Genomic DNA, 72,089 nt, shown 5'->3' with positions numbered 1-72,089 from the left:
TTCCCTTTCATGATTTCATGAAAATGTAATTTTAAAATAATCTTTACAATTTACTTTCATTATCAAATGGATATAAAGTGTTTTTTTTGTATGCCCACTTTTTCAGCCCCAAGCCCACACTGAGTCTATGATTCACTAATGACTGTTACATGATACAAGGGGCAGGGAAATGGAGGGACATTTTTAAATTTATCAGAAAAAAATTCTGTGGCTCATTTGACATTCAGTTTAGGTATTATTGCTCCAAAAATATGAACAACAATTTGAAAATCTGAGGATATCACAGAAATATTGATGAACCTCCACTTCAAGAACTAAAGATCTCACAAACCACTGTTTGATAAGATAAAGAAATGTGTAAAAAATAGTATTAACAACTGTTGTAAGAGCTGAAGATGGCTCAAAAATATGAACAACAGTTTAAAGAAATTAAATCTGAATTAATGTTTCAAGAGTTGAACACTTGAAGAAAATACCTCCTCTCCGTAGGTTTGCAATTGGAAATTTATTATGTAGCTAAAGAAGCTTCAAAAATAGAAACAGACATTTGAAGAACTGAACATGCTGTGAAAATATTAGCAGCCATTTGAAAACCTGCACATACAGCTAAAGATATCCTACAACTGGAAAACACTTTTGAAGAGCTAAAGATGTCTAAAAATAGTAGCAACAATCAATTAACTCTTGTGAGTAACAATGGTGAATACAGATCCTATTCTCTAAACTCTTTTCTGTGGTAAGGTTCATCACTAAAGCAAGGTCCCTCAAATCATTTTAGACAGTCAAATTATAGCTTGAGAGCTGTTTATCTCACTATGCAGGGTGTGAAGGAGATGACTACATTATAATATATTGTTTAAGGATAAAGATGAATTACCAGAGCTAGAATACTTCAATCTCAGTCAATAGTTATAACAAAACCCCTAAATCAGATAAGTAGCAAATATTTCAATATATATATTTTCTTATCGTGCTGCTTAGAATTGATACAGTGTACCTGTGGCACTGTTAGAGCTTTACAATAGACAAGAGAAAATCAATATAGAATAGCGCACAGACAGGGTATTAATACATTAATGAATATCTTGCTCAATAAGATGTAATATTGCTAGTCCCATTAGAGAACATACACTGTGGTTAGTGAATAGGTTTCTTCTTACCGGAGATTACCTCAATCCTATGAGGTAATGTTTGTGCTTAAAGATCAATCAGAGCTGTTTTCCCAGTCTCCTGTTTTCCTCTGTGGCTGTTCTTTTCAGGCCTCGTACTGATGTAGGTGAGGGATTCCCTGGTAGAAACTGTCCGCTCTTTGTATCATCCAGGAGTAGGGTTGTATGGTAGAAATTCTCTATGTAATATCATGGAAAGAAAAAAGAGACTTGCATAGTTTAATTCTGTTAAGAAAATAATTTATTATTTAAAAGTAAGACAATTTGCACTCACATTAAGTGCCCTCAATCCTTAATGAGGTAAGTGTTCAGGCATATAAAACATTTGTTTTCATACACAAACTTTTCTCTATTTTGCTGAGCTCAGGATATAGAAGAATCCCCACTGAGATCCTTATAATTGAGAGTCTTTGTAGATCCTACTGTGTAGAAAGTTGTATTTTGGCTCCTTTTTTCTTTTTACATATCAAACAGGAAAAATGGTTCTGTGCAGTACCCTCAAATATTTCGATGAAATGGTCTCCTTGGAGTTTATATATATATATTGATGCTATATAGTCCCAGAGGTATAGTACTTCACAGTTCCATATAATATCAGTAATAAAATACCTTGCTGATGGTGACAATTGATGACAATTTATAAGCCGCTCTTACTAGTTCTTTAAGAATTAGGAAAATGTAATTGTCATTATAGGATACAAGGACAACGTTGATACAGCACAATTGATGAATAAATACTTAAAAAACACTTGATGATTGGATAAAAAAATTGATTGATAAATACAAGTTGATGAATACAATAAAATAAAATAAAATAAAAACACCACTACAGGTTGCCAGTCACGTATTGCACGTCCTGTACCCCCACTTCAGTAGACTTCTTCGTCAGAGGAAAATATAACATAATATATTGCTAAAACAAAACTAAAGATTTTTCATGATTTCTCTCCATGACTGTGAGTTTTTGATTACTGGGCCCAAGAGAAAATTTTGTCTTGTGGTGCTTAATGCACTTGTAGTAGAGGTAGGAATGGAAGAGATGACACTGGATGCGTTGACAGTTGGGGCAGAAGTGGCACAGTGGTGCTGCATGCACCTTTAGTTGATGTAGGAGTGGCACAAGTGGTGCTAGATGCAATAATAAATGGGGCGGTACCAACTGGAGGGACTCTGGCACTACTGGTTTTGTTTCTTTTTCTTTTTGCTGGCATGTCTGTGCCACTGCAGACTGTTACATTGGTCCATGCAATTTATTTTAAGACAGCATCACCCTAGCTCATATATACACTATCTAATAAAATTATACGTATAAATATTAATAAAAAAAGTTATAAAGGTTCATATATATATATATATATATATATATATATACAGTGTATATATATATATATTTATATATATATATATAATTTTATATAGCACATAAAGACACCGAGCACTCACCAGCTAGCTCACAGCTAAGATTTAAAATCACAACTGGAAAGGTTAGTTACCGCATCTGGCCAAATGGGAAAATCTCAGGCACCTCGTCAAGGTCCTTTCCACTGCCTGAGTCCCTAACACAGCCACACAATGCGCGCTCACAAAGCCAAACAAACTGAGAACAAAGAAGGGGTGCACAGGTATATGTAATCACCCAGAGAAATACAAAACACAGAAGGAGACTGCACTCCAAGACCGGACTGGGTACATATCCAATGACTCAGCAACATCCCAGCCCTGGGTGCTTAAATAGCACTCCAAAAAGCTGTGCTGTCACCAGAGTCACAGGCAGTTAACCCCAGTCCAGAATGGGTGCAAGAAACATAGGGGGATTACAAACAAATAATAATACAACACATAAAGACACCTAGCACTCATCAGCTAGCTCACAGCTAAGATTTAAAATCACAACTGGAAAGGTTAGTTACTGCATCTGGCCAAATGGGAAAAGCTCAGGCACCTCGTCAAGGTCCTTTCCACTGCCTGAGTCCCTAACACAGCCACACAATGCGCGCTCACAATTAAGCCAAACAAACTGAGAACAATTTGGCCAGATGCGGTAACTAACCTTTCCAGTTGTGATTTTAAATCTTAGCTGTGAGCTAGCTGGTGAGTGCTGGGTGTCTTTATGTGTTGTATTATTATTTGTTTGTAATCCCCCTATGTTTCTTGCACCCATTCCGGACTGGGGTTAACTGCCTGTGACTCTGGTGACAGCACAGCTTTTTGGGCGTGCTATTTAAGCACCTAGGGCTGGGATGTTGCTGAGTCAATGGATATGTACCCGGTCCGGTCTTGGAGTGCAGTCTCCTTCTGTGTTTTGTATTTCTCTAGGTGATTAATTATACCTGTGCACCCCTTCTTTTTTCTCAGTCTGCTTGGCTTTGTGAGCGCGCATTGTGTGGCTGTATTAGTGACTCAGGCAGTGGAAAGGACCTTGACGAGGTGCCTGAGCTTTTCCCATTTGGCCAGATGCGGTAACTAACCTTTCCAGTTGTGATTTTAAATCTTAGCTGTGAGCTACCAGGTGAGTGCTGGGTGTCTTTATGTGTTGTATTATTATTTGTTTGTAATCCCCCTATGTTTCTTGCACCCATTCCGGACTGGGGTTAACTGCCTGTGACTCTGGTGACAGCACAGCTTTTTGGGATTGCTATTTAAGCACCCAGGGCTGGGATGTTGCTGAGTCATTGGATATGTACCCGGTCCGGTCTTGGAGTGCAGTCCCTTTCTGTGTTTTATAATTTTATATATATACAGTGGGGCAAAAAAGTATTTAGTCAGCCACCAATTGTGCAAGTTCTCCCACTTAAGAAGATGAGAGAGGCCTGTAATTTTCATCATAGGTATACCTCAGCTATAATTTTATATAGCACATAAAGACACCGAGCACTCACCAGCTAGCTCACAGCTAAGATTTAAAATCACAACTGGAAAGGTTAGTTACCGCATCTGGCCAAATGGAAAATCTCAGGCACCTCGTCAAGGTCCTTTCCACTGCCTGAGTCCCTAACACAGCCACACAATGCACGCTCACAAAGCCAAACAAACTGAAATCTTAGCTGTGAGCTAGCTGGTGAGTGCTGGGTGTCTTTATGTGTTGTATTATTATTTGTTTGTAATCCCCCTATGTTTCTTGCACCCATTCCGGGCTGGGGTTAACTGCCTGTGACTCTGGTGACAGCACAGCTTTTTGGGAGTGCTATTTAAGCATCCAGGGCTGGGATGTTGCTGAGTCATTGGATATGTACCCGGTCCGGTCTTGTAGTGCAGTCTCCTTCTGTGTTTTGTATTTCTCTAGGTGATTAATTATACCTGTGCACCCCTTCTTTTTTCTCAGTCTGCTTGGCTTTGTGAGCGCGCATTGTGTGGCTGTATTAGTGACTCAGGCAGTGGAAAGGACCTTGACGAGGTGCCTGAGCTTTTCCCATTTGGCCAGATGCGGTAACTAACCTTTCCAGTTGTGATTTTAAATCTTAGCTGTGAGCTACCAGGTGAGTGCTGGGTGTCTTTATGTGTTGTATTATTATTTGTTTGTAATCCCCCTATGTTTCTTGCACCCATTCCGGACTGGGGTTAACTGCCTGTGACTCTGGTGACAGCACAGCTTTTTGGGATTGCTATTTAAGCACCCAGGGCTGGGATGTTGCTGAGTCATTGGATATGTACCCGGTCCGGTCTTGGAGTGCAGTCCCTTTCTGTGTTTTATAATTTTATATATATACAGTGGGGCAAAAAAGTATTTAGTCAGCCACCAATTGTGCAAGTTCTCCCACTTAAGAAGATGAGAGAGGCCTGCAATTTTCATCATAGGTATACCTCAGCTATGAGAGACAAAATGTGGAAAGAAATCCAGACAATCTCATTGTCTGATTTGGAAAGAATTTATTTGCATATTATGGTGGAAAATAAGTATTTGGTCACCTACAAACAAGCAAGATTTCTGGCTCTCACAGACTTGTATCTTCTTCTTTAAGAGGCTCCTCTGTCCTCCACTCATTACCTGTATTAATGGCACCTTTTTGAACTTGTTATCAGTATAAAAGACACCTGTCCAAAACCTCAAACAGTAACACTCCAAACTCCACTATGGTGAAGACCAAAGAGCTGTCGAAGGACACAAGAAACAAAATTGTAGACCTGCACCAGTCTGGGAAGACTGAATCTGCAATAGGCAAAGCAGTTTGATGTGAAGAAATCAACTGTGGGAGCAATAATTAGAAAATGGAAGACATACAAGACCACTGATAATCTCCCTTGATCTGGGGCTCCACGCAAGATCTCACCCCGTGGGGTCAAAATGATTACAAGAACGGTGAGCAAACATATTTTAAGAACAATTGCTAGAGATGTACATCCAGCTCTCCACAAGGGCAGAGAACTAAAAGAAATATTCTCAGATGCACCGGTCCTCTCATTCAGGCAACCCCCTAAAATATGACAACTTCCATTCAAAACACACCAAACACTCATTTAATTATTTACAGCCAAGCCATGAGATACAACCAAATCTGCTAAAACAAAAACTCACATCTAAAACAACTTAAAATGTGTTCAGGAACCAAGAATAATAGGAAAACAAGATCACAGAACCACCAAAATACCTAGGGAGAAACTCTTGCAATACAAGCCAGCACTGGAGAACACCAGGGTACCTCTTATTGTAACCTACAATCCATAACTACATATTTTAAGAAAAATTGCAATTGACTTACATCTAGCTCTCCACAAGGACAGATAACTAAAATAAATATTCTCAGTCTTCTCATACAAGAAATCCCCAAACCTTAAGAAAATGTTAATCAAAAGTTAACGGTCACATCCCCAAAAAATGGCACATTTCCCAGCAACCAAAAGTGAAGGGAAATCTGTCTTTACATCCTAACAACAGAGACAATTCCACTAACCAGCGAAGAACAGGAATAAAAAAAACAGGGCTGTTTTACTTGCTCCTCATCAAATGTGGTGTAACAAATGCAAAAATGGGCAACACTATACTGGAGAAACAGGTCAAAAACTCAGAAAAAGAATGAATCTTCACCACAATTACCAAACAATTACTGAGCCACCAGTAGGCGACCATTTCAACAGACTATGGGGCCTTCAGGCTCGCCGGAATTAGGAATTAAGAAGCAGCGGTCTTAAGACTGCTGCTCCTTAACTCGTCTGCCTGCTCTGAGGCTGTACGATCGGGTTGATTGAAACCCCTGCTAACGGCCGATTGGCCACGAATCTGCAGGGGGCAGCATTCCACAAGCAGTTCACCAAAACTGCTTGTGCAATGTTAAATGCCGACAGCGTAACAAGCCCTCCAGACATTGATAAATCAGCCCCCAAATCACAACTCCTAGGATTTGAAAGTAACAGTACTGAAAGGGAACTTTAGATTCCAAATGGAAAGTAGGATTTGGGAATACAAATTCATAAGCCTGTTTGAGTCTTTCAATTAAGGGTGGAACCTGACCTATGGCTTTATGAACTCATATAATTCCTAAGGACAAGGCAATCTATTAAAACATTTACTGGTACAATAAACAATGTTTGAACAGGAGTCTGCAGTCTGCTTGTTTGTTTACTTTGTTATGCATATCCAAGTAATCATGTCCAAGAATCACAAACATTTTCACACATCCTTGTGAAACATTTTCCCAAAGGTCTGACAGTACAACAAATGCCCATGCCTTACAGATTTTTAATGCATATACCTTATCCTGTACAATGTATATAAATATGACTAAGTTTCATTTGTACATCAGAATGCCTAATGATGGGACCTCAGTGTCCTGAAAGTTTGCAACTATATCCACTATTAGTGCTAGCTTACGAGTGGCGCGCTATCATTTGCACAAGGGCAATATTGGGTTTTTGCGGCCGTTTGTGGGCAAGTTAAGTTTCACTCGTATTACAAGTTAAAAGTAAATGTGAACGCATGAGCGCAATCGTGATTTACTCTTGAAAGATTTCCACCACTTCAGAGCTCTGGTTAACTGTTATGCTTAAATAAAAAGTGTCACAAAACACATAAAAATACAGTTAAAAGTTCAGTTACACTTATAATAATACTATTTAATTAAAATTATTAGATAAAAAAAATTGCTGAGGAAAAATTTGTTAACATATGCAATTTGTAAATCCAAAATATAATCTGCTCTTGTGTTTTTTTTACTAGTTTCAGTATAAAGCTTTTATTGATTGAGTCATTAGTTTTGTTGCAGAACTCTGGCAGAATGCTAATTTACTCTTGTGACATGTGTGCTAATTAAGATCTGTTATTAATTCTAGTACTAAATAAAATACGGCTAGATTACGAGTTTTGCGTTATGAGCGGCGTGGTGCTAACTTGCAAGTTATTGTCACCGCTCAATTACCTACAGCGCTGGTATTACAGGTTTTCATAAACCCGGCGTTAGAAGGCAAAAAGTGAGCGTAGAGCAAAATTGAGCTCCATACCGCACTCCAATACCAGTGTTGCGGTGATCTGGTTTTACGTGCTTGTGCACGATTTCCCCATAGACATCAATGGGGAGAGCTGGCTGAAAAAAAGTCTAACATCTGCAATAAAGTAGCGTAAAGCTCCGTAACACAGCCCCATTGATTCCTATGGGGAAACAAAATTTATGTTTACATCTAACACCCTAACATAAACCCTGAGTCTAAACACCCCTAATCTGCTGCCCCCGACACTGCCGCCACCTACATTACACTTATTAACCCCTAATCTTCTGCCCCTAATGTCGACGCCACCTACATTACACTTATTAACCCCTAATCTGCCGCCCCCAATGTCACTGCCAACTACTTTACAGTTATTAACCCCTAATCTGCCGCCCCTGACATCGCCGCCACCTACATTATACTTATTAACCCCTAATCTGCCGCCCCCAATGTCGCCGCCACTATACTAAAGCTATTAACCCCTAACCCTAACACCCCCTAACTTTAATGTAATTAAAATAAATCTAAATAAAACCCACTATTAATACCTAAATAATTCCTATTTAACCAAATCAAAAAATTTACCTATAAAATAAACCCTAAACTAGCTACAATATAACTAATAGTTACATTGTATCTATCTTAGGTTTTATTTTTATTTCACAGGCAAGTTTGTATCTATTTTAACTATGTAGACTAGTTAGTAAATAGTTATTAACTATTTACTACCTAGCTAAAATAAATACAAATTTACCTGTAAAATAAACCTAACCTGTTTTACACTAACACCTAACATTACACTACAATTAAATAAATTAAATTAATTAAATACAATTAACTAAATTACAAAAAACAAACAAACACTAAATTACACAAAATAAAAAATAAATTATCAGATATTTAAACTAATTACACTTTATCTAATAGCCCTATCAAAATAAAAAAGCACCCCCAAAATAAAAAAAACCCTAGCCTAAACTAAACTACCTCTTTTACGTGTAAAAAATAATACAAACAACCCCCCAAAAGTAAAACCCACCACCCATACAACCAACCCCCCAAATAAAAACCTAACTAAAAAAATCTAAGCTCCCCATTGCCCTGAAAAGGGCATTTGGATGGGCATTGCCCTTAAAAGGGCATTTAGCTCTTTTTCCGCCTAAACCCTTAGCTAAAAATTAAACCCACCCAATAAACCCTTAAAAAAACCTAACACTAACCCCCGAAGATCCACTTACAGTTTTTGAAGACCCGACATCCATCCTCAATGAAGCCGGGAGAAATCTTCATCCAAGCAGCAAGAAGTCCTCAACGAAGCCGGGAGAAGTCCTCAACGAAGCAGCTGAAGTCTTCATCCAAGCCAGCAGAAGTCTTCATCCAGACGGCATCTTCTATCTTCATCCATCCGGCGCAGAGCGGCTCCATCCAATCAGCCAATAGGATTGAGCTCACAATATATTGGCTGATTGGAACAGCCAATAGAATGCAAGCTAATCCTATTGGCTGATTTCACCTTTAATTCTGATTGGCTGATAGAATTCTATCAGCCAATCAGAATTCAAGGGACGCCATCTTGGATGATGGCATTTAAAGGAACCTTCATTCTGCAAGAAGATGTCGATTGAAGAGGATGCTCCGCGCCAGATGTCTTGAAGATGGAGCTGCTCCACACCGGATGGATGAAGATAGAAGATGCTGTCAGGATGAAGACTTCTGCCGGCTTGGATGAAGACTTTGGCCGCTTCGTTGAAGACTTCTCCCGGCTTCGTTGAGGATGGATGAGGGGTCTTCAAAAACTGTAAGTGGATCTTCGGGGTTAGTGTTTTTTTAAGGGTTTATTGGGTGGGTTTTATTTTTAGATTAGGGTTTGGGCTGATAAAGAGCTAAATGCCCTTTTAAGGGCAATGCCCATCCAAATGCCCTTTTCAGGGCAATGGGGAGCTTATTTTTTTTTGTTAGGTTTTTATTTGGGCGGTTGGTTGTGTGGGTGGTGGGTTTTACTGTTGGGGGGTTGTTTGTATTTTTTTTTACAGGTAAAAGACCTGATTTATTTGTGGCAATGCCCAGCAAAAGGCTATTGGTAGTTTAGTTTAGGTTATTTTTTTTTGGGGGGGGCGCTTTTTTATTTTGATAGGGCTATTAGATTAGGTGTAATTAGTTTAAATATCTGATAATTTATTTTTTATTTTGTGTAATTTAGTGTTTTTTTTTTTGTAATTTAGTTCATTGTATTTAAATAATTTAATTTAATTTATTTAATTGTAGTGTAATGTTAGGTGTTAGTGTAAGACAGGTTAGGTTTTATTTTACAGGTAAGTTTGTATTTATTTCAGCTAGGTAGTTAGTAAATAGTTAATAACTATTTACTAACTATTCTACATAGTTAAAATAAATACAAACTTACCTGTGAAATAAAAATAAAACCTAAGATAGCTACAATATAACTATTAGTTATATTGTAGCTAGCTTAGGGTTTATTTTATAGGTAAGTATTTAGTTTTAAATAGGAATTATTTAGTTAATAATAGGAATTTTTAATTAGATTTATTTTAATTATATTAAAGTTAGGGGTGTTAGGGTTAGACTTAGGGTTAGGTTTAGGGGTTAATAACTTTAGTATAGTGGCGGCGACGTTTGGGGCAGCAGATTAGGGGTTAATAACTGTAATGTAGGTGGCGGCGACATTGGGGTGGCAGATTAGAGGTTAATAAGTGTAGGTAGGTGGTGGGGCCATTGGGGGCGGCAGATTAGGGGTTAATAACAGTAATGTAGGTTGGGGACAGCAGATTAGGGGTTAATTATATTTAACTAGTGTTTGCGATGCGGGAGTGCGGTGGTTTAGGGGTTAATATGTTTATTATAGTGGCGGCAATGTCCGGAGCGGCAGATTAGGGGTTAATAATTTTATTTTAGTGTTTGCGATGTGGGACGGCCTTGGTTAAGGGGTCAATAGGTAATTTATGGGTGTTAGTGTACTTTTTAGCACTTTAGTTATGAGTTTTATGCTACAGCTTTGTAGCATAAAACCCATAACTACTGACTTTCAGTTTACGGTATGGATCTTGACGGTATAGGCTGTACCACTCACTTTTTGGCCGGACAGGCAAACTCGTAAGACAGGTTAGGTTTTATTTTACAGGTAAGTTTGTATTTATTTCAGCTAGGTAGTTAGTAAATAGTTAATAACTATTTACTAACTATTCTACCTAGTTAAAATAAATACAAACTTACCTGTGAAATAAAAATAAAACCTAAGATAGCTACAATATAACTATTAGTTATATTGTAGCTAGCTTAGGGTTTATTTTATAGGTAAGTATTTAGTTTTAAATAGGAATTATTTAGTTAATAATAGGAATTTTTAATTAGATTTATTTTAATTATATTAAAGTTAGGGGTGTTAGGGTTAGACTTAGGGTTAGGTTTAGGGGTTAATAACTTTAGTATAGTGGCGGCGACGTTTGGGGCAGCAGATTAGGGGTTAATAACTGTAATGTAGGTGGCGGCGACATTGGGGTGGCAGATTAGAGGTTAATAAGTGTAGGTAGGTGGTGGGGCCATTGGGGGTTAGGGGTTAATAACAGTAATGTAGGTTGGGGACAGCAGATTAGGGGTTAATTATATTTAACTAGTGTTTGCGATGCGGGAGTGCGGTGGTTTAGGGGTTAATATGTTTATTATAGTGGCGGCAATGTCCGGAGCGGCAGATTAGGGGTTAATAATTTTATTTTAGTGTTTGCGATGTGGGACGGCCTTGGTTAAGGGGTCAATAGGTAATTTATGGGTGTTAGTGTACTTTTTAGCACTTTAGTTATGAGTTTTATGCTACAGCTTTGTAGCATAAAACCCATAACTACTGACTTTCAGTTTACGGTATGGATCTTGACGGTATAGGCTGTACCACTCACTTTTTGGCCGGACAGGCAAACTCATAATACCGGAAGTCCCATTGAAAAAGGACTTTTGGAAAGCTGCGGTACTTCCGCTGCGTTACGGCAAAAAAAGTGTGCGGTGCAGCTAAACCTGCAAAACTCGTAATACCAGCAGTAGTGAAAAAGAGCCTTAACGCTGCTTTTTCACTCATACCGCAAAACTCGTAATCTAGCCGTTACATTGCTATCAACTTAAAATATTAGGTTCATAAAAATAATGTAAATATTCTACATTCTTAATTATGGGAAGGTTTATGTTTATTTATTTAAGTTTTGTATTTTATACTCTTGTATTATGTCCTATCATAAATCATTGAAGGTAAATAAATTGAAAGAAAAGGTCTGAGTACAAACATAACCTCTTTGGGTTATTTGTATGCTGATGAGACTATGGGCTAGATTCTCTAAAGCTCTCAGGTATGGTGAGATTATGTAATCACTGTAGGGTCTCTCAACTAATTTTAGAAAATCAAATCTTTACTTGAGAGCTGTTTATCTCATTAATTATTATGCATGGCTCAAGATGTGATAGAGAGACACATACATCACATTTTAATGCTAAAAATAATCCCTAAGATTTTGTGCAATTTCTTTTAATGCCAACAAATTTATTATAATCGGGCTGCAAAGATACAGAATGTCAATGATGTTGGTATCAGTCCAGGATTAGACCCAAATGCCTGGGTAAATTTAGGCACACACTAGAACACTGAGAAAAACCTAGAATCTGGACTGGATCAACTGGAGGGACTGATAAGATGAGACTCCAGAAGATATCCAAAAGAGAGGTCAAACAGGCAGAGGTCAGTTTATCAAATGCAGGTAGTATAGGGCAGTTCACAAGAATTTTCTGTCTGGCAGAGGTCAGATAACTAAGAGCAGGCAGTAAAGGGCTGGGAGGGGTCAGATAACTTGGTTATCCACAAGAATTGTCAGGCAGGCAGAGGTCAGGTAGCTTAGTGCAAGCAGTAAATGGTTATCCACAAGAACTGTCAGGCTGGCAAAGGTCAGGTAACTTAGTGCAGGCAGTATAGGTACTCACGACAGGCAGCAGTATACCCAGGAAGCAGAGCAGAGTCCAACAAACAGGCGCCGAGGATCCGAAGAGAATAAATAGCCCACCTGACATCATCAGATCGGGGTGCCCAGGAATGCGCGTGGCTAAAGGCTGCAGCAGGGATGATCCGGAAGCCGTATTGGCACGGTGATGATCGATGCCGTGACACAGAATTCACTGACCATGCACCTAGTCATCTTGACAGACATATAGATGTTATAAAGTGTTCATTATAAAGCCAATCAAACAGTATACACCTAGTAATGACATTTTTTTTCTGCAGTAGTCAAATAGATTCATTTAGTTGAATGCTATTAGAACAGATTAACACCTTGATTGCTTAAATTGTTTTTCAACTAACAAACTCTACTCACTGCTTTACATATTTTCAGAAACCAATCCAGACTTCAGTCTAGAGATCAGAGAATTTGTCAATGTCAACTCATTAACACAATCTATAATTACTAGACTCTAAGGAAATGATAAGATAGCAAACAGCAAATTAGAAAGAGATATCTGTAAGGGTATGGTAATATTGGTAATATTGATTGGTGCAAAACCCCCCATCCTTTTAGACCTTGAAAACATGCAAAAACATAAAAGAAAAAATAGAAATTAAATTTAAATTTCTAAAATTGATATACAGTATCTTGTCTCATTTCCCCCTAAATAATACTCACAGAGGATTTAGGGGTTAATCACAATATTGTGCTTGTTTTCTTCAGATAAAGATTTCTGAACCTTGACCAGCATTGTCAATGTGTTTATCTAGTGAGCGCAATCATAAAATGTTCCTGTCAGTAATACCCCTCAAGCACAAAATCATTACCTCGTGAAAACAACAGAAAATGATTATCTGCATTGCTAATCATGTGATATTGTAATTAAAAAGTAAAAAAAAGTGCATGGTTAAAGACAATGAAAATGGAAATTCTGAGTATTTATCAATAACCTCACAGGAAGGGCCTGTATGTTGATTAATCCCTTTTGAAAGTGTGCAGTGATGCTAATGGGTACTTGTGTGCAATTAACCTGTTATGTTCCAAAAACAAAGAGATATGTGTATATGTCTTGTTAAGGGATTTGAACAGGGGCATTATCGGTATACAGAGCATGTATGTTTGTTGAGTTATTGGTTAATGCAATTAGAGTAATACTGCTTATTATTATTATTATTTTTTTTAAACTTAACTTAACTGAGTCGGACAGATAGGTCAGCAGAGCCGGACAGATAGCTCAGCAGAGCCGGACAGATAGCTCAGCATGCTAAGGCCCTGTGGCTGAGTTCTGTAGAAACCCAAGGGTGGCAGGTTCGATCCCTGGCAATGTCCACTCAGCCTTTCATCTGTCCGAGGTTAATAAAATGAGCAGTGAATTGAGACCCTTACGGGTGATTAGCCACGCTTTACAAGTACCCAATACATACACATTCGGTAGTATTTCCTAAATCATGCAGACTCCAGCCTTCAAATTCTTTAAAAGACCTTTATTGTTTCATTTTTTGGGTCCAAACAGCAAATACAAAGTTTCAAGCCTGCAATAGGCCCTAAGTAATGTATATCAAATAAATGAAATAAATACATGAAACAATAAAGGTTGTTTAAAGGATTTGGAGGCTGGAGTCTGCAAGATTCAATAATACTGGTGAAGACTTGGCAAGTTTGTGACTCCATGCCCCGGCTTAAGGTGTGCTTATTAGCTGTGGAATTTGCTAAGTGAAAAATGCCGCTGTAAAAGTATATTTAAAGGGATACTGAACCCAAATTGTTTTCTTTCATAATTCAGTTAGAGCATGCAATTTTATGCAACTTTCTAATTTACTCCTATTATTAAACCTCCTTTGTTTTCTTGTTATCTTTATTTGAAATAAAAAGGAATGTAAGCTTACGAGCCAGTCCATTTTTGGTTCAGCACAATAGGTAGCGCTTGCTGATTGAAGCAGCAGTCTAAAGACCGCTGCTTTATAACTTGTCCGCCTGTTCTGAGGCCACGGACAGAAATCAACCCGATCGAATACGATTGGGTTGATTGACACTAGCGGCTGATTGGCCACAAATCTGCAGGGGGCAGCATTGCACCAGCAGTTCACAAGAACTGCTGGTGCAATGATAAATGCCGAGCGTATGTTGTCGGCATTTATCGATGTGCGACGAACATAATACGCTACTTTGTTACAGTTACAAGTGGAATTTATTGGCTATTTACATGTTTGTTTTTTTGAATCAATATTTAAGTTCTTCCATACAGCTCTCACGTTAAAAAAATATTTTTTGTATTAATAATAAATAAAAAAAAAGATTTTTTTTTTTAGTTACAATAATTATTAAACTTGTTTACACATTAAATATAATTATTTTTGATTGTAATTAAGTGTTTGGAGGTTTAATAATATGAAGTAAATCAAAATGATATGAAATTATTAATTTCACACATAATTAATTAATATTAATTAAAATATACTAGGCTGACATCATCAGTACTGAACTAATTATCTGTCATGTCTTTGTTTTGGATGCATATATTTTGGATCGTTCAGGTAGATCTGAAAATGTTTTTGAGAACCTACTCAAAAATAATACAGTTCTATTGTTTCTTGTTCACGGTTTGTGTGTGTATGTGGAAGAAAAAAAAATCTAATCCCAGAGATAACTTGGTTCATTCTGCAAATTGTTTTGGCATTCATTGATAAATTGTTAGGGTTCCCATAATTCTCTTCCACAAAACCAAGACAAAGTTATATGTAACTGAATCGGGGGGGGGGGGGGGGGGGGGAGTGGGGGTGTATCAACAAAGAATAAAATTATACCACTATAGTAGCAGTAAGCAATGTTTATTGTTTTTTCTATATCATTTTGTTTATTAAGGATGCCAATTATGTATTGACATATACAAAAAGACACCCATGTGTAAATATCCAAAATTAGTTTTGTGAGTCATTTAGGTTTGTGAACAAATACTGCATGTTACAGCTATATGAATAACTGAACCATAATCTGAAAATAAAAGATAGATTGGCACTCAACAAGAGCATATACAATATTAAGCACACAGTAAGCATTTAAATTAACCAATTATGCAGATACTAGTCCTAAAGCTCGTTCACACGGGCCATTTTTTGCAGTACAGCGGTCCCACCCCTTGCTCTCTCTCCACCTCTCTTTTACTCTCTCGCTCCACCTCTATTTTGCTCTCTCTCCCCCTCTCTTTTGTGCTTTCTCCCCCTCTCTTTTGCGCTCTCTCTCGCTCCACCTCTCTTTTTCTCTCTCTCTCTCCCCTCTCTTTTGCTCCCTCCCCCCCTCTCTTTTACTTTTTATCCCCCTCTTTTGCTCTCTCTCCCCCTCTCTTTTGCGCTCTCTCGCTCCCTCAATTTTACGCTCTCTCTCTCCCCCCTCTCTTTTGCGTCCTCTCTCTCTTTTGTGCTCTCTCTCCCCCCCTCTTGTGCGCGCTCTCTCTTCCCCTCTCTTTTGCACTCTCTCTCTCCCCCTCTATTTTGCACTCTTTCTCTCTCCCCCTCTTTTGCGCGCTTTCTCTCCCCCTCTCTTTTGCGTGCTCTCTCTCCCCCCTCTCTTTTGTGCTCTCTCTCCCCCTCTCTTTTGCGCTCTCTCTCCCCCTCTCTTTTGCGCTCTCTCTCTCCCTCTCTTTTGAGCTCTTTCCCTCCCCCTCTCTTTTGCGCTCTCTCTCCCCCTCTCTTTTGCGCTCTCTCTCCCCCTCTCTTTTGCGTTCTCTCTCTCTTTGGCACTATCTCTCTCTCCCCCCTCTTTTGCATGCTCTCTCTCCCCCTCTCTTTTGCGCTCTCTTTCCCCCTCTCTTTTGTGCTCTCTCTCTCCCCCTCTGTTTTGCACTCTCTCCCCCTCTTTTGCGCGCTTTCTCTCCCCCTCTCTTTTGCGTGTTCTCTCTCCCCCTCTCTTTTGTGCTCTTTCTCCCCCTCTCTTTTGCGCTCTCTTTCCCCCTCTCTTTTGCACTCTCTCTCTCTCCCTCTCTTTTGAGCTCTTTCCCTCCCCCTCTCTTTTGCGCTCTCTCTCCCCCCTCTCTTTTGCGCTCTCTCTCCCCCTCTCTTTTGCGTTCTCTCTCCCCCTCTCTTTTGTGTTCTCTCTCTCTTTTGCACTATCTCTCTCTCCCCCCTCTTTTGCATGCTCTCTCTCCCCCTCTCTTTTGCGCTCTCTCTCCCCCTCTCTTTTGTGCTCTCTCTCTCCCCCTCTGTTTTGCACTCTCTTCCCCTCTTTTGCGTGCTCTCTCTCCACCTCTCTTTTGCGCGCTCTCTCTCCCCCTCTTTTGCGCTCTCTCTCTCCCCCTTTCTTTTTGCGCTCTTTCTCTCCCCCTCTTTTGTGCTCTCTCCCCCCTCTCTTTTGTGCTCTCTCTCCCCCTCTCTTTTGCACTCTCTCTCCCCCCTATCTTTTGCGCTCTCTCTCTCCCCCCTCTCTTTTGCTCTGTCTCTCTCTCCATTTTTTTGCTCTCTATCTTCATCCCTCTCTTTTGCTCTTTCTCTCCATCCCTCTCTTTTGCTCTCTCTCTCCCCCTTCTCTTTTGCTCTCTCTCTCCCCCCTCTCTCCCCCCTCTCTTTTGCTCTCTCTCTCCCCCTCTTTCCACCTCTCTTTTGCTCTGTCTCTCTCTCCTCTCTTTTGCTCTCTATCCCCCCTCTCTTCTGCACTTTCCCCTTTCTTCTGCTCTTCCCCCTCTCTTTAGGTCTTTCCTATCTCTCTCCCCCTTTCTTTCTATTTCTCTCCCCTCTCTGTCGCGCCGATCGTGCCCGGCCACACCCTCTGCCACGCCCGACCACTCCCTGACTATGCCCGGCCCGCCCGACCACGGTCCCGCCCAGCCACGCCCGTGGTCCCGCCCGGCCATGTCCACGCCAACTTTCGCCATAAAGTCATAAACAGCATGGATTGTCAGGTAAGGCCAGGTGTGTTTGTCCTTGTGCTGTCTCTACTGCGCATGACAGCTTCGGACAAACACACTTGGCCTTTTATATAATAGGATAGGGCTATATTACAATTGGAGCTCAAAAATATTAGTGCTGTTGACCGCCAACAGTGCTCAAGTTAAATCAATAGTGCTCCTATTCTTGCACTCAAATTACAAGTTGAAAGTAAAATGTTAGTGCTCCAGTGTGTCAGGATGCCAGGAATCAGACTGAGACGAGAAGTGCAAAAATAATCACACCTTTATTAATAGCAAAAAATAATAAAAAGTCCACAAGTCAAATAACAAGCCAAGAATTAAAACCAGAGCTGGTAGTCAGACGAGCCGAGTCAGGAGCCAAAGCAAATAATCAGACGAGCCGAGTCAGGAGCCAAAGCGAGTAGTCAGATGAGCCGGAATCAGGAACAAGGAGAACAACAGAGTCAGGAGCAAGCCAGGGATCAGGAACCAGGAGGGACGTCAGACAGCCAGGTAATACGCAGGAGCTCTCACAAACAGGTCTGAGACAACATAAGGGCAAAGCATACTGAACAGAGGCCCTTTAAATAATAAGTAATGACACCACAATGCTGAGACTGCATCCTGTCTCACAAGGATGATGTACACCAGTCTGGCCATAAAAGGAAGTGCAGGAAATGAGCAGCATCACACAGTATGCACCAGAGTCAGCAAGAGAGGTGAGTAGAATGGCTGCCAGCAGCACATGGCAAACAAAACAGGGAAAAAACACTGACAGTACCCTCCCGTCAAAGACCCCTCCCCCGCGGGAGGACAAAAGGCTTATTGGGGAAACGGGCATTGAAGGAATGGACGGGGATGAGGCAACAAGGTGGTAAACCGATTACAAACCAATGGTTTAAAGAGGGAGACATGAAAAACATTGGAGATGTGCATTGCAGGAGGAAGGTCAAGAGCATAGGCCACAGGATTGACCCGTCAGAGTATTCGAAAAATACCAACATAACGGGGAGCCAGTTTATTGGAAGGCACACGAAGGTTCAAGTTGCTGGAGGACAGCCAAACTCTCTCACCAACCTGGTAGGAAGGCGCGGGCAGACGCCTATGATCAGCCTGGAACTTTTGGCGCTGCATAGAATGATGAAGGCAATCCTGAATCTGCACCCACGTGGAACAGAGTTGCCGGAGATGCTCATCCAAAGCATGAATACCCTGAGACATGAATGAATCGGGTACCAAGGATGGTTGAAACCCATAATTCGCCATGAACGGGGATAACTTGGAGGAAGCATTAATAGCACTATTACGAGCAAACTCTGCCCAAGGTAACAGTTCAGACCAATTATTGTGGTGATCTGAGACATAGCAACGGAGGAACTGTTCCAGAACTTGATTAGACCGTTCTGTAGCCCCATTGGATTGAGGGTGATATGCCGAGGAGAAGGAAAGCTGGATCCCCATTTGAGCACAAAAGGAACGCCAAAATCTGGAGACAAACTGGCTACCCCAGTTTGACACTATCTCCTTGGGTAACCCATGTAAACGGAAGACCTCCCAGGCAAAAGTTGAAGCAAGCTCTTGAGCGGTAGGCAACTTTTTCAAGGGAATGCAATGTGACATTTTAGAAAAAAACGATCAACCACCATAAGGATAAAAGTATTGCCATTGGAAACAGGGAGCTCGACAATGAAGTCCATGGAAAGATGTGTCCAAGGACGCTCACCATTAGCAATGGGTTGAAGAAGACCCACAGGAAGACGTCAAGGAGTCTTATGCTGTGCACAAACTGAGCAGGAAGCAACATACGCAGCAACATCAGAACAAAGACCTGGCCACCAGAATTGTCGAGTGACAGACCAAATCATTTTGTTCTTGCCTGGGTGACCTGCGGCTTTAGGATAGTGATAAGTGTGCAAAAGTTTAGTTCGAAGATTCTCAGGAACAAAACACTTACCACTAGTTTTCTCAGGAGGTTCATTGGTTTGTGCAGCCAGGATCTCCTCCCCCAAGGGAGAAGTCAAATTAGTATGTATGGTAGCCAAAATATGGTCAGGAGGTATAACTGGAGTAGGTACAGATTCCACTGATGAAGTGATGACATCACAATTCCGAGACTGCATCCTGTCTCACACGGATGATGTACAACAGTCTGGCCATAAAAGGAAGTGCTGGAAATGAGCAGCATCACACAGTAAGCACCAGAGTCAGCAAGAGAGGTGAGTAAAATGTCTGCCAGCAGCACATGGCAAATAAAACAGGGAAAACCCCCTGACACAGTAAAGACATAGACATGATAACATCTGGAGGGCAGATAGCATGGTGGTGCTATCTCCCTTTCCCCATAGACTTCTATGGGGCACGCTAAACATCTTCAATTATGAGTTTTGCGCTAAACAGGGTGCGTTATTTCACCCCCATAGCGCTGCCATTACAAGTTTCTGAAAAGCCTCCTTGTGCGTGCAATTTGGTGGCGTTAAGCTCCATACCGCACAAAAGCCAAGGGCTGAGAATACTTGCTTGTGCACGCTTTCCCCTATAGACATCAATGAGGAGAGAGTGTTAGAAAAAAAAACAACACCTGAAGTGCAGAATGGCGATCGCCGTAACGCAACCCCATTGATGTCTATGGGAAAAAATGACATTGCCGCAACTATATTATTGTTATTAACCACTATTCTGCTGCTCTCTGACATTGCTGCTACTATAATAAAGGTATTAACCCCTATTCCGCCACTCCCGACTTCGCCACCACTATAATAAAGTTATTAACCCCTATTCTGCCACTCTCCGACATCGCCACCACTATAATAAAGTTATTAACCCCTAATCTGCCGCCTACAACATCGCCGCCACTAACAAAAGCTATTAACCCCTATTCCGCCGCCCCCTGACATTGCCGCCACAAAATAAAGGTATTAACCCCGAAACCTCAGGCCTCCCACATCTCTGCCACTAAATAAACCTATTAACCCCTAAACCTCCACCCCCCCACATTGCAAAACACTAAATAAACTATTAACCCCTAAACCTAACACCCCTCTAACTTTAAATTAAAATTACAATATAACTATATTTAAATTAAAAAAGCATACCTGTGAATTAAATATATACCTAACATTAAACTATAAATTAACATAACATAACTAATCTAATAAAATAAAAAATACTACCCATTAAAATATATAAATTACAAATTTAAAAAAAAGTTTACCAAAAATAATAAACACTAAAATCACGAAAAATAAAAAACACTAAGATTACAAAAAATAAACAAAATTATTAAAAATAAAAACAATTACACCTAATCTTATAGCCCTATAAAAATAAAAAAGCCCCCCAAAATAAAAACACCCCCTAGCCTACAATAAACTACCAATAGCCCTTAAAAGGGCCTTTTGTAGGGCATTGCACCAAATAAATCAGCTCTTTTACCTGTAAAAAATACAAAGTCCCCCCCAACAGTAAAACCCACCACCCAACCTACCTCCCCAAAAAAGGGGCATTTGTATGGGCATTGCCCTTAAAAGGGCATTCAGCTCTTTTCATTGCCCTTAAAAGGACATTAAGCTCTTTTTCAAATTGCCCAAACCCTAATCTAAAAAACCTCCACAAAGAAAAATAAAAAAAACAACCTAACCCTAACCCCAGAAGATCTACTTCAATAGGATTTCAGTAGCTCTCATCCTATTGACTGATTTGAATTTGAAGAATCAAATCAGCCAATAGGAATGCAAGGAATGCCATTTTGAAACGACTACCTTGCATTCTACTTCAGTGTACCTCGGTTACCGTATGAAGAGGACGCTCTGCGCAGGATGGGATCGGCTTCCACGATGGCTCTGCTCCGCGCCGCCAAGATGAAAATAGAAGACGCCCCCGGGATGGATGAAGACCTCGCCGCCTGGATGAAGACCTCGCCGCCTAGATGTCCGGACTTTAGAAACCGTGAGTAGAACTTCTGGAGTTAGTGTAAGGTTTTATTTAATTTTTTGGGTGGGTTTTTTTTTTTTAGATTAGGGTTTATAGGCAATTTGAAAAAGAGGTGAATGCCCTTTTAAGGGCAATGCCCATACAAATGCCCCTTTAGGGGCAATGGGTAGCTTAAGTTTTTTTTAGAGTTAGGTTTTTTATTTTGGGAGTTGGTTGGGTGGTGGGTTTTACTGTTGGGGGACTTTGTATTTTTTTACAGGTAAAAGAGCTGATTTCTTTAGGGCAATGCCCTACAAAAGGCCCTTTTAAGGGTTATTGGTAGTTTATTGTAAGCTAGGGGTGTTTTTATTTTCGGGGGGCTTTTTATTTTTATAGGGCTCTTAGATTAGGTGTAATTGTTTTAATTTTTAATAATTTCGTTTATTTTTTGTAATCTTAGTGTTTATTATTGTTGGTAAAAAAGATTTGGTTTTTTTTTAGTTGTAATTTAGATTTTTTATTTTTTTCGTAGTGTTAGGTTTTTTTTAAATTTGTAATTTAGATATTTTAATTGGTAGTATTTTTTATTTTATTAGATTAGTTATGTTAGGTTAATTTATAGTTTAATGTTAGGTTTATATTTATTTCACAGGTAAGTTTTTATTTATTTAAATATAGTTATATTGTAATTTTAATGTAAAGTTAGGGGGGTGTTAGGTTTAGGGGTTAATAGTTTAATTTAGTGGTCTTTTATGTCACTTTTTCCCCCAATGGCTATATCGAAAAGTAGGAACTGTGAACATAAGGATTCCATGTATTATCATACATTTGTTGTTAAAAAGAAAGATTTACAATGCAAAGTTTTAACCTTAACCTATAAAGCACTCAACATCCTCACTACCAACTTTGAGCTTGTTTACATTGAGTCGTTAAAAATGGAGCCGTAAATTACCAAAGTGGCTGACAGCTAAAAGTAGGTTTCCATTGAAAAGTTTTTTGCAATGCGTTAAGTCGCTTTTTTTAATTAATTAAAAAAAAGAAATGAAAAATGTTTTATTTAATGAAAAATTTGTTTTTGTTGTATTCAATTTTTCAATTTATTGATATATATAATATTTAGTGCTGCCTTAGGCATTGGTCTAGTTTGACTTTTGGAGATATGTGCTTGATTATTCTTTTATATATATATATATATATATATATATATATATATATATATATATATACACACACATATACACACACAGTATATATATATATATATATATATATATATATAAATATAATATATATTATATATAAATTCATATTGATATTTAAATAGGAACATAACTCCAACTAATCCTATACCTGGGCCAGTAAATAATTTTATAAATAGCAATACATATATAAATTTATATTTTTTTAGTGTTTGAAAACTTTAATATCTCAATGGAAAAGTGGCCTCAAAAGGCTTATTTTTCCAACTTTTACACCTAGTTGAGTATGCCGTAATGTTTGAGACTTTATCGACAGCTTCTGACAGTGTTTTAACTGTTTGCGCTTTCAATGGAAACCTGGTGTAAGTTTGCACTTCTTCGGCTTATATTATTTTGTATGGGCCACATAATTCTTTTTCCGGTAATGATGGAAAACGCGGCATTGGAAACTGTCGATAAGCGTAATGGCTTCTGACAGCAGTTTTTCCATGTTGCAACCTCACAAAAACTCGCTGCTCAATGAAAATGAGCACTTTTTTTCCTCACTAATCTCCAAATACTCTGCGGCCCACTCTCTTCCATCAACCTCTGACTTATGTCTGTCCACTATTATTATTATTTCTACTTTCGCTCAACAAAAGATGCCAAGAGAATGAAGAAAATTTTATATTAGGAGTAAACTGCATGGTCTATCTGAATCATGAAAGAAAACAAATTGGATTTCATATCCCTTTTTTTAGGTAACATAAGAAAGTGGCCACAACATTTGCCATTTAGTGGCCTTTAAACAGTTCTTACACTTTATGGTACAGTCTAGTCAAAATTAAACTTTTATGACTCAGATAGAGCATGCAATTTTAAACAGCTTTCCAATTTACTTTTAAAATCAAATTTTATTTGTTCTCTTGGTATTCTTTGTTGAACTCTAAACTTAGGTAGGCTGATATGCTAATTTCTAAGCCCTTGAAGACCGCCTCTTATCTTAGGGTATTTTGCATTTTTCACAGCTAGAGGGCGTTAGTTCATGTGTGTCATATAGATAACATTGTGCTCACGCATGTGGAGTTACCTATGAGTCAGCACTGAATGGCTAAAATGCATGTCTGTCAAAAGAACTGAAATAAGGGGGCTTAGAAAGAAGGTAGTCACAGAGGTAAAAAGTTTATTAATATAACCGTGTTGGTTATGCAAAACTGGGGAATGGGTAATAAAGAGATTATCTATCTTTTTAAACAATAAAAATTCTTGAGTAATCTGTCCCTTTAAATTGTGTAGTAAATTTTATTTTCATAACTCAGTTTCATAGATGCAGTTTTATATGCTGTATAGCTCCTGTTTTATAAGTTGTACTGTGGCTGTTAATTATTTATATTCTGCATTACTAAAGAATGCTTGCAGATAACTTATCCCCTAAAACTGCATAAAACAAACCAAAAATATGTAAATTAAAAAAATAACAAGAAAGTAATTGTCTTTGCTAAACTATGACACATTTTTTCTTATTGTGTGCAGTATTGAGAAGTCTGATATAGCCAGATCATTTGATAACCAGATGTGTTGCATTAAGAATGCAGATTACTTTGCTGTTTAGAAAGAACATTATATAAAATGTAATAAAACACAAAACACATTCTGTTATATTCATTTTGCATTGTGTATTTATTTTATGTAATTATACTTTATACCTTTCAAGAGAAAACAGTTTTGCAGTGACTACTAAATTACAAGAAATGAAAAGCATATGAAACTCCCAAATGCATAATTTAGCGTGCATATTATAATAGCAGATATAATATTTTACTTAATAATTTAAGTCTAGTACATTTTGGATGAATCTTTAAGCATAGTCAGTCCATTTTTTTTTAATTTTTTTTGCTATCACATAATATACATATTTTGTTGTTTTTTTATTTATTATTGTGTTGAAGTGAATGTAAAGTTTGCGGAATGAGTACAAGGTTTTTAAAAATCATATTAAAAACATGGGCACTTTCATTCATCAAACTTTACATTTCACTGGTTTTGTTAAAATACTTACCTTTTCTTTTTGAAAGCCGCTCCAATACTTCTCCAGCCCGTTGCAAGCCTCTTCATATGTCAGCAATTACAATTCCGGCATTTTACAATCACGGCTTCCCCCCGGGGGAATAATTGCTTAAAGCAATGCTGATTGGAGGAAGGCCGGGATCGTCATTTCTGACGTAGGAAGAGGCTTGTGGTGGGCAGGGGAAAACGCTGGAGCGGCTTTCACGAAGAAAAGGTAAAAGTATTTTAACAAAACCAATGAAATGTAAAGTTTGATGAATGAAAGTGCTCCTGTTTTTAATAGGATTATTAAAAACCAGGCACTGGTTCATCAAAATTTACATTCACTTTACGGCTGCTTTACACTATCATTGTACAAATTAACTAATATTGGGGGTTGGTGGCACTCATTGTGTGGGCTATTTGGTGTAAATCACCAAAAGTGATTGTGCAAGCAGTCACAAAATATTATAATAATATACCATAAAAAGAAAGGACTATTGCAGATTTATAACAAAAGTCAAAGTGGGACACAGGCTGCACCAAAAAACATTTACTTTATTTACAGCTTTATAAACTTCTAATACAGAGTGTGGCTGTGTAGCTGATACATGGACAGAGGAAACACATGTCAAAATAAATAAAGATATAGCTAAACAGACGTCTGTTGAATTATTAACACCATATAGTAAACTATAACTTCAAGAAAGGCATGTCTAAAAACTTTAGGAAACAAGCTTGTAAAATATTTTCAAATATACACACACTATGCAATCGCAAATTTATTTATTTATTTATAAAATATTTTACCAGGAAGGATACATTGAGATTTCTCTCGTTTTCAAGTATTTCCTGGGTCCACAAAACATTGCATTGATACAATAGGGTACAATAAAATTCAAAAACAATAATAATACACAATAGATGCAAATTTTACATAGAACAGGTAGGAAATATATAATCAACCATGACAGGTGCATTCTGGTCTGAGATATGTAGAGAGGGATCTCTTAAAGGATATTAGGCTTGGGGAAGGTCTGAAAGTGTGCGGGAGGTCATTCCATAACTGTGGCACTTGGTAGGAAAAGGAGGATCGAGCTGCTTTCTTTTTGTATTGAGTGCTTTCTTTTTGTATTGAGTGCTTTCTTTTTGTATTGAGTGCTTTCTTTTTGTATTGAGTTCTTTCTTTTTGTATTGAGTGCTTTCTTTTTGTATTGAGATGATATTATAAACTGGAGCACTTAAGTGCCTAGGCACGCTCCTTATAAATCATTGCACAAATGTGACACCACAATCAAGGGCAGTTACACAACTAGTTTAGACATTTATTTTATCTTCGTTTTTTAACTGCTATAAATACATTTAAATTTATCAATAAAATAACCCCACCCCATCAGCCTACAGGCAGTATAGGATCCCAGCAAGGGTGAGTGAGTCGCATTTGCTTTCTGTAGCTATCGTTGCACAAGCAGTTCCGCCCATGCTCTTGCCCAGCCAATTGGATGAATTCTGGAAGTTTTAAATCCGCCACCTTTTAGATGGAGGAAAAGATTCTCAGTCTGCAATTTTAGGCACACATGAAAGAGTCTGCACCGCTAGACCTTCTAAGCTGCATCCACAACTTGATAAAAGTTATTATTTTGATATTATATTATCAATGCAGATTGGGCTTTGTATGTTCCAAAAGAGCAATAAATGTGAAAGCCTTTGATAGCTTCTGCTAGACTGTGCCATTTAGCTCCCATTCCAAGATGTCTGAATTTGTATATGAAAACCTCAAATTGAAATCAATTTTCTTAAGCTATACTACTCAATAAGAAAAACCAATTATTAAATAAATAAAAAAATGATTGCATTAGAAAATGATAAAACAGGGAAATCGAACTAAACACGCAAAACAAATGAAAGCTTATAAAAAACAGATTACCATATGCTTAAAGTATTCTTTATCAATATACCTTCATGGAAGTACAAGAAACTCCAAAGCAAATGTCATATGTGATTGATAATTAGTTCAATATTGATAATGATGGCCTAATATATTTAGATGCATGTTTTTGACTCGACCAATAATATTAATTTATGTTGCCATGTTATATTTTAAGCTTTTAAATCTAAAAACACTTCATTGCAATCTTAAATTAACATTTAGATAATTGTATTACAATTTATGTAAAACGTCATAGTAAAGAATTGTAATATGAACTTTATTTTTTTTATTTTTTTATTTATTTTTAAAAAAATGTTATATAAAATTAAAAAGCCACCAAAACAAAGTTGTAGAATTTGAAAAGTTAAAAAATCATTTTACAAACTGCTGAAAACATATTTTCTAATTCATTGGAATGTGTGGAATGCAAGGGTTGAATTGTTCCCATGCAAGGTAGAGTGTTCTGATTGTTTAGATTAAAGGGACACTGAACCCAAAATGTTTCTTTTGTAATTCAGAAAGAGCATGCAATTTTAAGCAACTTTCTAATTTACTCCTATTATCAATTTTTCTTCGTTCCCTTGCTATCATTATTTGAAAATGAAGTCAACTAAGCTTTTTTTTGGTTTCAGTACTCTGGACAGCACTTTTTATTGGTGGATGAATTTATCCACCAATCAGCAAGGACAACCCAGGTTGTTCACCAAAAATGGGCTGGCATCTAAACTTACATTCTTGCATTTCAAATAAAGATACCAAGAGAATGAAGAAAATGTTATAATAGGAGTAAATTAGAAAGTTGCTTAAAATTTAATGCTCAATCTGAATCACAAAAGAAACTTTTTTGGGTACAGTGTCCCTTTAAGCCCTTAAAGGGACATATTACCCATATGCAGGATTACTTTATTTTCCTTTTCAGTTCAAGGAAGTTTTAAGATCACGGCAAACCAAAGTGTGAAATCATCAGTGATTACTCTGATGGGCTGCAAACAGAGCTATTACTTATAAATTAATCTCAATTTTAAAGGGACATAAAACCCATTTTTTTTTTCTTTCATGATTCAGATAGAACATAACATTTTAAACAACTTTCTAATTTACTTCTATTATCAAATTTTCTTAGTTTTCTTGTTATCCTTTGTGGAAAAGCAGACATGTAAGCTCAAGAGTGTGCACGTGTCTGCAGCACTATATAGCAGCAGTTTTGCAATAATGTTATACATTAGCAGGGGCACTAGATGGCAGCACTATTTCCTGTTGTGTAGTGCTTCAGGCATGTGCACGCTAACTACCTAGGTATCTCTTCAACAAAGAATAACATAAGAATGAAAAAAATTGATAATGGAAATATATTGGAGACTTTTTAAAAATTGTATCCTCTATCTGAATCATGAAAGAATTGTTTTGGGTTTAATGTTCCTTTAAATAAATAAAATAGCAGGTTTATATCATTAAACATTTTATTTATCAGGGATAAATAAGAATGTATGCAGATAATTTATGTTTTATGTCTTTCAGTGCTAGTAATAGAGCATCACCAGAAACAGCACAGAGGACTGAAAATGAAAAGTTAGTGCCTAAGACCTAGTGGGTTGCCAGTATTTCTAGAGCCTGATTATGGGTAAGATCAAATGCTTTATATTACTGTTAGCAAAAGAGTCACATCATGGCTACAACAATAGCAGCTTGTCCGTGATAATACACAACCCTAGGCAATTAATGTGCTGTCACCTGTATAGTAACAAACAAAACAAGTATTAGTGACAGATGTTAGATTCCAGGAGAATACCATTTAGCTGTAACTATCCAATTGTGTTTATCTAAATCTAAAAGGTGTTAACAATATGATCATGAATTTAAAAATATACTCGGGTGCAAAAAGCCATCAAAACGAAATAATCTCTTCTCCATATCTTTCAGCCCTATTCTCTGTCCTACATCCTTGCACCACCCCTCTCTCCTTCCTAAACCTCTCCGTCTGTCTACCACATCTTTGCCCGATGTTTTCTCCATCCCGCACAGCCTTATATATAATACAGTACTTCTGCCTTCTTTTTTAATAATAATAATTATAATAATAATGTCCACCACATTATTTATAGCAAAGCCGTTAAATTGAATCACATATGATCTTGCCTTTGAGTCTTTATTTTTTTTTTCTTTTTGTTTCTTTTTACATAAACTATATAAAGCTTTGAGACTTACATAAAGAAAAAATATTATGAGTAATTCAAATAGACATAATAGTAAAAACTCAAAAGCATCAATGCATTTCAGTTGTAAAATGAAACCTTTTTGCTATACACATTTATTACCAAAACGTTATCAGTAATAGCTTTCGCTGTGCACATGCAATACCTATTGACACCTGTTCTGAGATCTGATACATTGGAACAGTAGAAACATTTACTAGAAGCATTTTGCTAATACAACTTCCAAATTCAATTATATTATCAAACTTAGTATTAGATTACAAGTGGCGCAATATTTAGCGCTTCGCTCGAGTGTAAACTTTGCTAGAAGTAAGGTTTTTGCACACGCCGGGTAGCACATGTATTAAAAGTTTAAAGTAAAAAGAATTGCGTGCAAGCTAAACCCGATGCACAAACCTACAGGACTTCAAATATTGCGACCGCGTTAACTTAATATATATATATTTTAAATTAACATTATCAGATCTTTATAAAATTATATATATATTTAATAATAAAAATACATTTATGTGACGAAAATAGAAATATATAATATGCACAACACGCTTTATGTTTCACGCTTTAGCTCTATTGTTGGCGCACATGAAGAATTAGTCATCTTAAAGCGCGTTCTTGAAATATGAAATATAAAATATGAATAATATTTATTAAACATTATTATAGATACTGAAAAATATATATATTCTATGGGTTATTTAGATTTTTTTTATATTATCTATAATAATGTTTAATAATTATTATTAATATTTTTTAATAATTTATATTTAATATTTCAAGAATGCCCTTTAATATTACTAGTTCTTCATGTGTGCTAACTTGACACCTCGTTAGACCTAAAGCACGAAAAACGAAGTGTTACACATATTTTACATTTTAATGTTCTTCATATAGAAGAAAATATAACTGGCCAATGAAACAAGTTTGTGAGAGTGCACCTGCCTCTGCATATATATATATATATATATATATATATATATATATATATATATATATATATATATATGATAATGTAAAATAGATATTTTGACCTATATATATTTAGGAAAAAATATATAGGCATATACAGATAGAGAGAGGAATATATACCTTAATATCTTTAGGAAAAGATATACAGGGAGTGCAGAATTATTAGGCAAGTTGTATTTTTGAGGATTAATTTTATTATTGAACAACAACCATGTTCTCAATGAACCCAAAAAACTCATTAATATCAAAGCTGAATAGTTTTGGAAGTAGTTTTTAGTTTGTTTTTAGTTATAGCTATTTTAGGGGGATATCTGTGTGTGCAGGTGACTATTACTGTGCATAATTATTAGGCAACTTAACAAAAAACAAATATATACCCATTTCAATTATTTATTTTTACCAGTGAAACCAATATAACATCTCAACATTCACAAATATACATTTCTGACATTCAAAAACAAAACAAAAACAAATCAGTGACCAATATAGCCACCTTTCTTTGCAAGGACACTCAAAAGCCTGCCATCCATGGATTCTGTCAGTGTTTTGATCTGTTCACCATCAACATTGCGTGCAGCAGCAACCACAGCCTCCCAGACACTGTTCAGAGAGGTGTACTGTTTTCCCTCCTTGTAAATCTCACATTTGATGATGGACCACAGGTTCTCAATGGGGTTCAGATCAGGTGAACAAGGAGGCCATGTCATTAGATTTTCTTCTTTTATACCCTTTCTTGCCAGCCAAGCTGTGGAGTACTTGGACGCGTGTGATGGAGCATTGTCCTGCATGAAAATCATGTTTTTCTTGAAGGATGCAGACTTCTTCCTGTACCACTGCTTGAAGAAGGTGTCTTCCAGAAACTGGTAGTAGGACTGGGAGTTGAGCTTGACTCCATCCTCAACCCGAAAAGGCACCACAAGCTCATCTTTGATGATACCAGCCCAAACCAGTAGTCCACCTCCACCTTGCTGGCGTCTGAGTCGGACTGGAGCTCTCTGCCTTTACCAATCCAGCCACGGGCCCATCCATCTGGCCCATCAAGACTCACTCTCATTTCATCAGTCCATAAAAGGTTAGAAAAATCAGTCTTGAGATATTTCTTGGCCCAGTCTTGACGTTTCAGCTTGTGTGTCTTGTTCAGTGGTGGTCGTCTTTCAGCCTTTCTTACCTTGGCCATGTCTCTGAGTATTGCACACCTTGTGCTTTTGGGCACTCCAGTGATGTTGCAGCTCTGAAATATGACCAAACTGGTGGCAAGTGGCATCTTGGCAGCTGCACGCTTGACTTTTCTCAGTTCATGGGCAGTTATTTTGCGCCTTGGTTTTTCCACATGCTTCTTGCGACCCTGTTTACTATTTTGAATGAAACGCTTGATTGTTCGATGATCACGCTTCAGAAGCTTTGCAATTTTAAGAGTGCTGCATCCCTCTGCAAGATATCTCACTATTTTTGACTTTTCTGAGCCTGTCAAGTCCTTCTTTTGACCCATTTTGCCAAAGGAAAGGAAGTTGCCTAATAATTATGCACACCTGATATAGGGTGTTGATGTCATTAGACCACACCCCTTCTCATTACAGAGATGCACATCACCTAATATGCTTAATTGGTAGTAGGCTTTCGAGCCTATACAGCTTGGAGTAAGACAACATGCATAAAGAGGATGATGTGCTCAAAATACTCATTTGCCTAATAATTCTGCACTCCCTGTATAGGTACAAAGCGTAACTAGAAATCTCAGGGTCCTCGATGCAAGAAAAATTGATCATAGGAGTAAATTAGAAAGTTGCTGAAAATTGCATGCTCTATCTGAATCATGAAAGAAAAAAAATTGGGTTTAGCATCTCTTTAATGTTAAGGAGAGATCAGGAGAGTGCACATGATGTATAACTAGATAGGATCAGAATTGTACAAATATCATGAGCATTTGCAGCTATGCTTTCAACAATTGTATAAATATAGTGCTAAGTATGCTCTTAGGATGGAATGGTGCTATGATTCCAAAGGGGATATCAAGATAAAAGGGTAAATTTCACAACACAAATAAATTGGATTAAAAAAAAAAAAAAAAAAAATTGTATCTGAATTGTAATTTTAATTCCCTTTAAACATTAACATATTTCATCTTTGTATATATTCTTATACAGTATGTGCCTACATTGTAACCTATTGTAATATAAGTTTAACTGTTAGAAATATGGAAGTGTAACCTTTAAAAAATATATTCCATAAATCTTTAGCCACTGTGAATAACTTGGGAACCATTGTGTTAAAATTCTGCTCTTAAAGGGACATGAAACACAACATTTTTATTTTGTGATTAAGAGAGCATAAACAGTTTTAAACAATTTTCTAATTTGCTTCATTCCCTTGGTATCCTTTGTTGAAGGTGCGATGCACTCATGGGAGCTAGCTGAACACATCAGGGGAGCCAATAACAAGAGGTAGATATGTGCAGCAATCAGCAGCAAGCTCCCAAGAGTGCATTGTTGCTCCTGAGCCTACCTATGTATAATTTTCAACAAAAGATACAGAGAACAAAGCAAATCAGAAGTACATTAGATGTTTAACATTGCATGCTCTATCTGAATTATGGAAGTTTAATTTTTACTTACTGTCTCTTTAAAGGACAAAATAAACTAATTTTAGTTATGTGTAAAAAAACAGCTGTTTGTCCCCCATTCCACAGCAAGGTCAAAGGGCAACTTTTTTAAACCTAAGTTTTCTGATCTGTCTAGTGAGCATGATACAAACACAATTTTTTAAACCAGAAGCAATCAAATATTTAGGGCCAGTTTACAAGTGGAGTGCTATTTATTGCTCCCTATTGAGCATTAACTGCGCTAGAAGTAAGCTTTTTCAAAACAAAAATTAAAAATCTGGACCTAGTCAAATCCTCTTAGCCTCTCAAATATAGACCGTGATCTCTCCACGCGGTCAGATTGGATTAAACAACTAAAAATACGGAATAGAGTGGCGCTAACAAGCTGAGGATATAGATATATTTAAAAAGTTAATTAACAAAGTAGAATTAACAAAGTGGAAAGAGATATAAGACCATATGTATATAAATATATAAGGATTTATTAGCCTATACAGTTAGAAATGCTAATACATTGAAAAAAGATCAAAGAAATTAGTTAAAAGAAATTAGATCAACAACTTTTAACTAATTTCTTTGATCTTTTTTCATTGTATTAGCATTTCTAACTGTATAGGCTAATAAATCCTTATATATTTATATACATATGGTCTATTATCTCTTTCCACTTTGTTAATTCTACTTTTTTAATTAACTTTTTAAATATATCTATATCCTCAGCACTGTTCCCTCTAAGGTGCGCGGCAGCGCGGCCATGCACCTTCCCTCCCTGTGTAGCGCAGGCAGTACATCCGGCCGCGCAAAACAGGAGAATGTGGAAAGAAGGAGCCGAACCGGTAAGTAAAGTGACACAGTCACACACAACTTTAAGTCCTGACTCCTGGCACTCACTGGCATACCGAAGCCCTGCAGACTGCACCTGCAATATGTGGACCGGGTTCGGATGACTCCAGATACCGGTCCACATATTGATTACCCTGTGACTCCTGGAGTCCTGCTCCGCTTCTCCCACCCACGCATTGTGCGCACACAATTTTAACTGCTGCAGCAGCAGCATAGTAGTGTTTAGCCACGTGTGGGGAAGGAGGACTGACTCAGGCAGCGATGCGACTCAGGAAAGAGAAGGAATTGGAGGCAACTTAGGCAAGTAAGCTCTACATCAGCTGGCCCTCTTCACACTTTATAAGTCTAAGTCTAACTTATTTGCCTATAACTCTCTGTTCTCCTCACCTTCTCCCCCTTTATTCACCTGTTTACCTCAGCTCCCCTGCCTGTCTCCCTTACCTCTCTCTGACACTTCTTGTCTTGTCCCTTTCTCTCCTACCTGTTCGCTCCCTGTCTCTCCTCCCTTTTCTCTCCCTCCTTCCCTCCCCTCTTGCCTCCCTTCACCTGCTGAGGGAGCTTACACTGCCGCTGCCTGCTCTCAGTCAGGCACTGCAAGCCCACATGTACCCGGCTACTCTCTGGTCCCCTCCTCCTCTCCTCCCTATCCCTGTTTAGGGTTTCCAGGGTAATCAGCAGAGGAAACGGACCAATCAGAGCCCGGGGACCGGAGCTGGGCCGCTCTCTATTGGTCCTCAGAGATCTTTCGAAGCTTGGGGACGTGAGGGAATTATCCTGAGCTGGGAGGAGAGCCAGTGATCCCCCTGTCAGTCTGACACACACACGGGGGCGTCTAGACAGGCTATGCATACAGTCCTGTTAAATAGAAAGGGGGAATTACACGAGGAACCATGGCAGGTTGACGGTTACAAGATGGAGGCAAAATAATGGGGAGATGTACTGGGGATGGCTTAATGATGAGGGCATAGTGGCCAGGCATGAGCATACAGGGTGCAAGGAAATTAATAAGGGGTCCATAGGCTTAAAATGAGGGATGACATGGAAGGAAATATTCGTAACATTAATGTTAAGAGGGAATGGGGAGAGCATGGTGATGGGGGTAACATGCTGAGAGAAACAATGCAGCAAGCTGAGGGAAAGTTATAAGGGGGGGGGGGTGAAACCGAGTGGGTCAAGATGTGGGATGGGAGGAGCAGAGCGGCAAGCCGGCAACAGAAGCTATAGAAGCTGAGCTCATGCTAAGGTGTATGCGTCGCAAATCTCAATCTCATGCCTCTGGCTGCAAGTGAGCATAACTCTGGTGATTGCTATAGAGGATATTATTTCATTATGTAGGACATTCCAGTGCTAACTGTTCTAAGGGGCTCTGTTCTCTCATAGTAATGTGCAAAATAACTTGGCACTAAATGCAATTAATTAGAATTTTTAAAAAAAAATATCCCTGAGAACAGTACTGTTTTTAGTGTTTACACACCCACAGGTGCTGAGTGTGTATATGTGTGTGTGGGCTGGGGCATTTGGAACAGTTCATAGGAGCCAAATAAAGGGCAGCATTTTAAAAACAAATGCATATTTTTGGAAATAAGCAAGCCATGTACCTTGTCCCTGCATCTTTTTTTTTTTTTTTTTTTTTTTAAACATACAATCTATGTTTTTGTATTAATTAATGCAGGTACAAGTAGCACAGTAACATGGCTTACATAATATTCCATAGTTGTTTTAAAAAATATGCAGTCTACATTACATATACAGTGTGTGTATGTATATATATATATATATATATATATATATATATATATATATATATATATATATATATATATATATATATATGTGTGTGTGTGTCTAGGCTCAATGCCGCACACAAGCGGTATCAAGCCCGCACAGAGAATTTTTTTTTTGCACACAATGAAAAAAAATTAGAGGGAACATTGATCCACTCTATTCTGTATTTTTAGAAGTAAGCTTTTGCACTTGTCAGGTTGCACTCCTATTATGAGTGGAAAATAAACTGTTTTCTCTCTCAACGCTAACCCGGAGAGCGCAACAAGCCGAACTTCCACTATTGCGTGCACGTTCACTTTTTCCCCCATAGAAGTCAATGGAGAAAAAAAAGTGGGAAAAACAACATCACACTATACCTCGTACGCTAACCCGACATGAAAATATGAATATTTCACATTACAATGTTCTTCACATTGCAGAATATGTTATATTTATTTATAAATACACATATATATATATAGTTAAAACCTTTAAAAAATGAATACTGCATAAATTTGCTTATACATGTTTACATCTACTTAACTGCAAAGGGTACCAAAGCACTTATATATTTGTCTATATATGTATACATATGTATTTACGTGTTTATATGTGTATATATGTCTGTAAATACATATATTCACATATAAATTCATAATATATTGGCACAGAGCTCACTCTCTGAGCAGCTGAAGCCCACAGAGACAGGACTGGGAGAATCTGCAGTTTGCAAAGCCACAGTAACCTGACGTGGGGGATGTTTAACTAACAAGAGAACGCATAGACACCAGAGACGTCATTATTAGACGAACGACGTGGGTGGAATACCATCTTCCTTAAAGTGCCTTACCTTACCTCATTTGATTGAGGGTTTGTCTGTAAGTAGGCTGGCTCTCCGTTTTTGGATTCTCTGTCAAAGTGAACATTTATTGGAATTTATTGTGCAACCTTTTAGTTTTGTAAAAGTTAACCAGAGCTCTAAGGACGAAGTAATTATTCTAGTGTAAATCACGATTGTGCTTAAACTAATGCATTTGCCTTCAACTTGTTATACCATTGGTAAACCTGACGAGCGTAAACACCCATGATAACCCCCCTTATCGCTTGCATGTAACTGTTAATGCTAAACTCGTTATCTGGCCCTTAAAGGAACAGTCTAGTCAAAATTAAACTTTCATGATTCAGATAGTGCATGTCATTTTAAACAACTTTCCAATTTACTTTTATAATCAAACTTGATTTGTCCTCTTGGTATTCTTTGTTGAAAGCAAAACCTAGATATGCTCATATGCTAATTTGTAAGCCCTTGAAGGCTGCCCCTTATCTTAGTGCATTTTGACAGTTTTTCAAAGCTAGGCAGCACTAGTTCATGTATGCCATATAGATAAAATTGTTCTCACTTCCATGGAGTTTCTTGTGAGTCAGCACTAATTGGCTAAAATGCAAGTCTGTCAAAAGAACTGAAATAAAGGGTCAGTCTGCAGGAGCTTAGATACAAGGTAATCACAAAGGTAAAAAGTATATTAATATAACAGTGTTGGTTATTCAAAACTGGGTAATGGGTAATAAATGGATTATATATATTTCTTTCATGTAATTAGCAAGAGTCCATGAGCTAGTGACGTATGGGATATACATTCCTACCAGGAGGGGCAAAGTTTCCCAAACCTCAAAATGCCTACAAATACACCCCTCACCACACCCACAAATCAGTTTTACAAACTTTGCCTCCTATGGAGGTGGTGAAGTAAGTTTGTGCTAGATTCTACGTTGATATGCGCTCCGCAGCAGGTTGGAGCCCGGTTTTCCTCTCAGCGTGCAGTGAATGTCAGAGGGATGTGAAGAGAGTATTGCCTATTTGAATTCAATGATCTCCTTCTACGGGGTCTATTTCATAGGTTCTCTGTTATCGGTCGTAGAGATTCATCTCTTACCTCCCTTTTCAGATCGACGATATACTCTTATATATATACCATTACCTCTGCTGATCTTCGTTTCAGTACTGGTTTGGCTTTCTACAGCATGTAGATGAGTGTCCTGGGGTAAGTAAGTCTTATTTTCTGTGACACTCTAAGCTATGGTTGGGCACTTTTTTATAAAGTTCTAAATATATGTATTCAAACATTTATTTGCCTTGACTCAGGATGTTCAACATTCCTTATTTCAGACAGTCAGTTTCATATTTGGGATAATGCATTTGAATCAATTATTTTTTTCTTACCTTAAAATTTGACTTTTTCCCTGTGGGCTGTTAGGCTCGCGGGGGCTGAAAATGCTTCATTTTATTGCGTCATTCTTGGCGCGGACTTTTTTGGCGCAATTTTTTTTTTCTGTTTCCGGCGTCATACGTGTCGCCGGAAGTTGCGTCATTTTTGACGTTCTTTTGCGCCAAAAGTGTCGGTGTTCCGGATGTGGCATCATTTTTGGCGCCAAAAGCATTTAGGCGCCAAATAATGTGGGCGTCTTATTGGGCGCTAAAGAATATGGGCGTCTTTTTTGTCTCCACATTATTTAAGTCTCATTATTTATTGCTTCTGGTTGCTAGAAGCTTGTTCACTGGCATTTTTTCCCATTCCTGAAACTGTCATTTAAGGAATTTGATCAATTTTGCTTTATATGTTGTTTTTTCTTTTTACATATTGCAAGATGTCCCACGTTGCAACTGAGTCAGAAGATACTTCTGGAAAATCGCTGCCTGGTGCTGGAGCTACCAAAGCTAAGTGTATCTGCTGTAAACTTTTGGTAGCTGTTCCTCCAGCTGTTGTTTGTATTGCATGTCATGACAAACTTATTAATGCAAATAATATTTCCTTTAGTAAAGTTCCATTACCTGTTGCTGTTCCGTCAACATCTAATACTCAGAGTGTTCCTGATAACATAAGAGATTTTGTTTCTAAATCCATTAAGAAGGCTATGTCTGTTATTCCTCCTTCTAGTATGCATAAAAAGTCTTAAAACTTCTCATTGTTCAGATGAATTTTTAAATGAACATCATCATTCTGATTCTGATAATGGTTCTTCTGGTTCAGAGGATTCTGTCTCAGAGGTTGATGCTGATAAATCTTCATATTTATTTAAAATGGAATTTATTCGTTCTTTACTTAAAGAAGTCCTAATTGCTTTAGAAATTGAGGATTCTGGTCCTCTTGATACTAAATCTAAACGTTTAGATAAGGGTTTTAAATCTCCTGTAGTTATTCCAGAAGTTTTTCCTGTTCCTGGTGCTATTTCCGAAGTAATTTCGAGAGAGTGGAATAATTTGAGTAATTCATTTACTCCTTCTAAACGTTTTAAGCAATTATATCCTGTGCCATCTGACAGATTAGAGTTTTGGGACAAAATCCCTAAGGTTGATGGGGCTGTCTCTACTCTTGCTAAGCGTACTACTATTCCTACGGCAGATGGTACTTCCTTTAAGGATCCTTTAGATAGGAAAATTGAATCCTTTCTAAGAAAAGCTTATTTGTGTTCAGGTAATCTTCTTAGACCTGCTATATCATTGGCTGATGTTGCTGCAGCTTCAACTTTTTGGTTGGAAGCTTTAGCGCAACAAGTAACAGATCATAATTCTCATAGCATTATTATTCTTCTTCAACATGCTAATAATTTTATTTGTGATGCCATCTTTGATATCATTAGAGTTGATGTCAGGTATATGTCTCTAGCTATTTTAGCTAGAAGAGCTTTATGGCTTAAAACTTGGAATGCTGATATGTCTTCTAAGTCTACTCTGCTTTCCCTTTCTTTCCAGGGTAATAAATTATTTGGTTCTCAGTTGGACTCTATTATCTCAAATGTTACTGGAGGGAAAGGAACTTTTTTACCACAGGATAAAAAATCTAAAGGTAAATTCAGGTCTAACAATTGTTTTCGTTCCTTTCGTCACAACAAGGAACAAAAGCCTGATCCTTCATCCTCAGGAGCGGTTTCAGTTTGGAAACCATCTCCAGTCTGGAATAAATCCAAGCCTTTTAGAAAATCAAAGCCAGCTCCTAAGTCCACATGAAGGTGCGGCCCTCATTCCAGCTCAGCTGGTAGGGGGCAGATTACGTTTTTTCAAAGAAATTTGGATCAATTCCGTTCACAATCTTTGGATTCAGAACATTATTTCAGAAGGGTACAGAATTGGTTTCAAGATAAGACCTCCTGCAAAGAGATTTTTTCTTTCCCGTGTCCCAGTAAATCCAGCGAAGGCTCAAGCATTTCTGAAATGTGTTTCAGATCTAGAGTTAGCTGGAGTAATTATGCCAGTTTCAGTTCTGGAACAGGGGATGGGGTTTTATTCAAATCTCTTCATTGTACCAAAGAAGGAGAATTCCTTCAGACCAGTTCTGGATCTAAAAATATTGAATCGTTATGTAAGGATACCAACATTCAAAATGGTAACTGTAAGGACTATCCTGCCTTTTGTTCAGCAAGGGCATTATATGTCTACAATAGATTTACAGGATGCATATCTGCATATTCCGATTCATCCAGATCACTATCAGTTTCTGAGATTCTCTTTCCTAGACAAGCATTACCAGTTTGTGGCTCTGCCGTTTGGCCTAGCAACAGCTCCAAGAATTTTTACAAAGGTTCTCGGTGCCCTTCTGTCTGTAATCAGAGAACAGGGTATTGTGGTATTTCCTTATTTGGACGATATCTTGGTACTTGCTCAGTCTTTACATTTAGCAGAATCTCATACGAATCGACTTGTGTTGTTTCTTCAAGATCATGGTTGGAGGATCAATTTACCAAAAGTTCATTGATTCCTCAGACAAGGGTAACCTTTTTGGGTTTCCAGATAGATTCAGTGTCCATGACTCTATCTTTGACAGACAAGAGACGTCTAAAATTGATATCAGCTTGTCGAAACCTTCAGTCACAATCATTCCCTTCGGTAACCTTATGCATGGAAATTCTAGGTCTTATGACTGCTGCATCGGACGCGATCCCCTTTGCTCGTTTTCACATGCGACCTCTTCAGCTCTGTATGCTGAACCAATGGTGCAGGGATTACACAAAGATATCTCAAATAATATCTTTAAAACCGATTGTACGACACTCTCTGACGTGGTGGACAGATCACCATCGTTTAGTTCAGGGGGCTTCTTTTGTTCTTCCGACCTGGACTGTAATTTCAACAGATGCAAGTCTTACAGGTTGGGGAGCTGTGTGGGGGTCTCTGATGGCACAAGGGGTTTGGGAATCTCAGGAGGTGAGATTACCGATCAATATTTTGGAACTCCGTGCAATTTTCAGAGCTCTTCAGTCTTGGCCTCTTCTGAAGAGAGAATCGTTCATTTGTTTTCAGACAGACAATGTCACAACTGTGGCATACATCAATCATCAAGGAGGGACTCACAGTCCTCTAGCTATGAAAGAAGTATCTCGAATTCTGGTTTGGGCGGAATCCAGCTCCTGTCTAGTTTCTGCGGTTCATATCCCAGGTATAGACAATTGGGAAGCGGATTATCTCAGTCGCCAAACGTTGCATCCGGGCCAATGGTCTCTTCACCCAGAGGTATTTCTTCAGATTGTTCAAATGTGGGGACTTCCAGAAATAGATCTGATGGCCTCTCATCTAAACAAGAAACTTCCCAGGTATCTGTCCAGATCCAGGGATCCTCAAGCGGAAGCAGTGGATGCATTGTCACTTCCTTGGAAGTATCATCCTGCCTATATCTTTCCGCCTCTAGTTCGTCTTCCAAGAGTGATCTCCAAGATTCTGAAGGGATGCTCGTTTGTTCTGCTGGTAGCTCCAGCATGGCCTCACAGGTTTTGGTATGCAGATCTTGTCCGGATGGCCTCTTGCCAACTGTGGACTCTTCCGTTAAGACCAGACCTTCTGTCGCAAGGTCCTTTTTTCCATCAGGATCTCAAATCCTTAAATTTAAAGGTATGGAGATTGAACGCTTGATTCTTAGTCAAAGAGGTTTCTCTGACTCTGTGATTAATACTATGTTACAGGCTCGTAAATCTGTATCTAGAGAGATATATTATAGAGTCTGGAAGACTTATATTTCTTGGTGTCTTTCTCATCATTTTTCCTGGCATTCTTTTAGAATTCCGAGAATTTTACAGTTTCTTCAGGATGGTTTGGAGAAAGGTTTGTCTGCAAGTTCCTTGAAAGGACAAATCTCTGCTCTTTCTGTTCTTTTTCACAGAAAGATTGCTAATCTTCCTGATATTCATTGTTTTTGTACAAGCTTTGGTTCGTATAAAACCTGTCATTAAGTCAATTTCTCCTCCTTGGAGTTTGAATTTGGTTCTGGGGGCTCTTCAAGCTCCTCCGTTTGAACCTATGCATTCATTGGACATTAAATTACTTTCTTGGAAAGTTTTGTTCCTTTTGGCCATCTCTTCTGCCAGAAGAGTTTCTGAATTATCTGCTCTTTCTTGTGAGTCTCCTTTTCTGATTTTTCATCAGGATAAGGCGGTGTTGCGAACTTCTTTTGAATTTTTACCTAAGGTTGTGAATTCCAACAACATTAGTAGAGAAATTGTGGTTCCTTTATTATGTCCTAATCCTAAGAATTCTAAGGAGAAATCATTGCATTCTTTGGATGTAGTTAGAGCTTTGAAATATTATGTTGAAGCTACTAAGAATTTCCGAAAGACTTCTAGTCTATTTGTTATCTTTTCCGGTTCTAGGAAAGGTCAGAAGGCCTCTGCCATTTCTTTGGCATCTTGGTTGAAATCTTTAATTCATCATGCTTATGTCGAGTCGGGTAAAACTCTGCCTCAAAGGATTACAGCTCATTCTACTAGGTCAGTTTCTGCTTCCTGGGCGTTTAGGAATGAAGCTTCGGTTGATCAGATTTGCAAAGCAGCAACTTGGTCTTCTTTGCATACTTTTACTAAATTCTACCATTTTGATGTGTTTTCTTCTTCTGAAGCTGTTTTTGGTAGAAAAGTACTTCAGGCAGCTGTTTCAGTTTGAATCTTCTGCTTATGTTTTCAGTTTTTTTCATTATAAAATTTCAACTTTATTTTGGGTGTGGATTATTTTTCAGCGGAATTGGCTGTCTTTATTTTATCCCTCCCTCTCTAGTGACTCTTGCGTGGAAAGATCCACATCTTGGGTAGTCATTATCCCATACGTCACTAGCTCATGGACTCTTGCTAATTACATGAAAGAAAACATAATTTATGTAAGAACTTACCTGATAAATTCATTTCTTTCATATTAGCAAGAGTCCATGAGGCCCACCCTTTTTGTGGTGGTTATGATTTTTTTGTATAAAGCACAATTATTCCAATTCCTTATTTTTTATGCTTTCGCACTTTTTTCTTATCACCCCACTTCTTGGCTATTCGTTAAACTGATTTGTGGGTGTGGTGAGGGGTGTATTTGTAGGCATTTTGAGGTTTGGGAAACTTTGCCCCTCCTGGTAGGAATGTATATCCCATACGTCACTAGCTAATGTGAAAGAAATGAATTTATCAGGTAAGTTCTTACATAAATTATGTTTTTTAAACAATAACAAATTTGGAGTTGACTGTCCCTTTAAATAATTTGAAATAGCTGGAAACAAATCTCATTATTACAGACAAAAACAAAGTAAGGTTATAGATGGAAAACCAGTACTAAAACACTTCTATATCCTCCTTTACATAATATAACTGCTAGTTATATTATTTGAAATCCATCAGCTTTAAAGTTCACGTTTATTGGTGTTATGTTTCCTAAGTTTTTTTATTCTATTCAGAACACAGGATTCTATCTTTTAATATGTTGTCGTATTTTGTATGACTATATAGACTTAGTAAGGATTTCGCAACACAAGCAGATTTATCTTCTACTCTCTGCGTTTTATGTTATTGTGTTTCTCAGCAGGGGAACATAACATAATAATATACTAAGTATAAAAGCATTGCTGGATACCACTGCAATTTTAGTCTGCACAGTATTCATTTTTTTTCAACAGTGGAAAGTTTCTACTTGCACTGTATTTCCTCAAGAGATAGCTTTGCATTTATACTGTCCACAAAGCATTTGTCACATTTACTGAATATTGCAGACAGTAACAAATTCTTCTAATGAAAATGTGTGAAAAAACATGTAGCCTTCTCTTGGGTTGAGCATAGTGATATTAGTCAAAACAAGTAATTCCGTGCATGTTCTATTTTTTATATGTGTTTGGTCTTTATAAAAAAAAATCATGATTAGAAATCAATATCTACTTAAAGAGATGAAATTAAACTTTTGTGATTTAGATAGAGCATGCCGTTTTAAAGGGATTAGGAGAGTCAAAATAAAAACTTGCATGACTTAGATAGAGCATGTCATTTTACAACACTTTCAAATTCACATCTATTTTCAATTGTGCTTTGTTCTCTTGGTATCCCTAGCTGAAAAAGAATACATACATATCCTACACTAGCTAGTTGCTGATTGGTGCCTACACACATTTGTCTCTTATGATTGGCTAACTAGATGTGTTCAGCTAGCTTCTAGTTGTGCAATGATGTTCCTTCAGCAAAGGATAACAAGAGAGTGAAGCTAATTTGATAATATAAGTAAATTGGAACGTTGTTTAAAATTGTATTTTCTGATGCTCTGGTGGATTTCCGGAGGAGGAGCTAAGCGCACGCTAGAGAGTGCTGGCTCAGAGCGCTCCAGTCCCTAAGCTGTTTTCCCGCGCCTTACCCTGAGTAGCTACCTGGACAGCTTGTTTCACCGCTACCGGAATCAAGGCAGTGGAAATCCAACCCACTGCACTGACAATTGTCAGGTTGGAAGGACCTGTACCCCTATCTGATCAACGTATGATAAAGGGTTCCTCTTTTGCAGAACACTGCTCTTTTCTCTCCCTCCTCTCCCACCGGTGCTGCGTGAGAGGAGGTTTGAGTAATATATTTCTAAGTGGCATGTCCTGAGGGACATTAGCAAAATTGCCTAATAATGAACGAGTAACATCCTTCAAAGCAAAAGGGGGGAAAAAAAAAACTGTATCGGCCGGTGTTTCTTGGCGAGCTGTCAAGGTGTATATGGAGGAGCTCCCATGTAAAGTGTGTTCAGGAGTGGAATTAAGTGACAGGCTGAATTCTACAACAGTATTGGCACTGCAGTAAACTAAGCCAGGCAATATGGAGGACTACAAGGTCCGGGAGCTTAGCTATACACTTTAATCTACCGGAGGCATTCTTGTGAACCGGGTCTGGAGATCGGAGGTTTCTTCTGCGGGAGGTATGTCGCATTCCTTGGAGTGTGACGGACGTCACCCTGCGCTCAGAACTGATCTTGCGCCGCTGCCTGGGGGAGTTTTTGTCTTTCTCCTTTGCCTGTTTTATTTTACCAGACATCATAGCAATAAATGCAAATGTATTTTTAAAATGTTACATTTAATATATAAATGTTTATTTGAAATTATTTGGCTCCAAACTAGACAACTCTGACTTTAATAATGTCCCCCCCCCCTCAAATGTTTATATAAGGACAGCACTTGCTTGACATCAATATTTTAGTGTTCAGGCAGTCATGTGTATCTGCTGATATTTTCAGGAGTAAAATTACTCTTAACCATAATAATATCACTGACCCACTTTTTAATGCATTTGATTTACAGTTTGAAAACATTTTAACTTAACAGGATTTTTTGACATAGTATTCTAAAACATTTTAATCTATTTTAACAGCTGCAAATCTAATCTATTTAAACAGCCACAATTTTAAATAATAAAAGTATCTAATCAGCATAAGATGGTGAGAGCCCATGAGCTGCTACATTTAGGGTCAAAGTCCAGTTCTACCAGAGGAGGGAACATTTTCACACAACTTTCCCATGATTCCTTAGTCAATTTTTGCCTACAGCAAGTTGTGAGGGTGAAAAGACCCATTATGCCTCTCAGATAGCTGGGAATAGGGCAGAAGAGTAAAGAAGTACTTTGCAGTAAAAGTAATTCTCCTGCTGGGGTTTGTCACTTGCCATCCACAGATGTTGTTAGGACTTGTCCTACAGCCTCCTCCAGTTGGTGCTTTAAAGTACTCCTTCCTTAGATACTTTGCTAGTGTGTACTACACAGGATGGGCTCTTCTCCTGGAAGCAGGTCTCCTGCAGCTTGTTAAGCATGGTAAAGGGAGTGCTGGCAGGTAAGTAGGTACTTGCACTCACATAGCCAAAAGCCTATTAGCATGAATATGTATTCATAATATGATTCATAATACTGGGGATATAGTTACATACTAGGCTAGGCAGAGTACCATTCTTTAAGAGGACAGTACCCCTTTTAAGGATCCGATGGACAGAAAACTTTAAGATTTCCTCAGGAGATCCTTTCAGCTGACAGGCTATATGTTTTATCCATCTTTTAGTGTAGCCTGCATATCTACGGCTACTGCAGTATAGTATGACAACATCTCTGACCTATTTTCCCAAGAAGCTTTACTTGTTGAAATTTAGGATTTTTTAAGCTTGGTTAAGACTGCGAGCAGTTTAATCTGTGATTGATCTGTTGAAATAACTTGCATTTGCTAGGACTGTTCTGGCTAGAAGAACCTTATGGCTCAATTTATAATCTGCTGATATAGTATGAAATGCAAATTTCTGGGAAAGGTCTTGTTTGGACCTGGGCTGGCATTACAGTCACTGGAGATAAAGGAGCATTCCTCAAGGAAAAACAAAAACAAAAAAACATGGGCAGGGTTAAGTCCACTAGATGTTTTCTCTGCTTTCATCATTCCAAGATGCAAAGCTCCTCCTCTTCATTGTCATTGTCAATTTCACATGGAAACCTCGTTCCTCTTGGTATTAGTCCAAACAAACCAAAAAAGCCTGTCCTTTCCTCCAAATCAGCATGAAGGTGTGGCCTGTAACCCAGACACAGTTCTGGTTGGGGACCAACTGAATCTTTGTTGAGGAGGCTTGGGGAAAATCCATTCAAGTTCCTTGGGCACTGAACATAATTTTCGTGGGGTACTGCGTAGGCTTTCGGTCTTGCCCTCCTCAATGAAGATTCCTCCTCTCCCATATTCCTAAAGATCCTTTAAATAACAGAGCTTTCTTGGCATGTGTAACAGACTTATAAGCCATTTGAGTTAATTATCTGGTCCCCTTGGGGGAACAGATTCAACCTTTCATTGTTCTAAAGAAAGACTGGGCTTGCAGACCAATCTTGGATCTCTACACTCTAAAACATTTCTGAAGTTCCAAATTTCATAATGGAGACTTTTCAAACTATGGGCTAGATTACAAATGGATAACAAATTAGTGCTCCCACTCGCATGTTAACTTAGCTAGATGAAGGCTTTTTTTTCGCACATATTACAAGTTGAAAGCAAAAAGTTTGCGTGTGAGCGTTAAAGTGACAAGTGCAAAAATATTGTGCCTGCATTAACTTCTCCCATAGAACTTAAATATAACTAACATTCATACTCACAAGCTATCCTGACCATGTATATTCAAGAGTGCTAATCCCGACATGAAATATTAATATTTCACATTCCATTGTTTTTCACATAGCAGAATATGTTCTATTTATTCTTAAATACATATTTCTATATATCTATATATATATACCAAACCAATATATCTATTCCTAATATATATATATATATATATATATATATATATATATATATATATATATATATATATATATATATATATATATACTGTAGGTACAGATATGCATTTTACATGAACAGTATCAGATATATATAAAAATATATATTTATTAATAAAAAGTTCATTATTTTCTATGAGAAGAACATAGGAATGTAAAATTGCATAATGCATTTTGAACATTGTTTTTGCGATTTTTAACGTGGTTGGGTTAGCACACATGAAAACGTAGTAATCTTAAGGCACGTTATTGAAATATTACATATAAAATATAAAAAAAAATATTAAGCATACTGTAAAATATTCTAGTAATAGATATACAGGTATATATATATATATTTATATATATATATATATATATATATATATATATATATATATATATGTAAATATGTATTTAGTAGTTTTTAATGCAATATTTTTTTTTAAATAATTTTTATGAGACAGTGTTATTGTGAGTGTAATAGCAAAATGTTTTTTTGATGTTTACGTTCAACTCGTAATACACACGCTACTTCCGACGTGGGCAAAATACCCCTTATCACTCAAGCGTAACAGTTAGCACGGCGCTCGTCATCCAGCCCTATATTACCTTTAGTGCAGGAGGGTCAGTTTATGTCTACCATAAACTTGATTGAAAGATGCCTATTTGCATGTCCGTTTTGAAAGGCATCATACAAAATCTCTCAGATTTACCTTTCTAAACAGGCATTATAAATGTGTACAGTTCCCATGTGGTGTGGCATCAACACTAAGAAACTTCTCAAAGATTATCTTATATCCATAGTGAGAGCGTAGAGCCCAACAGAATCATCTTACCTAAATAACATTCTGGTACAGGCTGCTCAGGAACATACAAACACAGTTCTTCAGTTCATTTGCTCCCGTGTAAGGCATTTCAACTTCCCAACAAGCTCTCTACTACTACAAACCAGAGTTGCCTTTCTTAGCTTAATCATAGACTCTTGCAGTTGCTTGCACACTCAAATTGTGGATGCCCTACAGGGCCGCCACTAGAAATTTTGGGGCCCCTGACTCAACCATTGATCAGGCCCCCCCCCCCCTCCTTTTGACGTGCATTTTTTGACCAAGTGACTAAAATGTATATGCGCTTTATTCTTAATTGTCTATTTAAACTTGGAAATGTTGTAAAGGTAGTAACATACACACACACACAGACACACTCATACACTGAAACACACAAACACACTCACACATAAGGATTCACATATAGACACTCTAGCAGACACGCAAAGAAACACACTCAGACACAGAAACCCAAACAGACACTTAGCACTTGTTTACATTGACCTGACAAGTAATGAGGTAAACTACAGTTTTGTAAAAAAAGGAGATTTAGAAAACAAAATATGGAGTTCTGATTATCTTTTTGTAAAGGAAGATGACAAATTATGACAACAGCATGCAGTGGCTGAAAGGAAGGGCCCTGAACTGCCTAAACAATAATTTAAAGGTTAAATGGTGGAGTGGATACTTCCAGAAAGGTCTTGTTAGTCTCAAAGTCTGTAGAAAGATGTGAATAATTAGTAGTAAGGTCAAAATGTCCTAAAAAGGAACAGACAATGGACACACACACACAAACTCAAACTTGCACATACACCCAAGGAAACGCCGACAGAGACAGCCTCAGAAAACACACAAAGACATACACACACCCTCACAGAGACACCCACAGAAAACACAGACATACATACATACACACAAACACCCTCACAGAAACACCCATTGAAAAAGCTCAAAGACATAAGCACACACCCTTTGCATCCCCTAAATCAAAAGTGTGTGACATGCATGATAAAAAAAAATGCAGAAATTAAGAGATCACTTTTTAAAGAATCATATTTGTAAATGTGCAAACAAAAATAATTCTGTGAATTCAAAATTGTACATTAATGAGCTGGGTAGATGGCTAGATGAAGAAAAGTATCTTTAAAAGGTTGACATATGTTTGTTTGTTTTTTTCCATTTTCCCCAACCAAGAGCACCACTTCAAATATAGTGTACAAATTTTCCCATCTGTCAGCTGTACTTATGGATTTTGAAAATGCTGTTCTCTATATGGTTTTGGTGGGACCATAAGCTGTGGTACTCATACCATTAGATCTGGTTAAATGCAGGATTTAGGCTTGTTGGTATGTATTTCAAAACTAAGTCAGCTGTAGTGTAAACTGAACATTTTTAAGTTAACCTGTCTCATTTCAAACACTGAGCAATCTTAGTCTGAGAGTATAAAATTTTATGCAGATGTAAAAATCTTAGATAAAATGCCTCCTTGCATCTGGAAAGTCCTTGCATAAAGGGGCAGTAAACTGGAATGTAATATATATATATATAATGCATATCTGCCAAAAGGGCATCTACCATTTGTGTATTGAGGAGGAAACATTTCTGCATGGTTTTAAATATAGAATTTCTACAGCATTGTCAAATAATCATAAATACACTGCTGCTAAAAAAATGTGTTTTTATGGACCCCTAGCCCCACCATACAACTACTACCACACTGAAGTTACAATCCAAAATTGCACAAATAAATAAAAAACATTTGCTATGTAAGTCCTACCTCCTCTTCAAATGAAAGTGATCTGCCGTCTGACTCAGGCACACACTGTACAAAGTGCCAAGTCTGTCTCACACTGAGCATAGTGGTTTAGCGCACACTAAGAAATCCTCTCAAATGCTAATACTTTACTCCTTGTAATAACATTTCCCATGCTCAATTAGCACTCTGCTATAGTACCCACTGGTGGCTGCCAAAATGTAAAAAAAAAAAAAAAAAAAAAATATTTTTTTTTTTTTATTTTTTTTTTTTTAGTTCTTGCCTCATGGGGCCCCCCTGGCTCATTGGGCCCCTGACAGGAGTCACCCCTGTCACCCCCTGATGGCGGCCCTGATGCCCTATGTTCTTCATTAAGCTCTCCTTTCTACACTGCTTCAATGCATGAAAGTATTTTGTCTAATGGTAGCAGCTTCAGATGCTGTACCTTTAGTCAGACACCACTTACATTCTTTGTAGCTTCAAATGTTCTAACAGTGGAATATGGGGTGTTTGCCTCCTCCTGTAGGGCCGGACCTTAATCCCACATGTGATGGCTTGTGAACTCTCACCATTATAAAATAAGTTTTTCAGGTAAGCATACATTTTGTTAAAATAACATTTTTCTTAAATATCTAATTAGATAAATAATTTAATATGGCAAATCACAAATATGACATTATTGTATGTCTTACTTTGACCTTCATTGTATTTTTGTGGCTTTTAATAGGCTATAAGGTAGCAAGTTATAAACAGCTAAAGACAATAACATCATTACAAAACTAATACATTGCTGTACCCTATATAACTTCATATAAATGAGATAGGGTCCTATTTATCAAAATGAAGACAGATAATATTCCCAGACAGAGAACCTGTCTGCTCTTGACTGATTGTAATAGGGATTACATGAACATCAGCTACTTTTTTGGGCATCGCTTCTCAGGCATCCAGTGATTGCAGAGTGAGCCTGATTTCAGCATGCATTACAGTGTACTAGTATCTAAGCTACATTTTCAGAACACAATCACTGTGACTGGCTGTCACTGTGACTGTTTATACAGTAACAGTGATATTTGACTGTTAATGTATTATTGTTGGATGCCTGCATGTGAGGCTATCCAGCAACAGCATGAGATACACACTGATCGTAGCATGCATCTCATGTAATGGAGGAACCCAGATCCTGATGAAATATCTGATCACAGGGACACCATTTTCCTCATGTTGTTATCTTATATCTGCAATGCTTCATTTGTGAGGCATGCAGAAAGAGTTCAGTCTCACCCCTGTAGGCAGGACCAGCTTCCTCACAGCCCAGGACGGAGTACCCTTTACAGTGCCTGTCATTAAAGGGTTAAAAGGACAGTAAACTTTAAGAGGCCTATTTATTAAAGGTCTGTCGGACCTGATCCGACAGTGTGGATCAGGTCCGACAGACCTTGCTGAATGCAAAGAGCAATACGCTTTCCGTATTCAGCATTGCAGCAGCAGCTCTTGTGAGCTGCTGGTGCAATGCCACCCCTTGCAGATTCGCAGCCAATTGTCCGCCAGCAGAGGGGTGTCAATTAACCCGATCGTACTCGATTGGGTTGAACTGTCGGACAGGGTTATGGAGCAACGGTCTTTAGACCACTGCTTCATAACTGCTGTTTCTGGTGAGCCTGCAGGCTTGCCAGAAACACGGGCCCTCAAGCTTCATTCGGAGCTTGATAAATGGGCCTCCATATAGAGACAATTTTAAAAATGTTTCATTTAAACAGCTAATGGGCGCCATGTACTAAGCATCAAAGTGACCCTTCGTCTGTATTTCCGCATCAAAATTCGCTCACAATCTGCATCTCTTATTTACCAATCCGCGATCGAATTGAAAAACCACTATTTTTCATCAGCTATCGTAATTTTACGCAACTAATCATTCCTAACCCTTTTTCCACTTACTACATGATCGATTGCACGGAAATTCGCTTTAATTGGAAATTATGAATGTTACAAGTAATCCGCCCACTACAACTTTCACTCTAACGTCGCGTGATTTGCTTTGTGAACATTTAGGTGGCGCATTCAATAGAAAACTATAGGGGGTATCAAACTGACACCAGGTTGAAGTACTTAAGTGAAAGGACTAGACTACAATAGTTATTATTGGTTTTTGGATCACGGAATGAAGATGGAGACACTTTTACATATATTTCTATTCATGGTGATGAACCTAAAATGTGCTGACTGCTAAGATTGCATTCCTTCTTTTTAAATAAAGATAGAAAGCGAAGGAAGAACAATGGATAATACAAGTAAATAGCACATTAAAAAACGGTTAATAACGTATTTAGAAAAAAAAAATGTAAGCGACACATTTTTGGTGCAGACAATTAAACAATATAAATATTAAAATTTGGACATTAATTTATAATTACCTCGAATATCACTATCACAGTCATCAGTTATGCCCTCAATGACCTCCGTGCCAAGCCTCTGTAGAACTTTTCTTTCGAAGTCAGTCAAATCTGCGACATAAGGTTGTCCGCCTCCAGTACCACGTGCATATTGCTTTTCTTTGGCAATTTTGGATTTAGTTTGACGCTTGTTATCATTGAACCTTTTTTTGCAGGATTCAATATCTATTTTAGTTGGTCCTTGAGCACTCACTGCGTCACTAATTTTTTCCCAAATAATCTTCTTACGGGCACCGGGGGTTTGCTTGACTCTACTACCATAAATATTATCATAGTATTCAAATACTAGATCAACAAGTACAACATTCTGTTGATGCGAGAAGTTAGGGTTGTGAGTCTTCTTGGAAGTAGCTGAATCTCCGGAGCAAGCCATCTTCTCTAAGTAAATACCGAAAAGTAAATAAACAATATTCTAAGATTTCTGGGAAATGCACATTCTTATATATGTCAGCAGCTAAACGTTGCCGCTTGTATGACGATTATGACACCTAGATGGTCACGTGGGTTAAAAACTAAACCAATTAGACAGTAGACTGCTTAGTAACTTTGTTCTTTCGCGCCGAGCAAAGCTTCAAAGTTATCAATAATACAATTGTCTTCGAGACAGATTAGACGCAAAATTTTACAGCTTGGTTTTTAGTACATTCATGTAATGAAGTTCTATCCGTATGGTGCGAATGCCGGCGGGTTAATTCGATACGGTCTGTGCGAAAATTTTGACGCCTTAGTACATGGTGCCCAATGTTTCTTAATGTGATGAGCAGATTCACTATATTAAGGACTTTCTTTGCTGCCCCATGAAGCCGGATCTTTTTTTTTTCTTTCTTACTGTCTTCAACATATTCTACCTGCTTGTAGCTCCAGCTGGCTCTTATATTCAAAGAGTGGCTTTACTGATCTATATGAGAGGTGATGCGTTTTTGTTGTGCTAGTGTTAGCAAGAATATTTAACCCCTTAGGCATCAACAGGTAACAGAAGAAAACAGTATATTCAGTACGTATATGACCATATAAGATTTTTAAAAAATTCCTGTTGCCCCCATTTATGCCTATTATTAGTGCAACAAAAACAAGCTGTCTCTCATGCCACTATATATATATGAGCCGGCTAGAACTACTGATCAATTGCAGAGCAAAGGGTGAGCCAGCTTTGACAAAATCTATTGAGGCGAATGAATGGTTGTTATCTGGTTGTCTGAATTGTCCTCAGCAACAAGAAACAAAAAACATTCCAGCATCTTGGGCGCCGATTCTTATGTTGAATCTTCTTTTCATATTATGACAGGCTCTTTTAATCAAACCTTTTTAAAATTCACTTATTTATGTTAAACCTTTAGGGGCCGATTTATGAAAGTGCGAGCAGACATGATACAATGTAGCGTATCATGTCCCCGCACATCGATAAATGCCGACAGCATACACTGTCGGCATTTATCATTGCACAAGCTGCTTGTGAACTGCTTGTGCAATGCCACCCCCTGCAGATTTGCAGCCAATCGGCTGCTAGCAGGGGGTGTCAATCAGCCCAATCGTATAGAATCGGGCGGATTGATGTCCGCAGCTTCAGAGCGGACGGACAAGTTATGGAGCAGCGGTCTTTACTGTCCCTTTAATGCTACTTTTGAGCAACAAATAGCAGCAGGGTTTGCACAATTTATAACACTGTTAAATGCATTTTTTTTAAATAGCTGGCATATAGTGTTCCAGATTTGTGCATGTTTCCTAGGTGTGATCTTTAATAAAGAATTTCAAGATAACAAAGTCAATACTTCAATAGAAATACAATGGGTTTTTTAAACCCTCAATGACCGCGATTTGCCATGTACATGGCCGGTCTTTAAAGGGACATAATACTCATATGCTAAATCACTTGAAACTGATGCAGTGTAACTGTAAAAAGCTGACAGGAAAATATCACCTGAGCATCTCTATGTAAAAAAGGAAAATATTTTACCTCACAATCTCCTCAGCTCAGCAGAGTAAGTTCTGTGTAAAAAGTTATACTCAGCTGCTCCCAGCTGCAGGTAAAAAATTTAAAAAAATGAAGAAATGAACAGCAGCCAATCAGCATCAGCAGTGCTGAGGTCATGAACTCTTACTGTGATCTCATGAGATTTGACTTAACTCTCATGAGATTTCATAGTAAGCTTCCTTTACCTGATTGGTGAAATAATATGAGAGTGCACGATGCTCATCCTTTCAGTTGTCCCGGGACAGACATACTAATATGTTGCTTAGAAATCCTTTACAATGGGAGGTGGCTACTGAGGAATCTTTGTGGTAAAATATCGTTCTTTTTTACATAGAGATGTTCAGGTGATATTTTCTAATCAGTTTTTTACAGCTATGCTGCATCACTTTCAAGTGTTTAAACATTTGGGTATTATGGCCCTTTAAGGGTTTTCTTAAAAGAACAGCACGGGTCCTGCTATTATACCTCTCCTTCTTTTCACTGGAAATAGAGCGGTCTATTAAAAGCACAATCCCCATAGAAATACAAGCAACATACAGGGTACTTTGCTGGTCCTTAAGGGGTTAAAAACTGTACACTTTATTTGAATCATGAAGGAAAATTTTATGTCTCTTAAATACAAAGCAAGAGAAAATCTACAATGTAGGTAGCTATATATTATTACAGAACAAATTACTAGCAACAATATGGCAGTCTATAAATATTCCCAATTAACAAAATAATAATGTATTATTAGTAAAAAAATCACTGGAATCTAGACTACAACCTGAGTTGAAGTCAAAAGCAGACAAACTAGTTATTAATGAAACGTAAATTTAGACTTTCTGCAAACTCTATAAAAAGTTTTTCATTGTAGTAACGGTTGATTACAAGTTAAGGAACATTACTTATGTATCCTAGGGGGGAAACAGAATTGTTTTTTACTGTTGATAGTCTGGTCATGTTCCACAATTTATTATAGCACTGTTCATTAATTGCAACTCTACATTAAACATATAGTACTATAAATAATACGAATTTCATGGCTTTGTATTAGCGCACGTGTGGGAGAATTAACTTTTTATTGTGTTCACTTGAGAATGTGCCTTAAATGCGTACTTAAAATAGTAGTTACCGTTCTAGAGAGTATACAGGGGACTAAGCACCCCTGAATATTATTTTAGCAGGCCCAATTTTTAAAAGTCTAGAAAGCCACACATTTGCAAGGCCGTCCCTTTTTTAAATGGTCTATGTACTACCCAGAGTAAGAAAGGAGATGAAGGGAGGTTAATATAATTAAAGGGAAAGTCTAGTCCAAAATAAACTTTCATGATTCAGATAGAGCATGTAATTTTAAACAATTTTCCAATTTACTTTTATCACCAATTTTTCTTTGTTCTCTTGGTATTCTTAGTTGAAAGCTTAACTTAGGAGGTTCATATGCTAATTTCTTAGACCTTGAAGGCCGCCTCTTAAGAATGCATTTAACAGGTTTTTCACCACTAGAGGGTGTTAGTTCATGTTTTTCATATAGATAACACTGTGCTCGTGCACGTGAAGTTACCTGGGAGCCATCACTGATTGGCTAAACTGAAAGTCTGTCAAAAGAGCAAATAAAGGGACAATCTGCAGAGGCTTAGATACAAGATAATCACAGAGGTAAAAAATATATAAATATAACTGTGTTGGTTATGCAAAACTAGGGAATGGGTAAACAAGGGATTATCTATCTTTTAAAACAATAAGAATTCTGGTGTAGACTGTCCCTTTAATTATAGCTTGACCCTCTCTATAAGCACCAATTTCCATCATAGAGATTTGTTACATTTGTTATCAGCCCCAGTTTTTTTAACTGATTATGGACCATCTGCATATTTATGAGGCTTTGTATACTGATGGATATAAACGTCCAGAATGTCTAAAGATTTGTGCACTTGTCTCTTTTTTAAAGCAAATCTTCTCCCTGCCTCAATATTTCTATCACTACAGCCCCCCCAAACCAAACAGGGAAATACTGACATAAAGTAACATTCAAACAACAATCAAGGCTCAAACTGAGGGCTAGATTACAAGTGGAGCACTAAATATCGCTTGCGTGCACTGGTATTCAAAGTAAATCGCAATGCGAATGCGAGCACACTTTTGCATTGCTAGGAAGCATTGGGCTCACGAGAGTGTGCTTTCATCGGTTCCTATTGGAGCATTGTTCTGATGCTTTCAGAGACAGCATCAGAATCTCGCACAGCAAAGGGGGTAAATAGCACAGCGGTGGGCAGCATTTTTAAATATATATGTATATGAATATATACATATATATTTATGTGTTAATATGTGTATATATACACACATATTAACACATAAATATATATGTATATAATCATATACAAATATATTTACATTGCGGTCTATGGGAACGCACAGTTCCCATAAACCGCAAAGCCATTTTATTTTTAACACTCCACTTCCACCAACTTTAAAGTCCCAAAACTGCCTACTGCAGTTTTTTTTAATTAAAAAAATTGTACTTTTTGTAAATTAGAAATCTATAATTCCCTCTACTTTGAGGGCATTTAGGGCCCTTTTAGAAAATTAACCAGAGATCATAGTACATAAAGGTTGAAAAAGTCCATCAAGTTCGACCTTTCACACATTCCTGTACTATTGATCCAAAAGAAACCAAAGAACCCAAAGAAAAATTATTTTAAATTGTGGCGTAAAGGTAAAAAATAACTCCAAATTTCTACTTGGATCAACATGCTACTTTTCTGTCAATACTGTTATATCCCTATATATCCTAATTTGCCCCCCTAAAAAGCATCTACTCCTTTTTTTAGAAGCATATACTGAATTTGCTAGAACAACCTCATTAGACAGATAAGTCCATATCCTTATTGTTCATATTGTATAAAAACTCCTTAAAGGGACATAAAACACAAACATTTTCTTTCATGATTTAGGTAGAACATACAATTTTAAACAACTTTCCAGTTTACTTCTATTATCAAATTAGTTTTATTCTCTTGGTATCATTTGTTGAAGGAGCAGCAATGTACTACTGGTTTCTAACTAAACACATGGGTGAGCCAATGACAATCAGTATATATATGCAGCCACATATCAGCAGCTACAACCTAGGTTCTCTGCTGCTCCTGAGATCTCCTAGATTAGTGATGGCGAACCTTGGCACTCCAGATGTTTCAGAACTACATTTCCCATAATGTTTAGGCATTCTGCAGTCACGCATCATGGGAAATGAAGTTCTGAAACATCTGGAGTGCGAAGGTTCGCTATCACTGTCCTAGATAAACCTTTCAGCAAAGGATAGCAAGAGAAGGAACAGGAAGGAAATTAAATAATAGAAGTAAATTGGAAAGTTGTTTAAAATTGTCTAATTATGACTTTACTGTCCCTTTAAGGAACAATAAACAAGTTGCACTTACAAGAGATTTCTGTCTTGATATAGAATAGCATATTAGCCAAGTCTAAAGATTTTTAAAATAAATTAACATCTTGTTTGCTGCAATTGTTTTTCAGTAGGCAAATTACACCTACTACTTGCCTTATCTGAAGGAGCCAATCCATGCTTGAGTCTTCAGACAACAAATGGCTAGAATACGAGTTTTGCATTACGGCTCATAACGCTGCTTTTTCAGTATTACGAGTTTTGCAGGTATAGCTGTACCGCACACTTTTTTGGCCGTAACGCAACGTAACTACTGCACCTTTCAAAAAGTCATTTTTCAATGGACTTCCATAGCGCCGGTATTACAAATTTTGCCTCGGAGGCCAAAAAGTGAGCGGTACAGCCTATACCGTCAAGATTCGTTCTGCCATCTAAAGTCAGTAGTTATGGATTTTGCGCTACAAAGCTGTAGCATAAAACTCAAAAATAAAGTGTTACAAAGTACACTAACACCCATAAACTACCTATTAACCCCTAAACCGAGGCCCTCCCGCATCGCAAACACTATAATAAAAATATTAACCCCTAATCTGTTCCAATCAGCCAATAGAATACGAGCTCAATCCTATTGGCTGATTGGATCAGCCAATAGGATTAAAGCTCAATCCTATTGGCTGATTGCATCAGCCAATAGGATTTTTTCACCTTTTATTCCGATTGGCTGATAGAATTCTATCAACCAATCGGAATTCAACGGATGCCATCTTGGATGACGTCATTTAAAGGAACCTTCAGTGTACGGCTGGGACCGTATGAAGAGGATGCTCTGCGCTGGATGTCTTGAAGATGGAGCCGCTCCGCATCGGAAGGATGAAGATAGAAGATGCCGTCTGGATGAAGACTTCTGCCCGTCTGGAGGACGACTTCTTGCCGCTTGGATGAAGATTTCTCCTGGATTCATTGAGGACTTCTTGCCGCTTGGATGAAGACTTCTCCCGGCTTCGTTGAGGATGGATGTCCGGTCTTCAAAAACTGTAAGTGGATCTTCGGAGGTTAGTGTTAGATTTTTTTTAAGGGTTTATTGGGTGGGTTTTATTTTTAGATTAGGGTTTGGGCAATGGAAAAGAGCTAAATGCCCTTTTTAAGGGCAATGCCCATCCAAATGCCCTTTTCAGGGCAATGGGGAGTTTAGGTTTATTTAGATAGGGTTTTATTTGGGGGGTTTGGTTGTGTGGGTGGTGGGTTTTACTGTTGGGGGGTTGTTTGTATTTTTTTTTACAGGTAAAAGAGCTGAATTCTTTGGGGCAATGCAGTTTATTTGCAGTTTAGTTTAGGCTAGGGTTTTTTTTTTTATTTTGGGGGGGCTTTTTTATTTTGATAGGGCTATTAGATTAGGTGTAATTAGTTTAAATATTTGATAATTTATTTTATATTTTGTGTAATTTAGTGTTTTTTATTTTTTGTAATTTATTTAATTGTATTTAATTAATGTAATTCATTTAATTGTAGTGTAATGTTAGGTGTTAGTGTAAGACAGGTTAGGTTTTATTTTACAGTTAAATTTGTATTTATTTTAACTAGATAGTTAGTAAATAGTTAATAACTATTTACTAACTATTCTACCTAGTTAAAATAAATACAAACTTAGCTGTGAAATAAAAATAAAACCTAAGATAGCTACAATGTACCTATTAGTTATATTGTAGCTAGCTTAGGGTTTATTTTACAGGTAGGTATTTAGTTTTAAATATGTATTAGTTAGGTAATAATAGTACGTTTTATTTAGATTTATTTTAATAATATTAAAGTTAGGGGTGTTAGGGTTAAGGTTAGACTTAGAGTTAGGTTTAGGGTTTAATATATTTATTTAGTGTTAGTAATGTGGGAGGCCAGAGGTTTAGGGGTTAATAACTTTAGTATAGTGGCGGCGGCGACGTTGGGGGTGTCAGATTAGGGGTTAATAAGTGTAGGTAAGTGGCGGCGATGTTGGGGGCGGCAGATTAGGGGTTAATAACTGTAATGTAGGTGGCGGCGATGTTAGGGGCGGTAGATTAGGGGTTAATAAGTATAATGTAGGTGTCGGCGATGTCGGAGGCGGCAGATTAGGGGTGTTTAGACTCAGGGTTTATGTTAGGGTGTTAGGTTTAAACATACATTTTCTTTCCCCATAGGAATCAATGGGGCTGCGTTACAGAGCTTTACGCTCCTGTATTGCAGGTGTTAGGCTTTTTTTTAGCCGGCTCTACCCATTGATGTCTATGGGGTGCACAAGCACGTAAATTCAGCTCAAAGCAGCGCTGGTATTTATGTGCGGTATGGAGCTCAACGCTGTTGTGTGATCATTTAATTAGGTTTATAATGCTGTTTAGCAAATGTTTTGTTCATTAAACTTAGTTTGATTATATATTCTGTGTTGTGTGCTTATTTTATTAGGTTTGTAATACTGTTTATCATTTCAAAGCTTTAAAAATAATGTATTAGGTGTTACTTATGTCAGTTTTGAGAGGGACCTGGAACCTGATTCCCTCACTTCCCATTGATTAACCCTCAATTCCTCCTGTATGTGTTTGTACATTTTGTCCTGTCTCTTACAAGTTTTATATTATTGTTTTATTTAAATGAACTGTATCCATGGACAGCGCTGCGGAATATGATGGCGCTTCATAAATAAAGTATAATAATAATAATTATAAACTGGGTTTCAATTTACAATGGTTTCTATTTACAACCATTCCTTCTGGAACCTAACCCAGGCGTAAACTGAGGGCTACCTGTATATATTTAAAGACATATATACACATATAAACACTTAAATACATATGTATACAGATAAATAATTTCTGTTTTTCCAGCCTTTGTTCATAATGCAAATTGTCCATTCCCCCTTATCAATGTTGTCACCCTCCTATGCACTTTTTCCAGTTCTATAATGGCCTTCTTAAAACAGGTACCCAAAATTGCTTTGTATATTCAAGGTAAAGTCTTACTACTGATTTATAAAGAGGCAAAACTATATTTTCATCCCATGAATTCATACCTCCTTGTCTAAATTCATTAATATCTGGGTTTTTAAAAAAAATTGAGGTAAGGTAAAGCAAACTTACTAGTTTTCTGCAGAACAAACAACCCTCATACAAATCTATTTTCCTCAGTACAAAAAAAACAAATTCCTACCTTCTGTCTGAATCCAAATAGGATATTAGACATATGTATACTGATTTGGACCAATGCAAAAAATCTCTAATCTTTATATAATCTTGATATATATTTTTTTACATTTGTTTGAAAACGCAAAATGAGCTGCCCCTTTAGCGAATAAAGGAATGTATGAGACACAAAAATTGACAGCATTCAATAGAAATACAGCTATGTCCATGTCAGATGATGTTTTCCTTCATCAGTGAATAAGTATATAAATGTCACTTTTGTCCTTGACAATCCTGACCCCATAAAAAAAAAAGAACAAAACACAGTCTCTGTCCTGCTGCTGCTGGCAAATAGCAGTAGCACTAGCTCTTCTACTTTAACCCCTAGACACCATTAGGCTGTCCCATGCCGTCCTAATAGCGCTGGATTTTAATGCATTTAGGACGGTATGGAACATCCAACCTTATATAGAGTCCTGCAGTCTCCTTCTTTGAGAAAATCTAAACTTGAACTGAGGGGGGCATGCCTAACATCATAGGCAGTTCCCAACGATCCAATCCTGGCCTTGAAATCACATGATCTCATCAATGATCGTTCCGATCGAAACACTTGCATTTTAAAAAATGCTAGGATTTGCCATCACTGAAAATAAACTATAGTTTCAGTCATCACTTATTAAAAAAAGGGTCCTTAACTCCCGCTGTCTGTGACGCGGCAGCTCGCTAAAGTCAGAGCCTCTGGTCGCCCACTGCACAGTACTCTTCTCTCAATCAGGTGGCGTTTTTTAAACACTCGGATTTACCATCATTTTAAGTTTAAGCTGTTCCTCTGTTGCCCTAAAAAATAATCCCCATACAAGAGGTTAAAGGGACATGATACCCAAAATTTTCCTTTAATTATTCATATAAAGCATTCAATTTACTTTTATTATCATATTAGCTTTGTTATTTTGTTATTCTTTGTTGAAGAGATATCTAGATAGATACTGTGCTGTGCACATGTCTGGAAAACTACATGACAGGAAATAGTGCTGCCATCTAGTGCTCTAAAGACCGCTGCTCCATAACTTGTCCGCCTGCTCTGAGGCGGCGGACAGAAATCAACCTGATTGAATACGATCAGGTTGATTGACACCCCCTACTAGTGGCCGATTGGCCGCAAATCTGCAAGGGGCGGCATTGCACCAGCAGTTCACAAGAACTGTCGGCATTTATTGATGTGCAGCAATGTGCAGCGGGCATGATACGCTGCTTCGTATCATGTCCGCTCGCACATTGATAAATATACCACAAAGACTGTAAAGGAATTCAAAATTGCCTGGGACATGCTTAAGGCTATCCTAATGAAAAAGTAACATGTAATATGGGTAGACTTGATGGGCCTTTTTGATTCTTATCTACCGTCAAATTCTATGTTTCTATTTCTATGTATGCCTTCTGACTGCAGTGCAAAAGGCCACAAAAAGTCTGGATGATAGTTTATATTTTGTGAATGCTTTTACTGTATTTAATGAAAGCCTCACTAAATATTTTAGGAAATGTTAAGAATGTTCTTGAATGAAATAATATAACAGGTCTGTATTGTTCACATTACTTTATTCAAGAACCAACTAACCTAGCTCCAGCTATCACTTGCATTGTATGAGAAGTAGATGCCTGCAATATTATTGCATTCCAGCCAGGACTGACTGCATTGCTTGAGTGAGTGCTTGTAAATCCTCTGCTTATACCTAACCTTAATACCACCTGTGATTTAAAGAAAAATCTACTACTACTACTACACTAATCTTTTAGGTGCTCCTGAACAACACTGCAAAGTTAAAGCACTAACAGTTCCTGCATGTGTCATGTTCTTTCTGCATTTCCTGAGATGTCATCTCAGCTCACAGCATGTTCTGTCTTGGGTGTGTTTTTTTGTTTTTTTTTCTATTTAAATTCTTTTATTGAGGTTTTGCGCAAGAAAAGATATATAAATAATGACAGCATAAATGACAACATTTTCATGGAGTACATTGCAACAATATATATAAAAGACACAATTAATTCTGAGTTATAAACATCTGAAACCTCCATTTTAAGATTATAACTGCTGCTATGAGTGACTAATGAGCCTGTCACTTAAGGACTTCTTGATATTAGGAACACTGGTAAGGAATATTAGTCAAATTGAAGACCCCAATAGGTCTAATGTAACTTATTAAACAGGTGGGTAGGGATATATAGAAAAAGTAATAATCTAAGAGAGGTTAACAGCGGGTAAGTACTGCTCTGTATTTTGGGGTAAGTGAAATTAGCATACATAAAGGTGATACTATAAAGTATCATAGAATGACACTGATGTGGGGGGAGGAGGGGTGTAGATTGAAGCAAGACCTCAGTGCCTATTGGTTTCAGGCGATAATGATATAACAGGTCACTATTGGGCCAATTTGTTTAGTAAATATACACTTGTGCTGGCTAAATTGAAATGCGAGTATGACCGATAGCGATTTCTCATCAAGTATCATACGTTAGGAAATGACTAAGGCATTTGCATCTGAGTGTTGCTACTGCAAACTATTATGTAGAGTCTTTCGGTTCGGTTCGGAAATTCGGAATTTCGGTAAGTGTTAGGTGGGATGTGCTGTGTATTAGACTAATATTATGTACTGTATGTTAGGTGTAACCCATAGCAGAGTGATATAACCTAATATACTGTACAATACTAGTGTAATCCATGGCCATCCGAATCTACCGAATAAATCCGAATAAATCCAAACTAATTCGGATTTATTCGGTAGATTCTGCACTATTTTAATTCAGAAATTCGAATCAATCCGAATCCCAAATTTTACGAAACTAATCGCACATATCTAATAGCCATAATAAGCCCAGAAATGTATGCCAGTGCCCCACTTGTGCTAGCGTAATTAATAAGACCCATCTAAGCAGTTGCCCTTCGTGTTATACAGAATTCAGCTTGTACATTTTTTGGCCGTAACAGGCCACCTCCATATGTGTACAACAGGTCTAGGCAGTGCGCTATAATAAAGAAGTATACCCGCACTGTCATAGAAATGGTAAACTTTACAACTTATCTACCTTAACCTATATAGCACCGTCTACAAAATAAAGGGTATATATATACTAGAAATATAAAGATGGGATTGAGCATTTTATGGAGTAGGACTTTGCTAGGAGAATGGAAGTGGAGGGCCCTCTAGTGGGCCTGTAGCAAAATTAAGGGGCAAGGGACTTGAAGTCTGGATGGTTCTAGGTGAAACAATGTTGCAATGAGGGGGGCGGGGGTTTTCTACTCACCTTTAAAGGTTCTTGTTGCAGTAGATCCGGCCTCTTTGTTCCAGTGCACAGACTTCAAGAAGAACTTTTGTTGCTGTAGCAGGATGAGGCGAGCAAAGAGAAGATCTGTTCCTCCAAGGAGATATGCTGAAGTGGTGAAGGAGATTCCTGGGATGAGAGGCCCTGCAAGGGAAAGACAAGAATCAGGTTCTGAGGGAGTTATACCTCCCACCCCCAGGGCTCCACCAGCTAGTAGGAAAGTGACCGGGCCCAGGCCAGGAGCCAGGAGAGGCCTTGGTCTGCAGGGCAGGGTTGCGAGACAGGGGGCTCAGCAGGGGGTGGGGGTACAGGACTCTAATGCCCCATGCTCCCCAGGGGTTCCCCTTAGCTCAAATGTTGCGGAGGTGCCGTCGGGTAGTGGGGCAGTATCAAGGGCCTTAGATATTGGCCAGACCGCGCAGCGGCCCGCAGTGGATGCTGCGGCCACTTCTGGGTTACAGACCTTAGTTCAGGATGGAGCAGCGGGTCCCCATGCGGCAGCGTCGGGCGCGGCGGTGTCGGAGTGGCTGACCGCATGCCAGCAACTTAGGGGCTTAAATCCGGCGGCATTGGCATCTGTCGCCTCCTTGGCCCAGTCCCTGGCGGCATTTATGGCCCCCGGTGGGGCTGGGGCGGGCGGCGACGGTGAGGCAGTTCCGGGAGGCGGTGGTGCGGCCTACAGGCCTCAGAGGGCTACTGGGCCGCGTTGCGCGTCCCCGGCTGGCTCCGCCTCCTTGTTTACGTCACGCGCGTCCTCCCCATGTGACTCATCGAGTGGGGAGGAGCGCGGGCGTCCAAGGAGGAGACGCAGAGTGCGCAGCGGGAGCAGATCCACATCCGGAGAGGCCCCAAGTAAGTTGGGGAGGCTCCGGGTGGAGGATGCAGTTCCCGACGGGAGGGGGGTCAGACGGGTTGGCGGCAAAGCGACACATAAGACCCCGGAAGGGGGTAGTGGCAGAAGGTCTTGCAATATCGCGCAGGCAAGGGGTGTGAGTGATTCAAGGGCTGGGCCTGCAGAAGGGGCACACGCAGCACCGGGTACCAGGATGTTGGATGCTCAGGACAGGCAGCCTGCATTGGGAGACAGGCAGCTTGCAGCTGGTTTGCATGAGGCAGGATGTTTGAGGGAGCAAGGCAGTCTGGGTGCATTTGGAGTTAGGCAGCAGGCAGCGTTTTTGCAGGAGGCTGGAAACATGAATGGGCAAAGTGGTCAGGGTGCATTTGGCGACAGACCAGGGACAGATAGGGGGGTGGCTGTATCCTGTCAGGAGTCTTTGGTGGCAGCTATTGCGCAGACTGGGTGTGTGAATGAGGAGTTGATAAGGAAGGCTGTGGCTTCTGCGCTAGGGATGGCGGTAGGGGAAAGCAGCAGGGGACAGAGGAGTGTAATGGAGGTGGCTGGGGCCCCCTCGGGGGTTTCATCCTGCACGCAGAGTACTCCCCATGTTCCTTTATTTCCCCAGGTTGGCAGTGAGACGACAACGGCGCAGATGGATTCCACGGCTGGGCAACCCCCATCTGGATCTCAGACTGTTGCCCCAACGGCGGCTGCAGCGGCAGCACAAAGCGGAACAGGAGCTGCACCTCCTTTGGCCCCGAGCGGTGAGTACCTACTTGGCACTTCCACACACACTGAACACATGGTACCCTCTAGTGAGTCAGGTTCAGATAGCGAGGGGGACCTAGGGCTAGTGGGTAAGGGCCAGAAGGAGATGTTTAAAATGATTAAGAAACTAGTAGCAGCGCAGGTGAAGAGCCAGGCGGCGCAAGCGTCGGGTTCGGCGTTGGTTCCGTTTGTCCCCGGGGTGGGTGCAGTTTTACAGCCCCCCTTGGGGGTGCCAGTGACAAGGAGAGTGGCCTCGCAAGGTGATACTTACCCGTGCTTGGTTCACTCCCTTTATGGGCACCTCAAGGCGAAGGTGGTAAAAAGGATTCAAGATGGTCGCTATGTGAACATCTTTGAACTTTCACCTGAAGCATGTCGCGCGAAAGAGCGGGCAGCTGATGGCACGGGCCCTAAGAAGGTCCAAAGGCCGGAAACATATGAAGAATGGCAGAGGTGCTTCAGAGTCCTCGCAACCTGCTATTTGGATAAATGGCAGACGCAAGGACATAACCTCTTTAAATATGAAGACACTATAGATGATGTCCATGCCAGGTTCAGGGAAGGGGCGTGGCGCGAATATGACATGGCCTTTCGTAGAAAGATGGTAGGGAACCCTATGCTCCACTTTGGGACGCAGGATTTATACCTGTGGTCCAAATTGGGGTTGGAAGGTCAAGCGGGACAGACAACGGGCCCGCGGACCGGCCCTGGGCGGCCTGGCACCCCGCGTCCGAAGAGACGCGGACGGGAATGCTGGAAGTTTCAGGACAAGCAGTGTGACAGGGGGGCAAATTGCTCCTTTCGTCACATCTGCAAGTTCTGCGGCGGCCCACACCCAGGAATTGATTGCAACAAGAAGAGAGAGGTTGGCGGAGACAAACAGTCCCAAAGAGGGGCCCCTGGTAACAAGGGCCCCAACGCCTCTTAGGCTTGAGGCCATGACAGTGTGGCTGGCACAGTACCCGGACAGGGGAGTAGCCGAACTAATCCGCCGGGGTTTGTCGGATGGGTTTAGGATACCTGTGTCGGGCCGGGTGGTGGGTTCCTCGTTACACAGGAACCTGAAATCAGCCTATGAGCTTCCAGGTGTGGTTAGGACTAAGTTAGCTAAAGAATTGGCCTTGGGGAGAGTTGTGGGCCCCTTCAAGGCTAACCCCCTCCCGGACCTGGTGGTGTCTCCATTGGGGGTTGTACCAAAGAAGGATTCAGGCAAGTTTCGGCTTATACACCACTTGTCTTACCCCAAAGGGGCATCTGTGAATGATGCCATCGACACCGAGCTTAGTTCGGTGCACTACCAGTCCTTTGATGAGGCACTGGCATTGGTCAGAGGTGAGGGTCATGCGGCTTTGATGGCTAAGCTGGACATTGAGTCAGCGTTTAGGCTTCTCCCTTTGCACCCGTCGGCCTTCGTGCTAATGGGCATGAAATTTGAAGGGGAATTTTATGTTGACCGTTGCTTACCCATGGGTTGCTCGTTGTCATGTGCCCTATTTGAAAGTTTCAGTACGTTTCTTCACTGGGTGATATGGAAGGCGTCGGGTGGTGGGGCCGTGGCCCACTACTTGGATGACTTTCTTTTGGTAGGGCGTGCGGACACCTCAGAATGTAGGGTCCTAATGGAGGTCATGCATGACATGATGGGCAGGTTTGGTGTCCCTTTGGCGTCAGATAAGACGCAGGGCCCGTGCACTTGTCTCACATTTCTAGGTATAGAAATTGATACGGTGGCTGAGGTATGTCGGCTTCCAGGCGACAAAGTGGTGCGCTTGTTGGGGGCTGTTGAAGCAGTAAAAAGGGCAAATTGGGTGTCCAAAAAAGATCTGCAATCCCTGCTTGGTATGCTGAATTTTGCCGGTAGGGTTATTCCCATGGGTAGGGTTTTCAACAGACGGTTGGAAGAGCAATTACGGGGTCCTCGCGTCGGGGCGCGGCGTTTTAAAGTGTCGCAGGACATGAGGGATGACTTAGCTGTTTGGGAAGAATTTTTGAGTCGGTTTAATGGTGTCTGTATTTGGCAGGAAGAGCCAAAGTCTAACCAGGCGTTGCATCTGTTTACAGACGCAGCAGGTAGCCATGGATATGGGGCTTACTTGAACGGGGCGTGGAGCGCCGCTCCTTGGCCTAGTGAGTGGGTTTCTGCTGGCCTTAACAGGAACCTGACGCTGTTGGAGCTGTTTCCCATTGTGGTAGCAATTGAACTGTGGGGTCCAGCGCTGGCCAACAAATCTGTAGTTTTTTGGTCAGATAATATGAGCGTTGTATACGCCATCAACAGGTTATCGGCTTCTTCCCCGAGGGTAGTAACTTACCTTCGGCACTTGGTGCTGCGCTGCTTGCAGCTTAACATTTGCTTTGTGGCACGTCACGTCCCGGGCGTCCACAATGTGGTTGCAGATGCATTGTCTAGGTTTAATTGGGATTTATTTAGGCAGGTTGCCCCTCAGGCAGAGCAGAATGGCTTGACATGCCCTCCTTTTCTTTGGCAGATGGCAGAGGCTGGGAAACTGTTATCCCTTTGATTCGGGCTTCAGTGGCGCCTAAGACATGGACGACCTATGTGAGTCACTGGAGGGTGTGGGAACGTTTTGCTGATAATCAAGGGTTTGGGGTGCACAAGGCATCGCAGGTACAGGTCTTAGAGTGGCTGGCTAGTTTGCGGAAAGGGGGGACCTCTAGATTGGCTGCACAAAGTAGGCTGGCTGCAATGGCGTTCTTTAATAGAACGTTTGGCATTCAGGATTTTTCGGGGTCATTCCTTGTTAGGCAGGTACTGAAGGGATGGGGTCGCGTTGACCCTCGCCCTCCTGACCACAGGGAGCCCATCACACCTTCTCGTTTGCGGGCGTTGATGGGATGCTTGGGGGAGGTATGCTCCTCTGAGTATGAAGTTTTGTTGTTCCGCGCGGCATTTGCGTTGGCGTTTGCGGGGGCACTTAGGATTGGGGAGCTAGTGGCGTCATCGTGTTCTGGTGGCGCTGGCGGTATCCTGTGGAAAAATGTACGGCCAGTGGAGAATGGCCTTATGTTGCTCATTCCTAGGTCTAAAACGGACCAAGCAGGAAAAGGAGCATGGTTATGCTTGGGCAGGTCAGAGGAGGAGGTGTGTTGCCCAGTATGGAACTTCGATAAGTTCTGCGCAGTGCGCCCGGCGGGTCCGATGCAGCTACTTGTACATGAGGATGGGTCATCCTTATCTGCCTTCCAGTTCCGCAGGGTTCTGACGAGAACAGCGAAGATGGCCGGGTTGGACCCTGCTAATATAGGGTCTCACTCATTTCGAATTGGGGCTGCGACGTCGGCTGCTGCGGGTGGGACTTCAGGCAAGGAAATTCAGCGGCTGGGTCGCTGGAAGTCGGGCAGGTATAAGTTGTATATTCGGCCGGTGAAGAATTCACAGGGGTCGGAACAAACAACAGGACAGGTCACTCAACACTAGTCAGACGGGCTTTTAGGGCGTGGGAGGGTTGAGAAGGGAGCTCTCTCGGGCTTCTTAGGTCTGAAGGGGTGGGCGATTTGTATGAGTGTTGCTCAGCATTTATGTCATGTCCTTTCAGGCGGGAATACCCCTTCATCACGTGTTTGGATAGTGGGCCACTCATTTATTCATTGGGCGGCCATCAGGGCGTTGAGGTTACCAGATGGGCAGCAGCTGGGAATTCCGTGGTCAAGGGCCAATGTGCGTTGGTTGGGCCGCAGGGGATTGGCTTGGGATGATTTGCCAGCACTCCTTCAGGATGCTCACAGGAGGTGGGGGAAGCCTCAGATTGTAATTTTGCATGTGGGAGGCAATGACTTGGGTGCTGTCCCGGTGTTGGATCTGATCAGAAAGATGGTGTCTGATTTGCGATGGGTGTATGCTTGGCTCCAAGGTGTGCAAGTAGGGTGGTCCAACGTGGTTGCACGGCTGCGATGGAGACATATTGTGACACAAAGGGCGGCATATAATGTCAAGAAAAAAGTCAACCGGGAAGTAGGGAGAGCGGTCACGGCATTGGGCGGCTTTGTGATTCGGCATGACTCAATTACAGCCGACAAGAAGGAGTTATACCGTTCAGACGGTGTTCACCTGGCGGACGCTGGGATTGACATTTTTCTAGCAGACATTAGGAGGAGTTTGCTATCAGTTTTATGAAGTTTGAGACAGTTGTGTTTTATGTCAGTGTTACATGTTAAGTAAGTTATTGAGTTAATGCTGGTTATGTGTGTATGTGGTGGCGGCAAGAGGGCAGGGAGCTGTTCTCTTGTGGCGGTCGGCTCGGTCCCCCGAAGCGGGTAGAGAGAGATTTGAGTGACACCCTTGGATGGGGGAGGGACGCCTGCCGGGTGCCGGCCTGGGGGGTCCTCCCCCTTACTAATCTTTGGTTGAAGATCTCTACAGTTCTGCAACTATCTCTCTCTGCCATTTTGGGCGCAAGCAACCCGTGCTGCGCTGCAGTCCCCCGATTGGGGGGTCCGGGCCGGCTGTCAGTAGGGGTTAGGATAAGGAGTAGATGCCGCCACCAATTTTTTGCTGAACTTGTTACAAGTTATAAAATTGAAAGTTGCCTGATGCGGCATTTAGCCGTTATAAAGGTTAGGTTAATAAATGCGACCGTGACCGGTCTTTTTCCCCACATACATATGTGTTGTGTATTTATTTTGAGTAAGTCTAGATTAATTTAAGACGGAATAGGAGGTTTGCCCCTTATGGAAGTGGAGGGCCCTCTAGTGGGCCTGTAGCAAAATTAAGGGGCAAGGGACTTGAAGTCTGGATGGTTCTAGGTGAAACAATGTTGCAATGAGGGGGGCGGGGGTTTTCTACTCACCTTTAAAGGTTCTTGTTGCAGTAGATCCGGCCTCTTTGTTCCAGTGCACAGACTTCAAGAAGAACTTCCCACCCGCCCAGCCCAGAGAGAGGAGATGCGGCATATTAGTATAATTCAGGGCTTAGTCAGACGCGGCCCGGGTAGGTTTATGTGAGCCAGCCCAGTAAGTCCAAGTCTTGTAATTTTTAGTTTCCACCACGGATTGGCGTGTTTTTTACGACTCGTCAGGCGTGGGTGCCTTCTCGGGCTGGAATTGTGTGCCCTAGCTGGCGGTCGGCTCGGTCCCCCGAAGCGGGTAGAGAGAGATTTGAGTGACACCCTTGGATGGGGGAGGGACGCCTGCCGGGTGCCGGCCTGGGGGGTCCTCCCCCTTACTAATCTTTGGTTGAAGATCTCTACAGTTCTGCAACTATCTCTCTCTGCCATTTTGGGCGCAAGCAACCCGTGCTGCGCTGCAGTCCCCCGATTGGGGGGTCCGGGCCGGCTGTCAGTAGGGGTTAGGATAAGGAGTAGATGCCGCCACCAATTTTTTGCTGAACTTGTTACAAGTTATAAAATTGAAAGTTGCCTGATGCGGCATTTAGCCGTTATAAAGGTTAGGTTAATAAATGCGACCGTGACCGGTCTTTTTCCCCACATACATATGTGTTGTGTATTTATTTTGAGTAAGTCTAGATTAATTTAAGACGGAATAGGAGGTTTGCCCCTTATGGCAGCCCTTGCAGCTTATCAAAATATTTTATGGTGTAAAGCGTTAATATACACAAAGCTATTTACAAAAGGAGCACTCCAGTCCTTAGAACATCAAAAAAAAAAAAAAGGGTCCAGTGTGATTATCTGGATTGCACCTCAGATTAGCGATGGTAGGAGACTTCATCCGATACCAAGTCTAGGGAACAGTGTCCTCGACGAAGTGACACAGGGGTCTTCCACATTTACATGGCCTCCTCTTCGTGTTTGCGGAGTGACTATTGAGGCAAGTCCTTGAAATAGTAAGCTATCTCGCCACTGCAATGGCATGTGACCTTTCTGGGAAGGCATGAATTCCAAGGGCTCCAGGTCTCGACCGCGGAATTCGGCCGCCCGTCCCCTGTCAAGTAGGTAAGGCTCTCTCTTTGCTATTTTAGAGGCAGGTTTAGGATCAGGAGGTAGATAAAGCTCCAAGACCTATGGTTTCTGCTCCGGCTGTACTATATTGCTCCTAATGGCTATCAGGTCGGCGTTCCGGGAGTTGCTCTGTTAGCGTGTCCTTTGACTCGACCCCATGCAGTCGCTCGTCTGCTACTCCCCCAATTACCATTTCTAGGTTGCTGTGTAATTCAGAAAAGCACTTGTCTAGCTGGCGATCAAAATCCAGTAGTAGAGCTTACAATAACTTGTGAGTCTCCTCCATTTTTAGTGCAACTATGCTCTAGTCCAACTATTGTACTCAATGCACCAGGAAAAGGTGTCGGAGATTTTGCACAAAGCCTCCTCCCAAGGCCTCAGTAGACCAGATAAGGGTATAGGCTGATGAAATGTGAAATCAGGTATAGTAGGGCTTTCTTAGGCGATCAAGCTCAGTTTTAGAGTAGTTTGTATTATTGGGGCGCTTCTCAGAGTAGATTTGGGCTGTGAAAACTGTTAAATAAGCCCCGTTTAATATATCTGGAGCCGGGAGCTATGTGAAGTTGCGACCACTTCGGCGGTTAGCTCCGCCCCCCGTTTTTTATTTTTTTTATTTGTTTGTTTTTCAAATGCATCTTAAAAGAATATGAAAATGTATTGTTTTAATGAATGTACTGGTTGTAAATAAAGCAACTTTTCATGCTTGTTTAAAGCCTGGAAGTTGTCCTTATCAGTTAGTGATCAATTATTGAGTTGCATACAAGCAAGAATTTTCTGTTAGTTTCTCCAGCTTTCTTGTTATGCTCTGTGTTTTCTGTTTAATATATCTTGTGCTTATCCAAGTGGTCAAACCCTGCTTCTCTGAAATGCAATAAAACTGATGTTCCTTTTATATGTGGCTATTGGGCTGATTATGGGTCTATAGCCCTAGTTTTCAAACTTGTCCTCATGCTGCCGTAACAGGCCAGATTTTCAGGATATCTGAATTAGAGCACAGGTGAATTAATAAGATTATTAACATTGTTATTTTACCTGCTCTTACCCAAGATAATCCTGAAAGTCTGGCCTGTTAGGGAGGCATGAGGATAGGTTTTAAAACCAGTGGTCTATAGGTGCAGTGATATCACTATTGGATTTGTTTTGTGAATTCCTAGGAAAACAATTACCATGCCCTTACATCCAAACCCTAATAGACAAATATAGAATTAGTGCTTTAAAGGAGATCTGTGCATATCCTAAAAGGGCTAATTAAGTAAAAATAGTTTGCATAAAAAAATGTTTAAA

Source organism: Bombina bombina, chromosome 1 (assembly GCF_027579735.1).
Source record: "Bombina bombina isolate aBomBom1 chromosome 1, aBomBom1.pri, whole genome shotgun sequence".
NCBI lineage: Eukaryota > Metazoa > Chordata > Amphibia > Anura > Bombinatoridae > Bombina > Bombina bombina.
This window is presented reverse-complemented; position numbering follows the sequence as displayed.